This window comes from Urtica dioica, chromosome 9 (assembly GCF_054948205.1).
Source record: "Urtica dioica subsp. dioica isolate 48M chromosome 9, U.dioica_male_clone48M_v1_H2, whole genome shotgun sequence".
Taxonomy (NCBI): Eukaryota; Viridiplantae; Streptophyta; class Magnoliopsida; order Rosales; family Urticaceae; genus Urtica; species Urtica dioica.
The window spans coordinates 24,540,473-24,612,561 of record NC_142764.1 but is presented as its reverse complement, the minus strand read 5'-3'; the positions used below and the strand labels follow the sequence as shown (position 1 = coordinate 24,612,561).

Sequence of the window (72,089 nt, the reverse complement as noted above, 5' to 3'; positions counted from 1 at the left end):
AAACACGATCCACTATTTTTTTGTCAAACCCAGACCCAACCCACTAAGACTCATTTATTAATCGTGTCTCAATGGACCATGTAACCCACGAACCCACTTAAACTCACAGACTCATTTAGACCACTAAACACATTTGAACACGCGAATCGGTTTAGGCCCTTAGACATGTTTACTTCAAAATATTGAAATCCTCTAAATCAAATTAAATAACAAATTAGTCAAAATAAGCAATTAATAAAAAAATACTCCATATAATCAACTAAACCACCAACATAATATTTTTACTACAAAAGAGAAGTTCAAACACAATCCATTGGGTCATTATGAGTCTTTATCGTGTTTATCCATTAACAACCCATTTAATATTCGTGTCTAATTGGGTCCCAATGGGTTGTCGTGTTCGTGCCGTGTTCACCCGTTATTTAATCGTGTTAATCGTATTCGACACGGATGGACCCAGATCCATTTTAGGTCGACCCAAACCCATTTACACCGTGTCGTAACCGTGTCGTGTCTCGTGTATGGCCTAAATTGCCACCCCTACTAGAATCCAATAAAAACTTGGCCAAGAATTTGTTTTCTTTTGCAGCAAAGAGAATGTATAAAAACTTGGTCAGCATTAAGATTTAAGAGTAATCAGGAAACCCTTCTAGCTCTAAAATAAAGTAATATTATAATTAGTACTTGAGAAAGGGTTCCCAAAATTTTATATTGCAATCGTCATATAAATACATAAATAAGGACGATAACGGTATAATTTGGTAGGAAGATTTCAATGTACGAGCATCACTGTTTTTTTTTTTTAATGCGAGATATATTATAGTTGAACATTAAATGGTTATATATTTCGGTTTGATGATAACAACAAAGAATGAGTCATAGATGTTTCGAAATTCGTTAATAAAAAAGAAAAAAGATGTATCAAACAGAAATGCTTTTTGTCCAGACTCACGACTTTTAACGACTCCAATAGTACATTATTTAATAATTTATTGTTTTGTTTTATATCCAAATGTCAATTGATGAATGGATCGTCAGTTTTTCACACACTTAAAAAATCGTGATGAATAGCAAGCAGTAGCGATAAACTTCTTTATTATTTTTAATTTATATTTATTTTACTCTCTCTCTCTCTCTCTCTCAAAATAGTACCCAATTATGTTGGAATCTTTTTTTAAAAAACAGAGTCGCGTTCTCTCTCCTAGAGAAACTTCGAAATAGAGGAAAAAACCCTAATCGCCGCCGCCGCCCCTCTGGGTTCTCGGACGCCGTCACTGTCGCGGCTCCGGCCCGGAGGGGAGGGCGATTCTCCACGAGACTCCTTCTCTGTGGTTGCCGTTTCTCTGCTTCTTCGCCGCCGAGCCCGCACGCCACCGTCGCCGAGCCCGTACGCCACCGCTGTCGAGCCCGTACGCCAACGCCGCCGAGCCCGTACGCCACCGCCGCTCCAGATCCGTCGTCCCTGTGAGTTCGTCGACGCTGTTCACCGCCGGTCTCCGGCGCGACCGCCGTCCGCGTCTGACCCTCGGAGGGTGGTTCTCAGCGTGTCGTCGTTGTGTGCATCCGAGCTACCGCTCTCCGATCGTATTGTGTCCACCGTCGGTGAGCGCCGTCGGGCTCTTGCTCTCCGATCGTTGTGCGATTGACGAAGGTTCGCAGATCTGGGTTGGTTGGATCTGAGGTGGTAGTAGATCTGGGTTTTTGTGGTTGGTTTTCTGCTTTAGCGGCTGGTTTTTGGTTTTCAGTTTAACTTTAGGGTTCTTGGTTGGAGTATGGATCATTTCAATTTTTATTATGTTTGTTTTGTTTTGGTTTGTTTTGGACTCGGATTAGCCGTAGTCTCAACTCCCGTAGTGGATTTCCTGTTAGGTTTTTATCTATGCAAGTTGAAGAGCCACCCTATTCGTGGTTTTCGGACCGAGTTTGGTTGGATTTTTCCATCGCCATTCTTTGGGTTTTTTAACAAGCCTCTTGTGTGCTCTATTGGTGCTTGTAATTCTTCCCGTTGTCGGAAGTTTGCACATTTCGTACTTTTACCGGAATTTAGTGTTAGATTCACCTCGACTTAGGTCTTGGTAATCCATGTACTAAGGTGTTATTCTCCTGTATTGATGGATTTTTTACCAAATTTTAATGAAAAATCCGTTCTATTAAAAAAAAATGTTGGAATCTTTTGTCTTTGGAAAATATCTAAGAACTTCAATAACCAAAATCCTTGACAATTGCATAAAAATGTCATTAGTTGCGATTGGTTTTGGACCCGCTAGCATAAATCAAAGTATCAAACAATAGAATACCGCCATAGACTGACGTCTCGAAAATTGAACTGTCTTGTTACACTTCAGATTTAATATTCGTAATACGACTAAGCAATAATTTTTATTTGGAAAAAGTCAAAAGAAACACAGTACTCTTGCTGCATCGTACGTACATTGTCGTAACCAAGGTCGTAACTCACTTTCTGCTGCCAAAAAAAAAAAAAGGTTCTACTTAATTAAACGCCATAAACTACTCATTAAATCAAGAAAAAAGACGCACATATATTTGAAACAAAACCACGACTCGAGCATTATATTGATTAACATATGCAAGCGTGCATTGATTGCCAGAAGCAAAATACATTGATAGCTTTGGAAAGTACAGACACATCACATTTGAGATAACTCTCCGATCTTTTGTTTGTAGTATTGGCCTTCGCATATATAATACGGAAAATATTATATCTATCTCAGTGTTTTTATCAAAATGATGTGTTTATTCTCAGTGTTTTTATTAATATCAATTATATACCTTAAAAAAATATGTATCAAAATCCTCCTTTTTATTATATTATTTTGATGGCTCAAAATTCTTTGAAGATTTATTAACGTTTTGAAGATTTATCGCAACGATGTCAAAAAAATTTCAAAGAATTTTCCAGAACCATTTGATGATTTATTGACATTCATGTCAATAAAAAGACAAAATGTCAATAAATCTTCAAATGATTTCCAGATTTTTCAAAACAATTTATTTATTTATTTATTTATTTTTCTTCAAATTTTTCAAAAAAAAATAAAAATAAAAATCCGTTTGTCCTTTTTATTTCTTTTTTTTTTCCTTCACAATCAAACGAAAATGATCTCTAACCTTATTCTTGTGATCATTAAGTAAATAACAAAAATAAATACAAAAGAAAAGTAAAATGATATTTCATAAAAAATATTTTTACACAAACACATAAAAAAAATCATACTTTTGAGTGAAATTTGACTTATTAGATTTTGGTCCTACACTATTGAGGATGTAATAACATATGTAACATGCATTCAAATATATATGCTCTAAATTACCATAAAATAAGCATTACTCTCAAATAAATATAAGTAAGACTATAAATTTAATTATTATATGTATATTTTATTTTATGTTCACGATCATGCTATTTTTTTTTCATATTCTCGATGTATTAGGTTTTTTTTTAATGATAATGTAGAATCTTTTTTAGGCTGCACTAAATGCCTTTTATAAATAAATATAGCTATGAAAAAATCCATTTTATTTCAGTGTTTAATAGAAGAAGAAACGAATAGATACAGACTTAAACATACATGAAAAATACTTTGAAACCTTATAAACGTGACTGAAAACAAAATCACCCAAGCTATTACTTAGTGATAAAAGAATCTTCAAAGAATTCATGATATTGGTACCAAACACAATTCTCATTTGCGGTGGTTAGTAACAAGTAAGATTTTCATTATTACACTTCATAGCTATCATAAAATAAAACAAGATAGAGGAGCTAGCATTATATTATGTTCATGGTGTTTATCATTACGACATTATGACATTTTTTTATCATCATATACCAAACAGTAAAATCCTAACTGTCATTAGAATCCAAATTATGTGACATTACATTGACTATTAAATTGGAATTAAATCTCGACATGTCGTCTTCTTCTCGACTTATTGACAACCATACATACATAGGTCCCAGATAGAAGAAAATAAACAGATGAAATAAGTATGATAGAAACTCTACATTCATTTCTTCTTTGGCTCCACATCTAAAGTCGAGTCAATGAATATCTATGGAAAGAGAAAAAATATGAAGTTTCTCAGAAAGATATAGGCTGACGCGGAATAAACATACTCACTCATTACTCATAAACCTAGTGAAGAAGACAGGCCAGAGTTAAAAGGAGAAGAAAAACAGTGCATATATCCATCGTTACTTTTTTTTGTATATAAATTTATTACTCTCAAGTCTCAACCACTTGTACGATTGGTCTAGTTTTTATGACATGGATTTGAAACTTTTGAGGAATGTCTTATATTTGGAATCTAAGCAAGTTTAATTCCCATATTTAATATCAGCAAAACAAATGTTAAGATTCGAACTCGAAGAGAAACATGTTGAAGACACAGAGAATTGAAGAAGGAAAATAAATTGTGCTGAAAAATCAATCATCTCGTTAACTGTGCAACTAAAAACAGATTTAACAAACAAAACAACGGCGCTTATAATTTAACGACACGGCAATCACACAGTGTAAAATAAAAACGACAAACAATATACGACACCTAAGCTATCTATGAGATTGATATCGTAATAACAACCTGCATTTAACAACACATGGATTTTATTTGTGGATACACGATTTCTAGAGGTGTCGCATCATTGTTTTGTGTTCCATAAACTTAGGGTGATATATATATATTAATGATGTTTATAATTTAGGGTTTACTATTTCAATAACAGAAATATAAATATATATATATATATATATATATATATATATATATATATTCACAAATATATGGACGAAGCCAGAAATTCAAGTTATGGGAGCTAATATGCGAAAAAAAAAAAGTTGAGAGGAGGTTGATTTGTAGATTTTTAAGATAAAAAAATGTAAAAACACGTAAAAATATAAATAAAAAATTGAGGGGGGCTATAACCCCCTTTGAATCCTTACTGGCTTAGTGCCTGTATATACACATGCAGGGACGGAGCTACAAGAGGTCGAAGAGGGCTCAAGCTCTCCTCAATTTGTATTTACACTTTTGACTTATTTTCAAATTAAAAAAATTCATTTTTTTACCCTGAAAGTTTACATACTAACCCTCTAAAGCTTCTTTTTTTTTTCAAATTAGAAACCTCTGGTGAGCTTCTTTGGCTCCGTCCACACACACACACATATATATGTATATATATTACGAGTCTATTTAACAAAAGGGAAAATAACACATATATACTCTGTGTTTTAGTGAAATATTGAGTTTATCATTTGGTTTTCAAAATTGTCGAGTTCATACATTCTGTTCAATTAAAATGACGAAATTAAACCCTAAAATGGATAACAGTGTCATAAATCTCCATTTCACTGATATTAACTCTTATATACGAAAAAACCAATCAAATCCAAATCAGAATCCTAATTTTCAAATTCCCAATTTTGATGTAAAAATAGTCTTAAATTGAAATTAAATAATAAAATTCATATATCCCAAATAGATGATTTCATTCTTTGTTTGAATTGCAACTCTGAATCCTGGATTCTCTTTTCGAATCTATGATTTTGATGATTATCAACTGTCGAGTTTTACCCATTTGCCTCTTTCTGTGTTCTTCACAATTAATAAGAGATTGTTGTTTATCTTTTAGTTTTTAAATAAATACATATATGACGCGAATGAATAAAAATAATTGGTTTTTACATATAAATATTAGTCAACTTTAATAAAAAGTCAATAAAAATAATATTCGTGATGTCTATTTCAAGATATAATTTCATCATTTTAGTTAAACAGAAAGTATGAACAGAATAAGATATATATATATATATATATATATATATATATATATATATATATGTCATTTTCCCTTAATAAAACGATCAGTGGGGGGAAAATTACAAGAGACAGAAGCAGGCTGTCTCTTGAGTTCTATATAAATGCTTGATGTCTTTAATATATGTTCATTCTAAGAGTCTAATAGTACACATATTTCTAATATAACACATACTTGGACTTCAATGGTATTCTTATCTATCTATTAAGTACCCCTAAAAGAGCGGTGGCTCAAGTTGAAACGTTTCGTCAATTTTGCTACTTGACAGGTGGGCTTTTTTTTTATCTTTTATTATTATTATTATTATTATTATTATTTATTTTTTTTTGCAGATTTTCAGTTCTTTTTCTTTTCCTTTCCCTCCCTCTGATAACATATGCCAATAGTACGTAAAAACTCTGATTAATAATCATCTATACACTTTCTTTTTAAATTAAAACATGTGCTCAAATCTTGAATGGACTATATCAAAGAGAGAGGAAAAATATGACAATAGTTAATAATAGATCAGTTCTATTTGAATAGTCTAAAAACTACGAATTGTGAAAGTAAGTTTTTATTTAATATATGTTAATAATTGCATATTTTATGCTCGGTATTTTTTTTTACTTGTTTAATTAACCAGGATTATTTTTTATGGAGAGTTATTAAATAGTAATTATATAATCCATTTATAATCATATATATACATAATAATACAACAAAACCAAAATTTTCTCATTTTATCCGATAGATGCCAAATCATATATTTTATTGATAAAATTATTGTACACACATAAAACTGTCTCATTAAACTAATTATTATCAGTAGCATTATTAGTATTATGACTCAGACTTCAAGTAGGGAGATATAAATCTGCCGCAATAGCCCTTACAATCATCGTACGTGCGTAGTATCAAAGCACTGATCGTCTAGGGTGCACAAGATTGCTATCTTGCTCGCACCAGTATTATTGTTTATCTCCGCGCCGTTAACATCCACATTATTCTTGCTTATTTCTCTGCCTGTAATTTCTTGTATTAGAATTAAATTATAAAATTGAAATTATGATAGTACTTACAGTCGGAGAGGACACAAAGGGTCAGGATGACGAAGCAAGAGAGAGTCACCAACTTAACATTTAGGTTTTGTTTATTTGAGGTCGCCATGGAACTCGATTTTCTAAAAGCTTTGTTACCGGGGTTGCTTTTAGGTTACAGAGTCACGGCGGTGATATGTCTGGTTCGTTTGCTGGTAGAGTAATTCCTAAAGCATTTGTAACAGTTCTAGTTTATTCACTTTGTTAACAATCCAGTAGTGTTATTATATATATAATTATATATATATATATATATATGTATGTACATATATATATATATTCACGTAAAAAATGAAAACAATTTCAAATTTAGGGCTCGGAAGTGTAAAAGCTCAATAGAAAAAAAAAACGTTTTGAGAGCTGAGTTAAAAAAATATTCAATCCGTTGTAATGACGACTGAAACAATATTACCGCCCAATCACTATACCTCCAAGTTCTTCATTTCAACGAAAAAGCCATGGTTTGACTATATTCGCTGTTCTTTTTATATAGCAAAGGCCTTAATACTCACAGATATCATAACCATATAACTTTTTTTTTTAAAAAGGGAAAAGAAAAAAAAACACACACACACACACACACACAGACAAACAAGAAATCATCTGTAATGTTATCATTTTTTTTTTTTTTTTTAACTAGTGGTTTGTGCACAAGTTCTAAATCTATTTACTTCTATCATAAGTGAGAATGCCCTCTTTTCTGTTCATAAGGTGAGCCAATCATGTAACAAGGCTATTTTACCATAAAATGAAATGAAGACAAATATGGCATACATCTGCATGGAATACCACAAGATGGAGGCACCCAAATTAATTAAACTCAATTTTTTTATTAAACCGACCGCCATCAAATCCTCTTCTTCATTTATGCTTTTAGAAATTATCGTCAGTATTCTAAAGGTCCTGCATGTTTGCCTATCTCCGGACGAGAAGAAGAACATGCCTATCTCAGCAATAGACCTTCCTCCTTGACGAAGAGTTCTCTAAATACACCGTCGGAATCGAGCTGAGAAGAGATTTGAATTCTTCATTTGAGGTTTGTTTTCTCAATTTCTTCAAGGGTTTTTTTTTTAAATCGGGGAAAGTAAATAAATCCGTAGGTTGGTTCTCTCTGGATGTCTTCTATTTTTAAATGAAATCCGTCGATATATTCTTCTTAAGATTGGGTGTGGTTATTTTAAGATTCGTGTGCTTTGACGTCTTGAAGAAACAATGCCTACTTTTCGTTTCCTACTTCGTTCGTTCACAAGGTACGGCCGTATCAACAGGTCTTCTTTGTCCAACATGCGCATAAATTTTTGATATTCGAATACAATATACGTCTTGGCTACATCGTAAAACTTTCATTTGAATTCTTTGCCAAATTTTGTTAACTATGCCTTGACATTATTCTTTCACATGATACGCACAAAAACCATTTTCTGCTCTTGTGAAAACTTTCTTCACGACGTTAATGATCCCGGTGTTTCGGTCAGATACGATGACCGTGTTATATCTTTCGACCCATCCTTCTTTAAGTTTTTTGAAGAAGTAAATCAAAGACTTGGAAGTTTTCGACTCACCGACACCAAAAACAAGTGAAAATATTTGTTCATTCGCGTCCATCGCGAAAGCTGTAAATATGCTGCCCTTGAAGAAGGTTGCATCAACAATAATGACAGCCCAACAATAGTTCCATCCCTCTCTGAACAGAGCCAAACAAACAAAAAAGTATATGAAATACTTTTGAAGATCAGTTACTAGGTCGATGAGAGAATCTGAATCATTTTGCTATGATATGTATTTGTATTTCGCACGAGAGGCATACAACGCATCCTCAATCCCATATAAGGACGCTATTGCACACTCTTTTGCCCTCCATGCTTTTCTATATGAAATACTTACTCCAACTTCTGTTTGCATGCGACTCTAGATCTCGTTGGGGTACAACTATGTAGACCTGGATCAATATAGTTTTGTTTCACCCTCTCTCCAACCAATGTTGCAGTAGCTTGTGGTTGACATTTTTGTCTGTCATCTGCAGAACAAGCGTGCTTTTGATCATATCCGAAGTAAACAAAAAGTTTGACACACTGTCAACTACATTTCGTTACTTGTCTTGGTTGATTTCGTGACTAATGTGTGTCACAGAATGGATTCATTTCGTGACTGATGTGTCACAAAATGCATCCACTGCGTGACTAATTTGTCACGAATTTGGGCAATTTCAGTACACATCAATTTCCAAACATATGAATACCGCTGCCAATTGGTTTAGAAAATTTACCTTCTAATTTCTCAACAGTCAGTGTTTTTCAGTTTCACTGTCCGGACCGCCCAATCACAATTTTGACTTGCACAAATGACATGAAGTTTGAGCGGAGATGTGTTCTTCGTTTTGAAAAAATAATGATTGTTGATTACATCCATCCTCAAAATCTTTTGCAAAACCATTTTGTTTGCATATAATTCTTTTTTTTACACTTATCGGAGTTCAGCAAGTCAGTATTGATATATATATATATATACACTTGGATTAAAAGATAAGTAAAAAAAATAGATATTGAAAATTCAAGTTTATCGTTCAACCATTCCCAAGAGATATGATACCAAATATCTAAATAAATTTAGGGAAAATATTTGTAGTATCTCTCGTGTTTAATCAAAATGCGAGATTTATCCCTTCTATTTATAGAAATATCAGATATATCCCTTCAGTTTAATATAAATGACACATACCTCCCTTAAAAAAATGTTATATTACAAATATCACCCTTTTCGTTTATTTTTTACAAAAAAAATAATTTGAATTCCCCAAAATACACTTAATAGAATAAATATTTATTTACTATTTTATTAAAAAAAAAAAATCAAAATCTCTCTTTATAAAAAAAATCCTTAACTTTTTATAAAGAAATTTTTTAATTTAATTTTTTTTGTATAGAATAAAAAATAAAAAATTATTTCATTAAAAGTATTTTGGGGAGTTCAAATTATTTTTTTGTCAAAAATAAACGAAAAATTGTGATATTTGTAATATAACATTTTTTAGGGGATGTATGTATATGTCATTTATATTAAACTGAAGGGATATGTCTGATATTTCTAAAAATAGAGGGGATAAATCTCGCATTTCGATTAAACACGATGGATACTCGTGATATTTTCCCATAAATTTATTATTAATATGGTTTTTTGTGTGAACAATGAGCTTCAAACATTGTCGGCCACAAAATTAGTTAAATGGAAAACGACGTCGAATCATCAAGAAGGAAGGCCTTCAAAGATGGTGCATGAATTCAACAATCAACTAATGACTATCTTTGACGCCCAACACTCGTCCACCATAGACACTCAAGAAGAAATTGCCCAATTTTGATATATATGAACAAAAACTTGGACAAACATCAAATTAGTCAGATCTATTCTTCCGGAGTTAGATCCTCATTCTCCAATTATGTTCGACAAAGATTGAACGCAAACATTAAAAAAAAAAAAAAAAAAAAAAAAAAAAAAAAACTAACATAGTAGGATATTTGTAGGAGTTAGAAGTGTTAAAAGCAGTATGTTTACAAGGAGCAAATGATCGATTCAGATTCTTTATGTGATACATTATGATAGTAGGCTCAGAAACTCTAATCTTACTTGAAAATCTCACTAAACATTAAACCATCAAATATACATTTATCGATTGAAATACCTATAGATGCTTAGCTAAATGACTACTAACAGATGGGAATCGGTTATGTAAAATGCTAATATGTATTTTGTTTACCAACACAAAAAAAATAAATAAATAAATAAAATTCAGAAAAATATAACTAATGAAGTCTCCTAACAAAATTATAATAATTACTTAGGTTCAAATTCTTTAAGTTGCAAAAATGTATGCCTCCTAAGATTTATCATAAATTATGTAATTTGGCTAATAATAATCAATAATCACTTAAAAAAAACTATAATAATTACCCCCGAAAAAAATTCCGGGTTTTTTTCCTGCGATATATGGGTATTCTGCTACGAAAATATTCAATAATGCCATCAATGCCAACTGCGTAGCTATATTAAAATCAGTTTATTTGAGGAAAAAACAAATAAGTGTAGGCAAGAAAATTAGACGCATTCTCCCAAACTCCATCGATTATACTTCAGCTAATACGCAATCTCACGAGCAGCAGATTCTCTGGTCCACGTTTCTTCCTTTTAATTTTGACAACCTATTTTAAAAATAAAGGACTTAATTTTGACTTTGATTAGTCAACTTAATATATAACACAACTGCTTTAAGGTTTTTTCATAAAGAAAAAAAAAGGCGTAAAATTAGTGAACAAAAGAAAACAACGTATTGAACTAAAAAAAAAAGTGAACTAAAAAAAAAAAAAAAAACCATTTGCTGAATGACTTTACTTGGAATTTGGAAATAGTGAGTGAAGTGATGATTATTTCAGAGACCGTTCGTAATGGAATGTCGTCAGAGCAAAGAGAGAGAGATGTAAAAGACAAATCTGATACGATACTCATACAAGTATATTTTTTTTTCTTTTGAGAATGATACAAATAAGTATATATTTTTTCTTTTGAGAATGATACAAATTACAATACAAGTATATTTTTTTTTCTTTTGAGAATGATACTATAGTATAAGTAGGAGATTTCTCACGCATCACTATCATGTTTTGTCAGCAATATTGGAAGAGAAAAGGCCTTTGACACTCACTACTCATATTCATCACATGCCATCTGGGCCTTCCTTCTATATGACTCTCTCCCTAAAAACATTCAATAAAACAAATTAATACACCTTATTGTTCCTTTTTTTTTATAAATACCTCTAAATTTCTTTTCTTTTGCCTGTGCGAAATGAGGAAAATTCATTTTTTGCGCATTATAATGGGCGTGTATGATTGCATGTTGTTCTGCCACTGTATTATTGTGCTATAACTATAAGTATGGTGGTCAGACGTCTTACTGAAAAGAAAATAAAAATGATCATTTTATTTAATTTTATATGATTTCCAATCTTCTCCACTCAAAGGTCACAGACTTATCGCAAATACTACGGAAATAAACCTGTGGATTATTACTTTCTCCAGCTCACTCCAAAAACAAAAACGTATACATGACAATTAAGAAAAAGTGATTTAAAAAATAAAATAAAAACTTTTGAGGAATGGGCTGGACTGGACCGGACTAAGATTTCGTAACGCTATCGTTGTTGAAGTACCAAGATATGAACATTATACAGTCACCAAAAATTAATTAATGTATACAAAAAAAGAGTAATTAATTGAAAGAACCGCCGGAATATATAATATTCAATGCCACAAGATCCCGGAGATCAGACTTCGGAATCTTCCGGCGGAGAGCTTCCTGACAAGCTTCTTGGCGTCGGAGACCTCAGCCTCGGCGAGCCTCTCGACATTCCGGACGAGGCTTCCGTTGGCCGCGATCTTCCTCCGACCGCTGTTACTTCCGGTGAGAGAGATGAGGAGAGAGAGCACGAGCTTTTTCCCGGCGGAGGAGCTTTCCTTGTCCGGACTCAGCTGCTGTAGAACGGCGGCGATGTTGCGATCGTCCTGAACGAATCGCTTCCGATTCTTCGGCACCGATACCATTCCCAGCAGAGCCTCGCAGGCGAGCTCTCTGACTTCGGAGGACTTGGAAGATTCCAGAAGCCTCGCGAGCTCGGTCATGAGCCCGGCCTCGCCGAGCGCGCGCTTTGCCTCCTCCGACGCCGCCGAGAGCTTCGCCGCCAGCTTCAGCGCCAGCTCCTGAACCGCCACGTCAGCGCTGCGGAGGAAGAACACCAGGTGCTCCGGGAAGGCGTTTTCCAGGAGGAGCGTCGTTTGTGCGGCGTCTCCGGCGGAGGAGAAGAACAGATCGCCGATGGCTTGGAGAGCGACTGAGCGAGCTTTGGCGGTGGAGTCCGACCGAGGCTCGATCACGCGGAGGAGAGATCTTGCTCCGCCGTCTCGGACGACGGATTGGCGGGAAAAGCTGTCCGCGGAGGCGATTATTCGGAGAAGCTCGATTGAGTTCACCTGAGCTGCTTCGTCTTTCGCCGATGAGCTTGCTAGTCTTGATAAGGACGGGACTGCATTCTCCTCAACCATGAACCGTCGGATCTCCTCGACTCCGGCGAGGTTCCGGAGAACTCCGCACGCCGCGGCGATCAATCCGCCGCCGGAAGATTCGTCCGAGCAGATCTTGAGCAGAACCGTAACGCCTCCGTGTGCTGAGACAGACCACGCGTTGTCCGAATTTTCCGTGACTTTTATCAAACACTTGGCGGACATCTCCCGAGCGAAATCGCTCCCGGACTCAAGGAGGCGGACCAGCGGCGCTATGACTCCGGCGGAGATGAGGACAGTCTTGTAGGCCTCGAAGCAGAGGATCTTCGACACCAGCCTCGCCGAGCCTTCACGGATTTCGCTCTCCGGAGAGTCGAGGAAGTTGACGATGACGGCGACGATGTCTCCGAGGTCGGCGACGACTCCGACGTACTTCTCGTCGTCCACAACGGCGGAGTGGAGGGAGGCGAGGGCCTGAGTCTTCATATCGGAATCGCCGACCTTCATCCTCGTCACCAAATCTCTGACGTAGAACCGCATGTCGTCCCTGCACGCGCCGAAGCTCGGCCGCGACACCACCAGCGCGGTGCCGCGGGTGAGAACGCCGGCGTCCAAGATCTCGGCGAGCTTTCTGGAGTGGTCGTCGAACCTGGCGGCGATCACGTCCAAATCGCTCTGCATCAGAAGCTTTCCGCTGTACGAAAGATCGACGCATCGCCGGGCTAAATCGTAGCACTCCGCCACCGTCTCCATCAGAGAGAGCACCACCGCCGCCACGGCGGATTCGCCGTCGCAGCTCTCCAGCGAAGCCAGGCTTGAGGCCAATCCATCGAGTCTCCCCCGAATCGATTGCCACTTCGCCGCGAATACCTTCGTCGAATGAGAAAGGGAAATCAGGGAAGATAAGAACTCCACAGTCTTTCGGAGGCTTGAATCTGAGTCCGTTCGCTCTTCTTCTTGTTCCTCATCTTCTTTTCTCATCCTCGCTCCTCACGGAACAGCGAGCATCCTCCGCTCTGGCCAAGATTCCGGCGAGGCTCGATTGGCGTTTCGTGAACAGAGAGAGTGAGAAATAGGATATCTCGTGGTGACAATCTTATCAACAACAACAACAAACAAAGAGAAATAAATTTTCTTTTTCTCTGACTTTTTGTACTTTACTAATACTAACCTCGGTTCTTCTTCTTTCTATTTTCTACTGCTTTGCATCTGAGAGAGTATCACTGAATTGGATTTTTTGATTATTTAATGTAACTTTACTGTGCATTTACGAGACGGACCTTAATCTGTCAGTCACAGACTCACAAGTCGCAGCACGTTAAAACAGTCTCTTACGAGGGGTATTTTCGTCACTTACACGAGGGAATGAAAAAAGAATAACTAAATAGTTATATAGCGTGTCTCGTGCTGTTGGAGGTTGGAAACGTATTTAAGGGAAGGAAAGGTTATCATTGTCTGTGAATGAAAATTTAATAAACATTTACTTTACGTTTGTTTGTTTGTTTTAGTTTTTAACTTTTTATATGTTAATTTATTATTTTGGTGGAAAGTGGAAACAGGAAAACAAAAAAAAGTGGTCCTAAAAATTGAAAAAGACGAAATGAGATTTAATTCGTATTATTTAAGTGAAGCTTTTTAAGTGGAAGTTATTTTTTAGTTTGCTCATTTATCATGCTCAGAAGCCAAACTCCTGCCTTAGAAGAAATTTCCTTTAAATGTGACAATTGTAAACGCAAATGAGGCTTTTAATGTGACAATTGCACAGGTATAACAAGTATTTCGATCCACACTATATTTGAGTAACATGAGAGAAAACAGAATCAAATTTACTGTAATCTAGCTTCATTTCTTATAGTGAATGAATCTAGCATTTCACTATTTATTCAATTCTATGAATGAGTGGAACTTTAATAAATAAATTAGTTTATCTAGATACAAAAAACCTCAAACATATTATATATAAATATTTTAGATATACATAAAACTGTTAAACATTACTCTAATTTGGTGAGAATTAGTTTTAACGTGATTTTTTTTTCTTTTTCAAAGATCAAAGTCAAACTACATTACCAGAAAAATTCTATTTTATATACTATGTTTTAGTTCTTAAGCTGATTTGTTATTACTTTTTTTTTTCTTTATAATGTGCTAGATTCCTATGAAAAGCAGCCGGAAAACAAATGACAGTGAGTTTTAGGATTTAGTATTTTATGTTAAATATTTTGGATTATTTTTGCTTTTGGTAATGGAAAACTGTATTATTTATCCAATCCTCAATCAATATACATTTTTTTTTATAATGATAATAAATAAATAAAAAGTTACCGGGTTTGTAGTTTTTAGTAATCATCTTACCGGTTGTTTATATTCATCACCCGCTTTTGATTAGAATCCAAACTACTAAAAGATGAAAAGTATTCCTCAAAATATAGAAAAGTAAGTTCGTCAAAGCGATAGTTCCCATTTCTACTTGGAACACATTAATTATGTATAGTCGAATGGTTTCTCTTATTTCCATCTATTTTAGTGTATGATCTATATATAATTTATACATGTATTATGTACAAGAACGGCCCACTCACATTCAACTCGAGTGGTGAAAGAAACAACACCATTAAATGAAAGTTGTTGTGTATACTATACAATAACATTACATGACATAGACAGAATGTTTTCTCCTAAAACGTGGTTAAAAGAGTGAGAGATGAAGAAATACACATTTTACTTGTCACGTACATATATAATTCATTTTGTGCCTATATAGCTAATTCATTGTCACTTTTACTCATTTAAGTGTTTGATGGAATCATTATGATAACATTCTAAAATTTTAAATTCAGAAAATAAGTTTTGAAAAAAACTAATATGACTGAAAATAGTATAATTTTGTACCTTCCTGTCAAAAAAGGTCCGAGTAAGAGGTTCCATGAGCATACAAATAAATAAACGATCAGTGCCATAAGGCAAGATTCGAAAACTACCGACCATAATCGAAATAATTAGAGAAGTTTCCAGTTAAATAAACTTCTACACAAATACACATGCAACACTAAACACCAAATTATTGTCAAATTGTGGGTCTGGTCGATCCACAATCTACAAATTCATGCATGATGAAGGGGAAGGAGAATCTGTCTCGCACATCGCACATAAACACACCCCATCTTCATATAAAGTCATCGAATTCAGCTAAAACGAACGGTTATTCTTAGTGTAACTAGATTCGTTGTATTCAATCTAGTTACATAAGAACAATATGGCTTAAATCTTTGTTGTATTCAATCCGTTGTAGCTGGGATACTTACATTTTTACCAAGACAATTGCTGAATTGATGTAACACTATTGTCATTAACAACATATATCAGATGTGTAAGGCTGAGTTCCTCCACCGTGCTGGGTTGCCACCCACCTTAGTATGATATTGTCCGCTTTGGGCCCAAGTCCGCACGGATTTGTTTTTGGGTTTCCTTCCCAAAAGGTCTCATACTAGTGTAGTTAGGCGTGGGTCTCTTATATCCAATGTATTTTTTGCATTCACTTCCGATATGGGACTTTGGTTTGCATCCCAACAAGATGAAACGAGCTAGTAGCAGCAAATAAAGTTGGCAATCTTAGAACTTTATATGAACTCTTAAATTTATGTTATTGTAACTTTTTGGGAAGCAATAATTTGAGCAATCAATCGAGGTCTTAATTACCTCTCCAAGTAGTGGTTAAGCAGGGATGCTAAATGACCAATAAGAGGAAAAATTAAGTAGGAGCAAATAATATAATATAGGACACAAAATTATTGACATTAGTAGACCCCAATAAATTAGAAAACTAAGCACATTTTGGACCACCATACTCAAACTTTGTTTAGGTGAAAAGCATTGACACCTTCGTTATTGTTTCTTATTTATTATTCGTGGATACTCTCTTTATAAGAAATCTAGTCTAAACGTTTGTTGTATTTAATTTGTTATAGTTGGTATACATGAGATGGGTTTTCACTGAGTCAATTGCTATAACATTTTTTGTCGTTAACAGTATATATACAATGAAATGAGCTGGTAGCGAATAAAATTGACAATCTTAGAACTTTATGAACTCTTAAATTTATGTAGTCGTAACTTTTTGGGAAGTTATAATTTAAACGATCAATCAACGTATTAATTACCTCTCCAATTAGTGGTTAGATAGAGATGTAAATTAAATTGACGAATAAGAGAAGAATAAAAAAGGAGCAAATAATTGAATATAGGATACAAAAGCATTGACATTAGCATACCCCAATAAGCTAGAAAAATAAGCACATTATGGACCACCACTCAAACTTTGTTTAGGACTTTAGGTTAAAACAAGTATAATTTATAGCTCAAATGCATTTTATGAAAAATAAAATAAAGAGGGAAAGATTAAGAAAAGAGTAGCTTTAGGTGCTCTTAGCATGAAGATAAAATGGATCCCACAAACAAACCATGTGAAGGCCTTGATATATTAGATGCCTTGAGCCAGCAGTTATCTTTTACATACACGAAATAGTGGTGAATATATATCTATATGTCCAAAGATAAAAAAAGGCTAGAAAAATAAAGGTGTTCTTTTTTCCTTTTATACATACCCTTTATGAGAACTCAATATGATATGATGGCCAGTAAATTCGGAGGAAATATTTTAGTTCGCTTGTTTATATGTTTAAAATAATACATTCATTCCAAATAAATCGATTCTTCCCATGTGCATATATTTACATTTTATTTTGAGGTGTTTTGGAAGATCTTGTGAGGGCAACACATTATATAACCCCAAAGCTAGCTTTTTTCTTGTCAAGATGACAATGTATTTTAATTAAAATGGGAATATTAAAAGCTATCGACAGATTGACCCCCACTATTCCTACCTTGATATATAAACTAAAATCATAGAAGATAAGATGCGTGAGTGAATAGTTTGTTTTCATGTGTATTTAAAAACAAAATTAAACACTACACATGCTAATACCCCAGAAAATGACAAATGAGAATATTATTAAAAAAAAAAAAAAAAAAAAAATGTCCAATTATTTTTCGTGTCATACACTCTGCCTAATTAGAGGACACTAAGTGCCAATTATTCTGGCACTCACGGACTCTTAATTAATTCTCTTTGAACCTTTTTTTGACGTTTGGAGAGCATATGCGGAGTTTCACCAACCGTTTAAGGATGATCATTTGGCTTTAATTATGCTTAAAGTGACCCAAAGTTAGATTGTTTTTATTGGCTGAAAAACTCTTTCCAGTTTCCACTAGTTAAAAAAAAGTAGGCGATAATTCTTTTTGTGTCTTATTCGGTGAATTTGTTCACTTATTCATATGCCACTCTAGCTAAGATTGAAGACTCGACATCCCATAAATTCAACTAAAATAAAAATAAAAATCGTTCGCATAACAGATCATGTCCTAAATCCTAATGTCCTATGGTTTTCATTTCTTCACGTACGTATAGAAAGTACGTAAATTATATGCGCACATGGCCTCCAATAAATTCTTCGGAACTCGCAGTATTATAATTAAGGGTTTATTAGATATATAGTTAAATTTACATTTTCACATTGTTATATTATCAATATTTCGTATATCTTAAATAAATAGTCATGTTCATATATTTATACGGATAAATTGACGTAAATACTAAACCATTTTATTTCAATAAAATAGCAAATCAAAAATACTACGTCATCTTTATTTTTTATGACTATTTACCTAAAATTTATGAACTATATAGCAATCTCAAATATTTTAGTTGGTTAGTTACCTAATTTTTTGTATAATTAATACACATAGTCCCTAAACTAGATTTAGGGGGGCTAAATATCATAATACAATTTGTAAAGGTAAAAAATTAAAAATAAATATTTATAAGAGAGGCTAAAATAACATTCTAGAAGGGTTTTAAACAATTAAAATTTATAATTGTTGAGAAATTTAAGAGCCATCAACTACCAATTTTATAATAAATTTATAATATTAAGACTATCAAAATAAAAACATAATAACCTTATAAGGGAGTAATTGGAAATTAAATGTACAAATAAACAAATCATAAGGACTAAATTAAAATACCCAAAAAAAAAAAAAAGTTGAGGAGGATAACCTAGATCCGCCCCTTAATACACGTTTATAACATCTTTACTTTAAAAGAGCTGAAACATCATGTTTGGGCAACATATTTAATTATGACATACAATTAATGATTGGTGATAATTATGGCTTCAGCCGATTGAAAAAAAGGTTTCTGTTTATTGTTGGACACTTGGACACATATACATATAGTTTATAGGGCCATCTACGGAGCTCAAGATATTATGGTTTTAACTGCCTTAGTCTATGTAAGCTTTGTTTTAATGGGCATGAGAGTGTTAGGTACATATTTGCATGCCAAGCCACGAAAGCGATCGATAGCAATTGTGACGCCTTTGAGTGGACAACAAGGGATATACACTCGGTTCGTTACAAGATGTATAAAAACTTGGCTTTGAAGAAGAGATATTAGAAATCCCATGTGTGTACAATGCTTAGATCCTCGATCCAATTCCTATGAGTTTTGCATTACCAATATATTATATATGTGATTGTTATATAATTAATATTGGCAACAGCCTTCCAAACACGAATGACATTGCATGAATTAAGAACAATTTCTATATCTTTATTTTATGCATTGTTTAATGATCGCCGTAGCTATCTAACCAATTTCAAATTTGATTTTAAAGAACTAATCAACGTTTTGTTTATTTTTATAGGTTAGTCATTTACCAAAATTAACGTATAAAAATGTTATGAACAATTATATAAAATACTATCTGATTAATGAGGTCACATCACTAAATAAGGCTAAATTTTAAATATGTTTGAAACGTTTGGTAGATTGCAAATCCAACGTTTCAAGTGGATTAGTCCGTGAGATTTTTCTTGTTTAATTGCTATCTATTGTATTTGTACATCTTGTCACACATATTGTCCCATTATTGGTAAGTGACATTGTGTTTTTGTGTAAACAAAATTTCAAACTACACTCACAAACGAAAAAAAAACACTCAACTAAGCAATTTAACATGATTAAGGAAAACATAACGCTCTAAACTAAACCTGGGCATTTGGAATAGAACCGAGGCACAAATATTTTCCTTCTGGCCAGTTAAAGAGAAGGTTAAGATTCCTTCCGGTGGCTGTGATGAAATGGAAGGAAAATTTTCATTGGTTCAGCAGAAGGCATTGGAAGTGAGCAGAAATGAAGAAAATTGTTGATTCTCCTGACACGCAGTAGTGTTTATTTTTTAATTTTTAATTTTAATAATGGGTCGTTGAATTGGTGACCGTTGCAAATCCAACAACTCAAAATAAATGTTTGAATTGAAACGTTAGAAGTGGAAATTTCTGCCCCGAAATTTCTATTTTATACCCAATGAAATTCCAGTCAACATTAAAAGGAATTCTTCCTTCTAGTTAAACATGCTATTCCGAGCCCCATAAAAGTAGTAGTGGTTTACTCTTAACCACTACTTACTTGTTAGGATTCGTACTCGCATTACATTTTTCTCTCTGTATTAATATAGAAACACTAACACCAATATAAGTTTCTCGTTAGATAATTGTTATAATTTTTATGTTGGTAGATGATTCTTTCTTTTTATACTTTAAATATTAAAGTTATTTATCAAAGTGATTAGAATCCATTGAGTTTTATTCGGATGAAAAGTGTAAATTTATTTTATTTTATGTTCAATTGTGTTATTACTAAATTTATCTCACAAGTGATGAATACTCATTTTAAGTGACATGACTGTTGACGATAAAATTTTAGAATCCTCTCGTCAAATAGTCACGAATCTCGATGAAATTCAAGTTGAATTTATAGAAATATGGTTTTAAATTCTTGTTAAAAAGTCCAATTTTCTTTTATATTTAATATAAATATAATATGAAAATAAATAGATTTTAAAATTGAATTAAGGATCGATAGTTAAATGGCTAGAGAATAGAGAAAGGTGCAATGGAATAATTGTACGAATTATCGTTCAGATCGAAATACAAAGAATGAAGTTGCGAGTACAAGAAGTAGTGCATATAATTTCGGATGACATATTCGGCCTTACATTTATGTATTTATCTTGAAAAGCTTTCATTAATGGAACCTCACGCCTTATCCTTCGAGTTATTTATCGGTCAACGTCTTCATATTGAAATGAGCTTAGTTTACTGGTTTAATTCCATATTAACTGACGGTATATCATTTTTGCTGAAGTGTCTCTTGACACCTTGACCTATGTCATCGATTTTATAAAATCTTCTTAAATAGTACTATTATATTTATTTTTTCGCTATTCATTTCATGTGTACAATTCTACAATTCGTTCCAAATTCAATTGATCTATTACTTCACCTTTTTTTTTTCTTTTCTTTTAAGTATATCACCTTTCTTAACAGTCTCATATCACGAGGGCTCATCTATGCATGTGAATTTTGCTATACAAATATCATCATCTTACTTACAAATCCTAATCATACATCACATTTTAATCAATTTAATGTTCGGCTTCCAAAAAAATCATGTACATGTAATCTTCTGAAAAATAACAGACTAAAATAAAGTGATCGTCTACCAATAATATTTGAAGTCGCTCTCATGAAAAAAAAAATATCGAACTTGTGGTACAATAATTTTGCTGCTCTAACTTCTAACAATAAGATAATAGACTTGATTTGTTTCAAAGGATTTGCATGTCTGGTCATTGTAGATCTTGATTGAGATGTTTCAAAAGTAGCTGGCAATCTCGGTTATGCAGTCTTTTTTTCCTCTTGTTCGACACTCCCAAAAAACTTGCACTATAATTTATTTCTAATAAGAATCATTTAGACCTCTAATATAATATAAATATACAATATTCAAATTTATCTGTAGTAAAAGTCACTGTGCAATAATATTATAAAAGTATAATAGTATTGATGTTATTCCTAACATTTATTTTCTCCTGAACGCATTTCTGGTATAAAATTTAGATTTTATCATAGCGTTATGCGTAGCTGATCTGATCATTCTGATTTTAACAACATTACACGAAACAATGTACATAAAACGAGTGACGTGGTTATTATTCTTAGCTCACATTGAATATGACATCACGTGGTTATATAACTAATAAATTATGGATCAACTAACTTATCTATTTGTCAAATGTGAATCTATATTATCAATGGTATATCTGATACCAAAAAAAAAGCAGTATGATGAGACATTCAATATGGTTTGTTTAAATCTTATAATATCAATCTTTTGACCAACCTATAGATATCTTGAAAGTCAGGAAAATAAAGATTAAATAAAAAAGAAATCATGATTAAATAAAGACAAACAATCGAATGCTTACTGTAGGAAATTTACCACTCAAATAATCATTTTCTTATGGGAAAAAATATTTTGATCTATTTTTCTGTATAAAAAAAATCAAAACACAGAGAATAATATGTGAAGGGTAAACCACATCATTTTTAAGCTCCAAATTTTAGATATTATATGAGCTACAGTTTTATTATTTTCTTAAATTTCGGTCACCATAGAGTTCCTAGTGAAAAGAAAAGGTAATAGTTTGGGAAGTATTAAATGTGGCTTGATTTTATTGCTTTCTATTCATTTCCTTTTATAGAATAAGGAATTAATGAGACGTCTAGGGTCTCTGTACAACCAATCAGAAAATTACAACAATTAATGTATAAAGAATGAATTGTAAAATAGTTGGCTCTTGTCCTTGTGATGCTGTCAAATGTTCTCGATGCTGTAACGGTAAACAATCATTTCAACATATTCCTTGTGATGTTTATCTTGCAACGTCAACATTGCTGATGTGAGACAATGTGTCGTTTTATACCAAACGACAATCTTCTAAGACATTGTCGTTTATCTTAACACCTAGAAGAACTAATGGTATATCTCCTAATACAATCAGATCTGGTTGGTTAACATAATTTATCCTCTCTCATTTAAACTAACAATGTAGTTACATAAAAGAGGCAAATCTCATTTTTATTACCTTAGCTAAAATATTCGGTTACTCCCAGATGATGTATGCATGACATAAATAATAACCAAGCAAACAAGTAAAACATTTTTTTTAATCTCTAGAGCCTTTTTATAATAGAAACCCTCGAGCTAATGATTATATATATATATATATATATATATATATATATATATATTTGTGTGTGTGTGTGATGGTAAAGCCTATATCATCGATCTGTAACGCAATGCTAATTAATGTTACTAACCAATGAAAACCACGATGAAATTATAACATCTCACAACTTTTAATTGGCCTCCAACCCCACAAAATCCAACGACCATAATTGTATCATGATTATTACCTTCCAAACTTCTAAATCTAAGATATCGTACTAAGAACGCATCTAATAATGAGTCACGACTCATGACCAATTGAGTCTCACTGTTAACGTCCCAACTGTGATGGGAATGGATAGCTTAATTAGTTTTGTCTCAAATCCATTTCATCGATTTAAATCCTTTGGAGAGTTTTGGTCCAGATTTAATTAAGCTAAATAAAAAGAAAAAAAAAAAAAAAAACTAGACCACTTTTAACCATTTTTAATTGGTCTTGTCCGATCACTCTCAGTTATTCCTTACTGAAAAATGAATCATTCAGCCGTTTGACATCTGATTTGGTTCTGACAGTGAAGACTTGAAACTAAAACAAATCGTTTTGGGACCAGTCCCAAAATCATATGAACATACTTGTGTTTGAACTGTTTTCCACTATATCATTGGTTTAAAAGTTTAACCTAATCTACATTTTTTTTTCATAGCTTCTAGTTTTTTTTTTACATAGCTTGATATGCACGCTAGTTCCATGAGGACCGTTGCAATAGATACCACCATGTATTTTTTTTTATTTTTTTTAGTAAATGTTTGCACAACTAATTGGCACGCGCGCTTGATTTGGCAAAGCGTGTGTGACCAATTCACATGCAGTCTACACGCCTGCCTTTTCAAGGTCTGTGATCTCTCTCTCTCTCTCTCTCTCTCTCTCTCTCTCTCTCTCTCTCTCTCTCCAAAGCCATGCCAGAGCTGTGTGTGGTTGTGTGGGCCAACAACACTCATGTGCCGTTGTTGGGCCTTTTGGGCCTCTCGATATGACAGATTCTTCAGCCTCGAATAAGACAAAGCAATTTTGTAAACTTGTTTTCAAGGAAAACGACATCTACTATCAACTTTGATATTTTAGACCAACTAATATCAATTTTGATATTTTAAATCAAAATAAATCGAATTATATTTTTAGACATATTTACTAGTAACTCTAGATATATATATACAATTGTTGTTATTTGTAGACTTATAAATCTACAATGTATGACAACTATTTTCATGTCTACAGTTATTAGTAGAATAGTCAAAAAATATAATTTTAATTTATTTTGGTCCAAAGTATAAAAATTGCTACTATTACTCGTACTCATTTCCTTTCATCTAGTTGCAAGGGGACTAAAATAAATGTTGATTGTTTCTTAGCTACAATCTGTTCGTCATTCGTAGTTTCGTAAGAAACGATTAGACTTATAACTTACAAGTAAGAGACCGGTCCGAGAATTTATAATTGCAGGATGTACAAGTACTAACACTGAAAAATAAAAGTAATGTACCATGAGTTGTAAATTTATAATGATGTGGGTGGCTAAGTATTTTCATTAAAAAAATATATGACTAATGGTTGTAAACGTGTAATATCATAAGATACAACGTATTAATTAAAATATCTTTTAATCTAAAATTCACGAGAGAAAAGGTTGGGATGGTAAAAGTACGAACCAAACATGTATTCAAAATATCAAATAAAAAATATTTCAATTGTGTTTTGAAAGTAAAAAAAAATAAAAATCAGTTGGCCATTTCAAATGATGTTATAGAAATTCGCATGTACTCGACTAATAATTATTTTATTATATTGATTAAAAAAAATCTCGATATATTTGAGATCATAGTAAATCTAAAAATATCTCTCAAACTATAATACATTGTTTTCTTATTTCTACATCTTACTCTTCTAAATTTAAGAGCATACAGTTACTCTATGCTTTCAAATTTAGAAGAGTAAAGCTGAACCCAAAAATGGATCCTCTTATGTGTGGCAGAGTCTTTTATGGGGGCGGGGAGTCATCGACAAAGACTGGAGGTGGAGAGTTGGAACGGGCTCGAAGATCGCCATCTACGGTGACCGATGGCTGCCTTCCCCCTCTAGCTTTATGATCCAATCGCCGCACGGGCTCCATGAGAACTCTAGAGTCCAAGACCTTCTTCTTGAGTCGGGAGAATGGAATATTGCTAAAATTCGGCTGTTTTCCTTCCTTTCGAGGCTGAGAAGATCCTTGCGCTTCCTCGGCCTCTCCATCGGCGCGAAGATTCCATAATTTGGCACTTTGAGGAAATCGGCATCTACTCGGTCAAAAGTGGCTGGCTACCGAATGGCTACGGAAATTGCCTCCGCCCCCGCAGCCTTTTCTTCCGCTCTACCAAGATCTTCCTCTGGCGAGCTTGCCGGAACTACATCCCCACACGAGGGAACCTGGCTAGGAGACACATCCCAATCGAGCCCCGCTGCCGTTTCTCTGGGTTCGAGACCGAGAACACAACCCACAGCCTCATCTTCTGCCCCCTGGTTGAGGAGGCCTGGACCAACTCACCATTCGAGACCATCCTGGACCAACGCCAAGACCAGGACCTGTGGGAGACGATCACGCACGCTACGAAACCTCTGACCCTCGACAACCTGGGCCTGTTGGCCATCATCGCCTGGGAAATCTGGTCTTGCTGTAACAAGCTCATCCACGAAGAAAGGAAACCCGACATGGCTGCTATCATCAACAAAGCGGTAAGTCTATCCGACAACTACGCACCTTTCAACCTCTCCCACGTGGTCGCCGCCCTCCACCAAACGCTGGAAGCTTAATACCGACGCTTCGCTGAGCCCAGAGTCCGACATTGGCGGCATAGGAAGGTGCATCAGAGACGCTGCTGGTGCCTTCTGCCTCGCTTTCTGTAGCCAAATCCGCAATACCTCCTCGGTGCTCGCAGCGGAGTTGATAGCTATCCGGGAAGGCCTTATCACCGCGACCAGGTATGGCTTCACTACCTGTGAGATTGAGACGGACTCGATGGCTGCTGTTAAGCTTCTACGTGACGGGGTCAAGAATGCGAAAGAGGAGGGGTTGATTGCTGAAGATATCATCACCATCAATCTTCAATGTAATTTTTCTTTCCATTATATCCGGTGAACCGGAAATTGTGTTGCCTGTTGCGATATTTCTCGCGCACGCAAGCGTACGTGTGTCGCCCAAGTAATATAGAATGCAAATTCGAGTATCGTACCCACAGAGACTAGTCACTCTAGCGATTTTCTAAAACTTGATGCTAATTAATTCCAAGTAAAGTTGAGAAGATGGTTGTAACAAAAGAAATAATAATAAAACTAAAGCAGAAAGTTAAATATGAGTTTTGCAAGAAGAGAAGGTAGGGGTCACGATTTCACCGGAACTAACTAGGTCGGGGGTTTCGGGTTTGAATCAACAAAATCTACTCCTATGGATGCTAATCTCACTCTATCAAAATTATTCACTAGCCTCTCTCGAGTGTTCTAGCAAACCTATGCAATTGACGGATTATTATCCTCTCGGCATCTAATCCTATTAAAACAATCACACGCAATGAAACAAGAGTTCAAATGATTACATAAATTGCCTAGAGTTTAAAACCTAGGATCAACTATGAAGACATGAACAAAAGCACGATTATTTATTCTCTCTCGAGTAGCTAAACAATCCTAGATACAGTTCTAATGGTGATCAAGCATAAGAACGCATAATGAACAATTCATATCAAGCAATCCATAATAATGAAGCAAACAATAATTATCTAACCCTAATGAACCCCCCAACCGTTATCAATCCCGATTACATCGCAACCCCATAAGAAACTTAGCCTCTAATGGTGTTCATAATCAACGATAAACATAACAGAATAATTAAAAGCAATAAACTAAAGATTGAAGCCAAAACAGAATTCATATTAAATAAAATTGATGTTCAACAATAATTTAAAGCAGTAAAATAAATAAAAGAAAGGAAAGAAAGAAGAACGAATGAATTCGGAGAAGGAGAACTCGTCGGGTTGTCAATTCCGTTGAAGAACGCCTTTTTCCTCTTCCAAAAGCTCTCAAGAACAACCAAACACTAAAAGAGAAACTAAAACTAAAAAGGAGATTCTGTTTTTCAGAGCTTAGAGTTACATATATAGGTTTGGGGGTGATTTTCGGAGCATATTGGGCCTTTTGAATGGGTTGATTCGCTCAAAAAGGTAAAAAACGGAAAGTAAGTCCGTCAAAATCCGAAGAGGGGCGCGGCGTGCGGTCTAGGGGGAGCGGCGCGCGGCTCCAAATTTCAGCTTTGCGCGGAGCGCACGTAAGACTCTGTGGATTTTCGAGTTTTCGTTCCCGGGATGCGCGGCGCGCTACTGCCTAGGCGCGGCGCGCGGTCTTCGATTTCGCCATCGCGCGGCGCGCGGCTCCAATTTTCTTGCTTGTGATTTTTTACTCTATTTCGACCGTTTTATCTCCAAATCCCGTCCTTTTCCCACGAAATTGATTGTAGACGCTCTATTGCTCTTTTGAACCTGAAACTACTCAAAAACATACTAAAAACCATTAAAATACTTGAGGACTCATCGGTTTTTGGTTCGGGAAATAGGAGTTTTACGCGTGATATCATTGCCGATCGGCTTGCTTTACTGGGTTCTAAATCCCAGTTTTCTTCTATGTGGCTAAACGCCCCCCTCCGTGTATTACGGACCTCCTTACAGCCGACTTGGCCCTTGCTCTTTGAGAGCCTTAATACAGATCTTTTCCTAAAAAAAAAAAACAATCATTGAGGTCGCTTTTTCAGGTTAAAATTTTTGGTATTGGCCTCATCATTGTCTTTTACAGGTTAAATTTACAGGTGAAACACTCTTACATTCTTTTATTGTCGGGAAGACCAATTAGCCTCCAATTTCCAATACAACAAAAATGTTTATTCGGAAAGAATCCGATATTTATATATCTTCTATATCCTCTCCCTTGAAAATTTGTAAATATAAAAAAACCCAAAAAAAAAAAAAAAAAATTTGTCAAAGAGAAAGGCACCCATTATTTGCTCATTTACTGCTAAATATCTCGGGGACTTGAACTGAGAAACTGAGACCCGGTGACAGAAAATATCCAGTCAGCTTTATTGTTCAGACAATTTTCCGGAAAGTCTTTTCTCTGTCAACGCAGTGCCAATGAAATCAAAGGATAAGTGATAAGAAAATCAATCTTAAGCTCTTAACAAAAAAACAAACCAGTCTGCATCCAACACTAAAAATATGTTAAACCAAAACACAAACAAATGCATAAATAAAAGATAGATAAATACCATAAATGTGTATTGAAACAGAATATTTTATTTTTCATTTTATTTTCAGTTTTCTTAATTTAAAAAATAAATAATTAAAAAAAAAACCAGTCTGCAAACAGACAACTTAGTTTGAACCTCGCAGCAATGTAGTGACGCAACCACAAACATTTACATCTCTCACAATCTCTAAGATAAAGTGGACCCCTGAATTTAATCCCATGTTGGGCGTTATAGATTATTAATTAAAGATCACCTTCAGAAGAAACAGAGAGTTTAATCTCCAAAGCCGACTCTCATCTTCTTCTTCTTTCCCATCCATTTCTGGTCTCCTTTGTGGGTCGACATGTTGGAAGGCAAAGCGGTCGTGGGCGAGACTGACATGCTTCAACCGATTCAGCAAAATGCGCTTCATTCGGCTGCAAAGGCGCTCGACATGTACGATGCGACCGAGACAACTGACATAGCTCGCTTCATTAAGAAGGTGATACTTTTTCCCGCTCTTGATTTTTCTTTCGCGGCTTTGACTCTGACCTCTTCTTTTTTTTATTGGCGATGACGATGCAGGATTTCGACGAGGCGCATGGGCACGGGTGGCAGTGCATCGTGGGCCCGGATTTCGCCTCTTTTGTCACGCATTCCCAGGGCTGTTTCATCCACTTCAGCATCGGAACCCTCTCGTTCCTGCTCTTCAAGGTCGCGGCCGGGTCGGAAGAGGACGAGAAATCTGAAGCTGTGAAGACGTGATGACCAAAGTTCGTGTCGGTGTCGTTGTCGTTGTCGTTGTCGCGTACCAACTGTTGTCTCTTGTCGTTAATTTCGAGGTGTAAATAACTTGAAGAACCCACTTGTTGATTCGTTAATGAAGGTACGAAATCCAAAACCTTCGCGATGAAAATGTAGAAAAGAAAAAAAAAACCTGTTGTTTGAAGCACAAACGGTATAAGGAACGGGCTGAATAGCGATAAACAAAAGAAAAAGGTCTTATAGCTAAGTAACCAATTGAAATTAATGACTTTGTAAAAGCCAAGATTTGTATAAAATATGCAAGTACCAGATGTCAATAAATTTTTTCCATGCTATTAAATTATTTGAAAGTGATAACTTCTTATATTAATCTTCAAAAAATTTAATGACTAAAAAAAACACATAATTTTGGCTATTTTGCTAATCAATTAGTTTCAAAATGATTATTTTGTATAATGTGGATAATTGGGAGCATAAGAAATCAGAGGTATGTTATCATCCTATTCTCTACAAATAAAAGAAAAGGAGTGAAGCTCTTAACAGATATATGTTTCTTTTCCAAAATAGTAATGAATCAAAACAGAAAATCTGGAGGCATCTGTCCACATGTGTATATGAGAGAGAGAGGGGTTACCTAAAAAATCAGAGGGTGAGAACAAAGGGAGGAGCGTCGGTTCTGGGACCAGCAACGGATCGATAAACGTAAATCTTATTGGCTTGGTTGTCCTCAACACCTTCTTCATCGATGATCTCGACGTTGAGCCTCGGCATCTCTCTGGCCAAAAGTCGACACCCGTTCATGGTGACGTTGCAACCCGACATCCATAGCGACCTCATCGACTCGTACTTCTCGAGACCCGAGAGCAGCGCCGCGTTCCCGAACGGGCAGTCCCTTATCTCGAGCTTCCTCAGCTTCGTGCACCCGTTCAGCACGCACTGCATACCCCAATCGCTTCTCCCGGCAAAAGCCACCGACAGAGTCTCGAGATTCTTCGCGTATTTTCCAATGTACTCGAAAGTCAGGTCCGTCAGGAGACCCGAAACCGCCAGCCTCTGAAGCTTCTTGCAGGTTTTCACCACCGCTCCGAAGCCCTCGTCCATGGCATCGTTCGTTGAGTAGTCGGGTTGCTCCGGGTCCATTATGCAGAGGCGGAAGTGGGTCATGTCCGGGCAGTTCTTCACGATCGTTGCCACTGCCTCGTTGGTCATTTTCCGGCAGAAGTAGAGGACGTAGTGGAGCTTCGGGCAACCGTAGGACACTGCGAGGAAACCCGACTCGGTCACGCCGTGCTCTTCTAAGGCCTCGTTTTCGAAAGGGTCTGAAGGGAAAACACGGAGCTCTTCCAGCAGAGGACAGCGGTTTCCGACGGCCTCGAGCCCTTTGTCCTCCACCGTGTCAAGGACCTGTAACAACAATCACCATCATCAGTATTCATTGATGAGCTTTGTGGTACCATAGATCTGTTAGGATCTATGGATTCTGGGAAGTCTGAGAATCGGAAAATTGTTAAGGTAGACTTTTAGAATTTTTAGAAGCTCTTTACCACTATGTTAGTCGACAAATGGACGATACTTTTTAATCTATCACTTTATACATTTTCTCCTATAGTAGTGATAAAATGATTGAGGTGCAGAGCAAGACCATAATAGATTGTAAAAGGGGTCAGCTTTATTGAATAAAACAGTCAATCCAACGGCATTATCTAAGGTGGCATTATATATATCCAATATTCTGTAGAAAATGCTTCCACATCTCTGATTTCCTAGAAGACAACTTTACTGAGATATTGACATATTCTCTTCAATCAGTTTATATTATTACAAAATGAGATGGATTGGAAGCGTTACCCAAAGACGTCGAAGATGTGGGCAATGAGAGAGAATATTTGAAAGCTCGGCGCTCCGCAACGCTGCGTCAATCAAGTTCAGAAACGTCAAATTCGTGATAGCCGGATAGAGAGCCGGAAGATACAAAGCCTTAGCCTCCCATAAGCCGGAGAGCGTGTGTAGGTTCTTGCAATTGGCCAAGGAATTTTCGAGCTCGGAATGCTGGGTCGCTGTGAGCTCTTGCGAGAACGTTCCGGTGCCAAGCTCGACAAGTTGAGGAGTGAGGCTGATCAGCTTCTGTAGCTGTTCCAAGCTTATGCTTTTGTTGACTTTCAGGACCTTCAGTGACTTGCACCGGCTAACAAGCCTCTCGACCGCCTCGAAGCTGACTTCACTGTTGAGGCTTGAGAAGTTTAGGATCTCCAGCGATGTGAAGGTCTCGGGGAAACAGCTCAACCAACACCCGCTTTTGTCGTACACATCGTTTTCTTGTATGTCAAGCTCAACCAAGTTCCTGGATTCACAAAATTGCGATCGTTAGATTAACTTTCAACAAGATTTGGCTTCAGGGGAAGAGAATGACTTGACACTACACAATAAAATTTGGGAAGGAATATGATGGAATTCGGGATTATTCCAAAAGTATGATTAAAATTAAGGCTTTCTCCCCATTATCCATTAACAATGTTCTTTTCCACTTTTATGACAACATATTTTATAAAAATAATGCATTTAATGACATATATGTCTTTAAAAATTGTATTGAATGACAACTTTAGTCATAAAAATAGAATAAAGCCTTGCTAAGGATAATGAGAAAAAAGCCTTCTAATTAGTCATATATTTTGAATAATCCCATAAAATTAACTGGAAATCCACGGGAAGAGTTGGAGCCTAGTAAATAAAATCAGATTGTATCCAATTTCATACGTAAAGTTGATTGTTAAATACAATTCTTCGTTTGAGTGGTTATAAAAAACTTCATTAAGCCACAAGGCAAAAGAGAAAAACAGAGGACAAACAACTTAAAAGTAAACTGACTAGACTTATATTAAACACTTACGTGACCTTCAATAACACAATAACTCTTGCAGATAATTTTTATTCAGAACAATAATTTATTATATTCTGAAACTTTCACAAACAAAGTAGATTTTCAGGCTGATATGCGCAGTAAATATTCCCAAGTTGGAAAACTAAAATGTGTTTTCGCTTTTCTGTGACTCGAACGGACTTAGAGATGAGTTGACATATGTAAGATTTTGTAGTACAGAAATTCTGGGATAAGCTTAGCTATAATAGGCAATAAATGTCAGAAAAAGTTCTGCTTTAAAATCAGTTCAACCCAGGACTACTAACGTCACTTCAAAGGAAGAAAATTCACAATGATAATCTAATGATCTAATGAACAAAGACACTTCATGTAAACGTAATTGATTTGAATCTTCGACGGATAAATCAAAAAACAAAGCAGTTGTCTAACACAGTTCAAATCTGACATCCTAGAAAACGATAATAGAATTTAAGTTGATAATTTAATTTTTTAACAAAAACACATTATATTCTCTAATTTTTACCAAAAAAAAAAAAAAAAATATATATATATATATATAGCTTCAGCTGAAATACGCATGAATCTAAAATTAGATAATCTAATAGAGAAAGATAAGGTCAAAACTGTAATGTGTTTTTGCTTTCTGTTACACGAATTGAATTGAATTAAAGTGAAAAACTGGCATATGGATTTTGAAGGCAATAAATAAATGTGAGACATTATTATATGGCATTAGATTCAGATTTCAGACTAACACTAAATGACTAAACACAAAAAAAACGTCATTACGCAGATCTGAAAACCCTAGAAACGGAATTTAATAAAAAAAATTCAAAAAACGCGAGCAGAAGGAAAAGAGAGAACAGACTTGCAGTGAGTAGCGACGGCGGCGATTCCGTCGGTGGAGAATCCATCGCAGCTATGGAGAGACAGCGACCGGAAATTCGGGAACGATAGAGCCAGAAACTCGAGACTGTCGTCGGAGACGGTCATTCGCTTGAGACGGAGCTCCTCGAGGAACGGATAACGCGCGGCGAAGGCGTCGAGCCACGGGCGAACGTCGGCGCCCCAGTTTGCCGGGACGAGGTTGAAGTCGGAGAATCTGGGCCTGCCTTTGAGCGTCACGCTCCGCACGCGCGGGAATCGGCGCGTGACAATATCCGGCGTGACGGAGTAGCAGTTTCCGATGAAGACTCGGCTCCGAGACCACCGCTCGGCACTGTACCAGTCCCTGCAGACGAGCGAGACCGAGCTCCGCTCCTTGTGGCTCTCCACCATCGCTAGCACTCTCTCCAGCACCTCGTCCGGGAAGGTCGAGCTCGCCTGAGCTTCGCCGTTGTTCCTCTTCTTCATCATCATCGTGCCGGAGGAGATTCTGATCCGAATTAGAGAAACAGAGAGAGAGAAGAAGGAGAAAGAGATAGAGAGAGAGAGAGTAATTGTTTTGTGATCTCTCTCAGCTCATTTTCATGTGAGGTGTGGTGTGGCTGTGGGGCCCAGAAAATCGTGAGCTTGCCTTACCTAACTTGTGCTGCGGTGCGTACTGCGCACCCACAGCGCTTTTTTTGTTTCGATTTGAGAAATTTTTATTTTTTGCGCTTCAAAAAATATTAAGACTAAACTCACTAATTAACAAATATTCAAAATTAGATTTTTTACTCAAAATCTAACAAAAAAAAATATTTTTAATTCATTTTTTCAATTTAAATTATTAAATTTCATCTAAATTCATCTTAAATCTTTGAATTATTAAAAAACTTAAGGTCATCTTAATTCTTCAAATTTTATCGTAAATAGTTATGAATTTCATCAGATTTCTTAATTCATCGAATTTCATCGAAAAATTTCAAATTCTAACTTTTCAAAACCGATCCAAATCATCTAATTATCATTCTAATCATGATTAAAACTATTCGATAACAATTCAAATAAGAAATAAAACCAAACGTCTTACTTTTTTGTCACTCTTTTGAGCGTTAAAATCTTAAATTTAAAGAAAAAATCATTGTGAGTGAGAATGAAGAAAGAATGAAAAAGAGAAAAATGAAGTTGAAAGAACATTTTTATTCGATTTTTTTTTATCAAAAGTTCAGTTTTAAATATTTTATAATTACGGAGCTTAATATTGATTTTTTTTCATTTTTGTAGCCAAAAAAATGAAATCTCACTTTGTTTTTGTGCGCTTGGACAAAAGCATTTTTTTTTTTTCCTTCTGTTCAGAAGAGTTTCGCTTCTCTTAAATTGCTTGAGCTTTTCTTCTTTGAGATAAAAACAAAAAGTCAACTGGTTCACTGGTTTTAACTTTTTGTGGGGTGAGAATATAGTAGATATATAGATAGGGTACTGTTTTATGCTTTTATTATAACTTTTATCTGTACAATTTTAGATCAGATCAAGATTGGCATTTTAACAAAATTAACTGTTTAATATTCAACAAAACGCACAAAAAAAATGGGATGCTTTTAAGATAATGAAAATTTTGTACTTTTATAAAAATATATATATATATATATATATATACATAATTTTTAAAAAAATTTGTTTTGACAAATTTGTACTGTAATATTTGACTGGGGGGGGGGGGGGGGGGGGGGGGGTAATTATTGACGCCGTAAATAAAAGATTTAACTATATTGCAGTTACAATCATTTGGTTGAAAACGTCACTTCACACTTCTATTATTACAGACACAATTATTAGGAATTATTTATTATTAATAGTTTAATAATAGGATAATGAGAGAAAGGATAGGAGGTTTAAAAAATTTGAGGGTCATAAATGGATTTTAAATTACTAAAATAAGCTTAGGCCATGTGACGGACCACGTGACTCCATCCTTAGATGCACGAGCTAACCTTTTCTTTGTTCACATAATCTGGTCGGTAACATTTTTGAAGGAAAAATACATATTTGAAGCGTCTAATGCACACACAGCTAATGTCTCGAATCTTTATCTAATTAAGATAAGATATCAGTTTAGCTATGAAGCTCTTAAATGTATTAAAAAATAACATTAGGGTAAACTTCATATGTATCCTTAAAATTCTAAATTAGTCTCACTTTATCTCTAAAACATGTCAAATATAACAAAAATGTCACGAATAATTATAATTTTATCTCTCCTAAAAGTGCTCTTCTCAATTCTCTATTTGATCTTTCACATGTGTAGTCTTTGAATTTTTATTGTTATTTATGTGTATTTTCTAATTTTGTTACTCTATTTTTACGCATCGATATTTTGGTGATAGTAGGAGTAGATCTCAAGTAACAATTAGAGATTCCTCTTACCAGTATTATCAACTTCCTCTCGTCGTAACTTGTCGTTCAACCACAATCTGAATTAATGGCCTTCTTTCAGTTGAGTGCAGTTACATATCTCTACATATCATCGGCAGAACTTGCACGCGAGTCTATGTTCGTGTTGGGAATATTGTCCACTTGAAGATAATGATTACTAAATTCGATAATAAGATTACTTTATTAGCATTATATGATTAGTGGGTTGAGTTCTAAACAATTAGAATCAATAACAACTATCTTTCATAGCCTCCGTATCTAACTGAGTCACGTGCTGGGCACCTGAGTTCGGGCGGTGTGCTAAAACATGGTCGATGACTGATATACGCCTGGAAAGCTATATCTAAAGTCATATATGTGGAACACATAGGTGAAGGCTGATCACTATGTGGGAGCATTCTACACTTGTGGTAAGTGTACGACTTGGACAGGTCTTGGTTGTAGATGTGTCGTTTAAGGACCGTTACGACACACTAACCGAGGTCACTATGATGGTCACAGTAAGACTTGATCTAAATCCTGAAGTGATCATGGACACTGGGTTATGTTACTGAGCTCTTTGACTCATTCGCTAAAAGGCTATTCATGCTAATCACAGCTTATGTCTTGGGAGTTTTCTCAGAGCATGATTCGAGTGGGAAGTGATTTACAGATACAGAATCCAGCCTTCCTGAAAGAATGTTAATGTTCACTCACCTAAGGGTTGATTCCAGAACCGATAGATTGCTAGCACTTTCGAAGTAAGTAACATTCGAAAGAATCTTTCGCTGGGGAAGCAACAATATGCTTAGGGCTGATATGTATCAAGAGAAGTATAACGGAAAAATTGACTTCTCTTGACATGAGTTGAACCTGGAGGATCTTGATCACGAACTGACTATATCAGTGGAGACTCGTCACGACGAGTAAATATAATTATAGTATAAAGGAGAGTTCAGTCTTGGCTTACAAGGTGGAGTATTTGACCAAGATTAGACGAATTGATGGACAAAAGAGAAAGGACTATTTCGTCTTTTTCATCGGATTTGTTAAAGACGGATAAGAACTTTCGTATAATAATGTTTATCATTATTAATCTCACTTGCTGTAATTGTGATTGACAGCATTAATTCTGGAAAACGGGTATTCGCAGAATTAAATAAATATTTATGGTAGAATTGTTTATTTATTATTTGATCAAGTAAATAAACAATTATTAATTATTTGTTTATTGTTGGACCAAGTAAATAAATAATTAATTGGGTTTTAAGCAATTGGGCCTTGCACAAAATATGAAAATCGGATTTGGGAATTTTTGGCACTAGGATTTGCGCAAATTCCCCCTTGGTCGTGTGCCTAAAATTCGAATTTTATAATATTGGTATTTACCAATATTTTCTCTTTAGTTGTTTAAATAAAGGAGAGAGAAAAATATAAGATATTGTCTTATATTTTCTCATTATTTAAATGAAAGTATTTAGGAGAATATTTAGGAGAATAATATATTCTCCTTTATTATCTCACTAAATAAATTATTCTCTATTTAAATAAAAGAATAACATCCCATAGATATTGATCTGATGGATGAGAGAAAAAGTAGGATTCACTTGTTGAGATCCAATGGCCTAGATTTAATCCACTAGTGTGAACACAATAAAAGGAAATAAAATATTCTGGAAGATTCCATGAATATCTCCTTTTTACTACTATAAATAGGGGGTTCATGAGAAGGCAAAAATAATTAATTTTTTTAAGAAATTTGAGAGAAATTTCGTGCATCACTAGCCTCCCTTGGTCGTGCATCTGTCTCTCCCTCCCCTCGGAAATTTGTTTCCATTCTTAGTAAAATAAGAGAAAGATCTCGAAACACCTAGTTTCGTGATCTAGTGAGATAAAGACTGTGCACACTCATCTTTCTTATTCGTCTCGGAGATTACGTTTCGGAAGACTAAGGTGTCATCCTCGAGTCCTTCATCAAGACGACGCAAGGAGTACGCGATTGGATTGGAGCGTTCTGTAGCTGAACCGAAAATCAATGTAAGTACTCGTTTACTCTTATATCGGTTGCTTGACTTATATGCTCTCGTGAATTAAATTAATTAAACATAACTAGATCTTGTTTATTATAACCATAATTTAATTAGCTTATGATCAGCGTAATTAATTATTTTTCCGCATTAATATGGTTATATGGTGGAATCATCTCAAACGAGTCGCATCGGAGCGATCGTTCGTGCCGATGCGCGCTCGATCCACTGACAGTTCGAAGGGAAAAAGAAAATCCTCGAGACAACACCATCAATTTCAAAGACGACGCTTGTAAATGAAGCCCAACAAAATATAAGGTGGTGCTCCACATTTAAGACACGTATTATAAACTTATTGGATCCCTTGCATAAATTGTTCGAGCGTCACTTTATTTCAAAAGCAATGATTTTCTAGCGATTTCTAAACATTTGGTGGGAGTTAAGCTTTAATTTCAGGTTTATTGAGCCGATTTAGATTATACTGTATGATTGACATAATTAATCTTTTAGATTCCTAATTTTATCTAAATTTATTAGGGTTTTTTTTTTTTTTTTTTTTGAGAAACCTGGGAAATCCAGGAAGATATATTATGGCACTTCCGCCAAGCAAATGTTCATCACTTATGGGGGAATAGACTCTACCCAGGTTGTACGTTCAACAAAAGCGAGAGATTTTTTTGCCAACATATGGGCTATTACATTACTATGTCTCGGGAGAAAACAAAAAACAACAGAGGGGAAAAAACGTGCCATATCCAGAGCCTCGTGCACAAGGAGACCTTCTTCCTTGAGCCAGCGGCTATTCCCGTTTAGCAGCTTCACCGCCATAGCACAGTCGGACTGGACGCTAATTCTACAGCAGCCCAGGTCTTTGGCAACCCGCAGTTCTTCGGTCACGGCAAGGAGTTCTGCCGAAAGAGGTGAGAGAAGACCCGGGGACTGCATAATGAAAGAGCCCACCACCCAGCCTTCCGACGTGCGTAAGATTCCTCCCGCTCCACAGATGCCCCTCTCCCGGGATAGGGCCGCATCAACGCAGACAGAGATAACTCCCGGTGGTGGGGGAAGCCAAAGGGCCGACCGGCTTTGTGGAGCGGCCGTCAAACGCCCAGGGGCCGAGGCCTGACAGAACTCGTCGAGGAAGTTCGAGGCCGCATTGATCCTGTCCAGGGGTACCCCTCGTCTTCCGGAATACAGCTCGTCGTTGCGGGCATTCCAGCAGGCCCACGCTATCGCAACGAATAACTCGAAGTCCGGAGTCGAGAGGCATTCCAGCATTTCCGTATGTACTTAGTGGTCAAAGAGGTTTAGTGAAGGGACATCATTAGTTCCTCAATTCGAAGCGAACTAAGAATTGTAGACTCGTCATTAGACAAAGCTTAGCATTTTCCATTGTAGCAATTTCGATCTAGTATGAATTGTGTACTCGCATAACTTCTTGGCCAACTTATCTTCATCTTCAAAGCCTTTAAGCACAACAGCTCTTGTGAGCACGTCTAGCTGAGAAACCCATGATTTTGTATCTATCAAGATTAGTTTATCCTACGTTTACAATAAGTTAATTCACAAGTCACAATTCTGTATTGACTATTATTCAACGACTTAATGTCTCTAATATATAGAAAATAATATCCAAAATAAATACAAATACGTAAAGATGTTCATCTGAAACATGAAAATTAGGATCTCATCAAAAGCAATAGCGCAAAATTCCGGAACTATTTTTTTACGGGACCAAAAATTTCCAATACCATATTTGATAGTTTAGGGAGTTCTGTATTTTTCTTTTAATTTTTAATAAATATTTCAATTTTAGAATAGTTTACATAAGTTAAAAACAAATACAACTTAAGAAAGAATAATAAAATGGTACAAAATGAGATTAAGCATGAATTTTAGTTTCGTCTCACTTTCGAAATCATATCAAAACATAATCTCAGTACAATTTTTCAGAATATATATATATATATATATATATATATATATATATATATATTTTATTTTAGGGATAATTTCAACATGGAAAATGGGGTCCTAATCCCATTGCCAACTTTTCTGATAGGTTGTCAAAGTTTTCTAGTTATACACGGATATTGCATTGTTATTGACCAATCGAAAGAGTTTAACCAATATTTCTAACGTCATGTTAAATTTACCTCAAGTACATATTACAACAAACTGTTCTTACATATATATATATATATATATATATATATATATATATATATATATATACGGGGTTTCACGAGTCCCACTCCCAACAACTAATTAGCACTAATAATCAGAAATTGCTATACAATCTTCATAATAAAAAGTTATTTCTTATTGGTTCACCTTAAATTTGTACAGAATATACTACTACTTGTTTGACGCCGATAAAAGGTGGAGGATTTAATCTAAAAGAGAATAATATTTCAACCAAAAATCCGTTTCTTCTCATACTTTTAAAAGTAATTGATATTATATAATAATACATTGTTTTTATTCCTGAAAACGTATATGAAATATAAAGATACAAAAACATTTCACATCCAGAAAGGAACTCGACAAATTTGTGTCAAAAGCTAGGGAAGAGCTAATAGAGTGTGTGGTACCTACTTGAATTTGTAGTGCCACTAGTCTAGTGACGTGATGAGATGACGAGTCAAATTAATTGTCCATTATATATATTTTTAGGGCTTAAGACTAATTGTTGAGTGTGTGGACTGTGGATTAGGCGGAAAGGAGACAACTAAAAAGTGAAATTCAGAAGTCGTTGGCATATATCACTTTTCATTCAATTGGGTATGCGTTTTGGCATAGGGACAAGAATTGATTGAATAGGAAAATGAAAGGGCAGAGATTTGGGACTGACTATTAATTATGAATAGAGATTTGGGACTGACTATTAATTATGAATTGGTCTACTTATTTCGATATTTGCACTCTGAAAAAAATATTCATTAATTCATTTTCTTAAATGAGTCTATATCAAGTGTGAAAATTATGTATCAGTTATAAAGTTAATTATATGAGACGAAAAATAAAAAAAAATATCTTTTCTATAAAATGGTATCATTTAAAAAGTAGGACGGAATTGGAATCTTCAGATAAAAAAGACATCTTACAACATAATTTTGAAGAAATCGTAAGAGATATTATCACTTTTCAAAATAAAATCACGCGCAGGAAAAATTACTATATTTTATTTTGTTGATAGAAAACAATACTATCTAGTGGCATTACATTATGTTATTTTAAGTTGTTTTATATGTAACTCGAAATTACGACTTTAAATTGGTTTTATTATGTTATTAAGTACTCTAAAATATCTCATTTGGATGGTGGTATAGCAATTACTTATCTAGATTATAAGTTAATTTAGTTGATCTAAGGCTCTAAGCCACACCCCACACATATACCTTTTGAACACAATTGCATCTACTACTCTAATTACGTGAACCATGATAATACAACAAATTACAACCATCTTTATAACGTAAGTTGATAGTATTTTAATATTATCTAAAGATGGAAGGTGTTATATAAACTTGTATGCTTATCTTCTTCAGATGGGGATAGACACCTCGCATTTTGTCCCCCAAAGCTTAAGAAGCCCATGTTCTCGAAACAATTCACTTTTTCTTCGATGCGGACAGATCACTGTCCAATCAATGGAACTTGTTTACTTCGTTGGCAAATTATACTATATATATATATATATATCAGGTGAATATATAGCGTGGGGTGAGGACACATGGCTGGTTGTTGATACGTTCTGATACTGATAGACATTAAGTGCCCAATTATTTTTTAATTTCGCTTGCTATTATTGTAATCTGTTACTGCAAAATTTTACGCACTTGTATATAGAATTAAGTCAATGAACCCCATGACAAGACACGAGTAGATTTAAACATTTTGTGCCTCTATCTCTCCCCCAAGCGTTACTTGAACACAAAACACAAATACATGAAAACCATTGTTCTATGTTTTATTAGTCGGTTTAGTCTGTTTTCAATCTTTATGAGAGTCCCTTTTGGTTGCATATTCGCCCTATACTGCACAACTCCTTATTTATGTCGGTGCTATAAATGTTTTAATCATTTTTGCCGTTAAGGAAACAGAGCCTAAGTAATGGTCTAGTTTTTTTATTATGGGCAATAACAAAATGATAAAGAAATAAATAAATGATATAGATCCGATGAAGCAGCAAAATTGATACATTGTCATCAACAAAGATGAAAAAAAAAAAGGTACCACTGGCTCAGAGGCTTACCCTCACCTACTCGCTGGAAATAAAACCACGACAAAAAAATTTAGTGTCAAAACTGCGAAACATAAAGAATAAAGATTCATTATTTGGCAAAGCTGAAAATGGAATTTGAAAAAAAAAAAGAGCTGAAAGAAAGAATTGGTGACAAAACTTAGATGCGACTAGAGTCTCTTCCGAAAATGAAACGCCTTCCCCAGTCTGTTACCACCAATGCTCTGTTACGCCAGCTCACTTGTTTGCTGTGTCACCAAAACCACCAATCATTTGTCATACATTTTTCAATCATACAAATCACCAACAAAATCACTCTTTTATAACATGTTCATAAAAATATACCTGGCATAAACAGAGTACCAGAGCCACTGAGAGCTGTGGCCAATGGAGACCCAATCCCCAGGAAGCTGGGCTGCTGTTTCTTCTCCTCCTAGTGGAGCAAATTGACCAAGATGCTTGTACCTTTTATCACACATTCATTTAGTCCCCCATTGTTTTAATATTGCAATAAGTGCATGCAATTTAAAATAAATAAATAAAAATAGAGTAAACCTGAAGGGACGGAAGCGGTGACGACCGGAGCCTCTGAAGCGGAGAGGGCCTTCGGGGCTGATTTCGCACTCTTCCATCTTGTTAAAGCACTTTGCAAGATAATCACCTTGCTGCGCCGCAACCTGAAACCAACCAACATTTAAATTCATTAGAAAAAAGAAAACAAAGCATTAAAAAAAAAAAAAAAAAAGATCAAGTTAGTATAGTAACCTGGGCTGTGGCGGGAAGGTTCTTCATCTGGGAATCGACCTGCGAGAGAGCGGACTTGAACTCCTCGATGTCGAGCTCGATGGACTCTTTGGCCACGTCGCCTTTTGAGCCTTTGAGAAGATCAACAACGCCTCTCAGCTTGTTGTTCTTCAAGTAAAGCTCCACTTGCGGATACCGCTCGCAGATGTCCTTCACCACTCCCTGGCACTCCTTCACCGTCAGCGTCCCCGAATTGTCCTTGTCCGCTTTCGCAAATATCGCCGCTATATCTTCCTGTAGAAAAAAAAAGAGGGGTTAAAATTGAGAATTCGGAAAGCGAACAGGGACTAATAAGCAAAAAAAAAAAATAAAAAAAAAAAAGTTCGCTAGATATATATAGCCTTATGAAAACAATAAAATTGCTATATAACCAATCTTTGTTTATTATAGGTTAAATAGTCATGGTATTTTATTAACAACGTCAAATTTGCATGTTACCGCCCATTTGTTGGGTAAATAACTAATTTTTGAGTTATTTGATTGACTAACACGTATTTACAAAATACAAATAAATTAAATTCAAACTCAAACTGCATAAAATTTTATATGATGACCGTGATACCCGAAGTGGTATATATGGAATGCTCGTATTTACCAATAATCAACGAAAGGTTGATTATTTAGCATTTCACAAAGTTCTGGTGGCTTAATTTAAAAAATGAATACCATGACTTTGCGCTGGTTGATGGTAGCGCAGTCGCCGAGGGCGTAGATGTTGTCGCAGCCCTCGACGCGGAGCCACTCGTCGGTGGCCATGACTCGGCGGTTGGCCTGGCCCACCTGGACCATGAAGTCCTTGATGACTGGGCGGGTCCCGATCCCGGTTGACCACAGAACCATCCCGTACGGCAGCGAAGAAATCTCTCCCGTTTTCATCTCCTTCGTCGAGATCTCTTTGTCCGAGACCTTCACCACCATTGATCCCGTCTTCACGTCTATGCCTTCTCTTTGGAACTTTTCTTCCGCAAAAGCCGTGATTCTCTTGTCAAACCTGCAACAACAAAAAATAATAGCGAATTGCTTAATTGACGATAAGTTCAACCCAATACTTGATTTTTTACTTTTAATGATGTAATGTATTTCAACGTAAAATAGATTTTGGAGTGTGTGTCATAAAATATATAAACAATGATGTATCGCAGCCTAGTAATAATGGTCTCAAGACAAATATTTATATAAAGAATCAAGAAATTCTTACATGTTGAGGATATGATCTCCAGCCTCGAGGAGAGTAATCTTGACAAGGTCTTTCACATTAGGATATAAATTCTTCAGCTCGACATTGACGTAATCGTGGAGCTCCGCAGCAAACTCGACGCCGGTGGGACCGCCACCGACGATCGCAAAGTGAAGAATTCTCTTCTTCTCTTCATCGCTCACCGCCGGCAGACTCGCCTTCTCGAAGCAATCGATCACCGTTCTTCTGATCTTCTGAGCATCTTCTACTTCCTGCAATTCACATAAAAAAAATCAGGAAAATTATTTCTATGTGAAAAAAAAAAGAATGGTTGGATAAATATAGAGCACTCGTAGACCGACCTTCAAAAAATGGCAGTTCTCGACCACGCCGGGAGTGTTGAAGGTGTTGACATTGGCTCCGACGGAGATCACCAGAAAGTCATAGTCAACGACAAACTCTTCTTCACCGTTCAGGTTGGTGTTCTGCGTCGACCTGCAATACACTTTCTTGTTCTTCGCGTCGATCTTTATGCACTCAGCTTCGCAGAACTGGACATCCACTTTTTTCTGCACCAAATTCCACAATCAGAAAGCGAAACTTGAGTTTTTGACCAGTTTTAATACATAAAAAAATAAAAAATAAAAAAAAATCAAGTAACTAGCCAATTAAAACGTTTGGATTGCTACATAGCTAATGTTTCGTAAATTTTTGGTAAATAACCATAAAGATAACGTGTTATTCCTGATTTGCTCTTTCATTGGAATAAAAGAGTAAGGTATTTACGTCAATTTACACGTATAAATATATGGACGTGTTTATTTAGCTAAGACTTACGAAACGGTGGCTATATAGCAATGTAAAACTATAAATATGACTACATATCAAATGGACCCTAAAAATTACTTACTAATTATCATAAGAAAAAATTATACAAAATAAAGGTTCAAGTTTTCAGCAAAATAGCTGAAGAAACGTTATCAAACAGTGATTAAATTTTTTAACGATTTATATAAGCACTTTATCAATGTCAAAAAAATTAATCAAATAGCCAAAACAAAACAAAAAATATCATTAAAACCTAATTTAAAAGTATTCTCTTCAAAACATTGGTTTTAAATTATTTCAAGATATAGTGTTTAAATAACAATTACGTCATATTCTCATCGGAAACTTCTAGAATCCTCTGGAATGAATGAAGAAGATTTTTTTAATTACCTTCCTAACGATGTTGCGGATGGGCTCGACGATGCTGCGAGCTTCGACGGTGCCACAAGTGACGCTGGGCAAGAGAGGCGTGAAGGCAAAGTAATTTCGCGGAGAAACGACCTGAACCTCGTACGACGGGTCGTTCAGGTTCCTGAGGAAGCTCGTCCCAGCCCAGCCTGTTCCCAGCACCACCACTTTCTTCTTCCTCTTCTCCGACGGATCTACCACCGCCGAGTTCCCGATTCGCGGCGCGCTCGACTGGCTCGCGTCCGCGTACGCCGCGAATCCACCGCCGCTGCAAAACCAAAATCAACAAACTGTGTAAATAAACTTTTCGTTTTCGAAGGTTTTTCTAGGTTATTTATTTACACTCGAAAAAAAGTACAAGATTTTGAGAATAAAGTAATTGATACGATATCAGATCTAATCTACTACGCACGATTATATTTTTCCAGGAAAAAAGAAAATCAATCAAACAGGGGACAAAAAGCAGAGCAGAATCAAAGAAGGAGAATAAAATAACGTTCAAAGCGGTGACTGGAATAAGTTATTGCTGATAAAATAAGCAGTCAGATTTCAGATCTTCGGTATCGGACTAATTCCAAAAAGCGTATACGATTTTATATATATATATATATATATATATATATATAATTTTAGTTTTCCGGTAGAAAAGAAGATCAATCAAACAGCGGACGAGCTATGAAAAAAAAGGAGGAAAATAATATCTAAAGCGGTTGATATATTATAATAGTATTATTACCTGACTGTGACGACGACAAGGAGCTTGGTGAGAGAAGGGTGGTCATGGAAAGCTTTAGAAGCTCTCCGGAAAAACGTGAAAGAACCGCTCATTCTGGGATTCCAAAAATCTCGCTGCAGAGCAGAGGAACAGATTTGGTTCAGAGAGAGAATAAGAATAAAAATAAGAAGAAGAAGAACACGTCACATTCAAAGGATGTTTAGTTGCGGTTACCTTATAGAGAATGGGAACGTGTTGCGTTTGAGACTTTGAGTAGTCTTTCTGCTCTTTTTTTATTTTGTGCCGGCGCTTATAAGTATATATTTGCCCTATTTTATTCACGAGCCGTGACTTGGCTCGCAAGAAAACATGACACGTGTACCTCTAAAGGAGCTTTGTTTCTGCGCATGACTGACACGTCAGGATATGGGACCCGCCCACCGATTCGGCCACGTGTCACGCGTTGGGCTAGTTTCGTAGATGATCCGTGATCGTCCACTGGGTCTTTCAAAGGAAATAGAGAATCCAATTTATTAGGTAAGAGAGAGAATCCAGTTTATTAGGAAAGCGAAAAGCGGGTCGGCTACCTAACCGTGCTTCAAAAGTTTAAAGAAACTTCACATGACTCTCTTATTCAAATTATTTTATATATTTTTTCAATTAATTAAGTTAGGTATATTATTTTTAAAAAAAGATTAAATCATAATTTATTTTTAAGAACAAGTAAATTACAACCACCGATTTTGATAAAAGAGGCCAAAATAGGATATAAAAATCCCGACCTCTAAATCCATCAATAATAGAGTTGAAAGTGCACATGACTCTAAAAAAAATTGGGATGAATCGGAACCAAGAAAACTCCTAGCCAATCAAATACACAAATGACTCTTTTAGAATCACCTCTATAATCGATGAGCATACTCAAACGATAGAGACAAAAATACTCATACAAGAGAGACTAACCCGAATTATATTGTCCTAAAATGTCAGATCGATTACCATATAATTTTGTTGTCACATGTCAAAAAATTTGAAAACGTCCGATGATTGAGTCTTTAGGAGAGAGGAGAATTGACTGAATGTCAAGAAAGAAGAGAAATACTAGCGCAGGAGAAGTCGAGCTACCTAGATGAAAAACGGAGATAAAAACTCATAAAAATTGATTATAAGTTAAAAATAACCTATATTAGTACAATTTTTTTGTTGTTAGTAACAACCTTCATTTTAGTATAGAAGAGAACGGTTATTGTTGAAGTCTGAAAAATCCGAGATCAAATCAGTCACGAAAGATCGATTTATTATTATTTCATGGGCCTCGAATTCGCGTTGACGATACTCAAAACAGATAACAAAGAGAAGAACTTAGACGAGACCAGTAGAACAGATAATATTGTATTGATTGAATTTGGTGTATTACAGTATAATTGTGTAGAGTTGAGATAATGCTGAAAAATAACGTACATGAACCGTTCTTTTACACAATATTTGTAGACATTAAAGAATGGATTTGAAATGCTAGATCCTAAAAATGGAAAATTTCGTGGTCAATGATCGTTACTCTCCTAGCCCTTGACTGTGCTCGGTTTGACTTCTCTGACTCATCCTTCTTCCATCTTTTGGCGCGAGTTAATTGCTCTTCTTATGATCGTCAGTTATCAGACCCAAATTCATTTGTTGCCGGCTTATTGAACTCAAATATAAGCGAAAGCCTAGATGATTGAAAATGACCCCAGTCACTTACTAAACAATAAGTATAGTTGTTGAACCATGAGACTTATTTACTAGTGAACATTAATTTACCAAAGAAATGATAATCACTCACTCAATTCCTCAAATTTAGCATGTTAAAGTCTTCAACGGTTTTTTTTTTTTTTTGGTTAATATCTTAGTACATTCCTCGTTGTACTTTGATACTGGAAATCAAGACCCCTTTAAAAATATTTGGTGGCCAAGAAAAATGAAAGAATTAATATCTCTTTGTTTATTCGTCGGTGGGTCTTTTTCTAATTTCTTTTGGCTTTGTAGCATGAAAATGACGAGTAACGCGAGTTTCATCATGTGTTGCGTAGTTTTAGTTTGACTTTACTAGCTTTGCATGTTATATACCAATTGGTTCTTTGCTAGTACAAGCATTAGGAAGCATAAATCTAAAGAAATGCATTCTTGTCTCAGATGATTAAAAAAAAAAATCGCTGTTGTGTAATCTTTTATTTATTTATTTACGTATTGCTATTTGATAATAATTATTATTATTTCCAGCCAATAGTGAAACAAACGAAGTACGAGAGCCAGCATGGAGTGAATGCCAATTAGGGCTGTACAAAACCGAACCGAAAATCGGATAAAACCGATATCCAAACCGAACCGAAACCGAAATTCGGAGCCACGTCAGCTAACCGAAATTCGGATTCGGATAACCGATCCGGTTTACAAAACTGGACCGGATATCGGATTTGATTTTGAAAAAATCTGGATATCGGATATTTAACCGATTTTTTTTAATTAAAAATAAATATATATTAAAACAAATTTATGTCACTATTATTAACACATGATGGTCAAGTTGTCATAGAAGAACAAACTTCTCATATATCAACTCATACTGCTACTATAACTTGATTATGTGATCTATAAAGGTAACACACAAATTCAATTGTTGTATGGTTTATTATGATCATTAGGGTAGTAATTTTAATTTTATATTATGATATTTACATGTGCAGGTAGTTGGAGACGAGTGTCCTTTTGAATTTTATTTTTTTACTCAGTTTTAGATTATGTATTGTCATTTTGGAGCTTTATAAGAGTCGTTTGTACTCGTTTTTTGAATTTTTACAAACCGGATTTGGATTTTAGAAACTGGATATCCATTTTATAAAACTGGATATTAAACTGGATCTGAAATTTTACAAACTGGATAACCGAATTTTAAAAATTGGATACTGGACTGGATACTGGATTTAAGAAACCGGATAACCGAATATTCGGATAACCGAATTTCGGTTTTAGACTAAATTGGACCGGATACTGGACCGAGTTTTTAAAAACCGAAAATTCGGATTCGGATACTAAAACTGTCAAAAACCGAACCGAACCGATCCAGTTTCACCCCTAATGCCAATTGCCAAACCGGAAAACACATTTGACGTCACAAATATATCACATGCTTTGACCCAAAATCACAGCTGTATTTATTTTGAGCCATTAAAAAAGTATATAAGCACTTTTGAAGGAACCCATGAGACTCCACTCGATTTTCAAGAAAAAAGAGGCAATCTTTGCCCTGAATTTTTGGAGAATAGGTAGAGAAGTATAAAAATGCACGTTATTCTACTATGACCTGTAATTTTCTGGCTGAATCTTCTGGAAGATGGTCACTCGTTGCATGATACAACTTTTTTTTTTTCAAGGAAGTTGTATGATACAACTTTTTTTTTTTTTTTTTTTGAGGAAAAGTCACTTGGACTAGTCATTAATTGGGCAAATCTGCCAAAATGCTCTCCCACAGACCGGGAGGAGCGTAGTCATACCAGATGGCTAGTGCGTGGAAATTCAAAGCCATTTTAGCAAGGAGATGAATTACAGTATTACATTTTCTGGGCGTATGAATAATCGTAGCAGAATCAAAAAGGGGGAGTTGAAGCTTGATGTCCTCAAGGACCGCTCCGCATTCGGTGATGGGAAGGGGGGCTCCCGCAAGAAGAGTCGGGATGGTGAGACAATCGGTTTGGACTTCAATATCTTTTAGTCCAAGATCAATGGCTGTGCGCAGTCCCCGCTTAATAGCAAGCGCCTCTGCAATGAGAGGTTCGATCTCGCCGCTACCTTGAGCGAAGAAGCAGCATTTGACGTGGCCCGTACTGCTGCGAAGAACGCCTCCAAACCCGCAGCTGTTTCCATTGGAGAAAGCGGCATCGGTATTGATAGCAGTGGTCCCAGGTGGAGGAGGAGACCAGCGAGTGGGTTTAGATATCGTGGTAGCTGTGCCGCTCGCCTTGGAGGAAAGAGACGCCCGGAAGTCTTCCAGTAGCTGCAGTGTGAGGTTGATTCGGTCCGCAACGGGTCGTGTAGTGTTGCTGTGGATCCCAGCGTTTCGGTGATTCCACGAGCTCCACATGATTATCACGAAAGCCTCAAATTCACTCGAGCTAAAGGAATCTTGAATCCAAGTGAGAAAGTCCACCATATCACCTTGGTACCCATCCTTGATCAGCCGCCACCAACCAAGAATTTTCCAGGCTTGTTTGCTCTCCCTACAAGACCAGAGGGCGTGGAAGACGGATTCGCGCTCTTTCCCGCAACGAGGGCATCTCGGGTCAACTTCCATACCCCGGTGAGAAAGCGTGCCGTAGTGGGGAGCCAGCCTCTGCAAACTTTCCAGAGAAAGAAACGAACCTTAGGGGGAAGGTGTAGTCTCCAGATGGCAGACCACCAGCGTCGGGTAGGTTCTGGGGCTGAGGGTTCCGCCACGTCGCATGCCTCCGAGGCAACCCAATAGCCACTCTTGGCAGAGTATTCCCCGTTTCGATTGTGATGCCAACGAAGAGCATCCAGAGTAAAAGCTGTGATTCCCGGGATTCTCCGAATGGCAGCCCTATCCTCCGGGCCAAACCAGGCGTTAAGACGTTCCGTGTCCCAGGTCCTGTCGCGGAGAGCGAGGTCAGCGACTCGTATCAAGAATTTTGGCTGCTCTTCTCCTTTTAAGAGTCAGATTTTATATTTTAAAAATATGGCAATCGTTTCTGATAATAGTTTTTATACTTTATTACAAGAGTATATAACATCTTTATATTTACTGCGTATAATATTTTTAAAGTATTAAGCAATCATTTTTTAATTTTTATTCATGCTTTTAGTTTTTATTTTTAATTTTTTTTTTACTGCGTTTAATTTTATTTATTGTTTACAGTTTCGTATATAAGAAAAAATAACTGTTAAATGTTATGTTAAAAAAGATTAAAATAGGACACTATTTTGGAAATATTACATCCTAAATATGCTATTTTCGTAATTTTTCTTTTAAAAAAGTCACATTTTCATTGTTTAGAACTTTTTCGGAAAATTGTATAATTTATTTTTAAGATGGACAAAAAATAAGAATGGTATGATGTATATATAACTGTATGTTTTTATTCAACTTGTCGTACTAAAATAAATAAATAAAAAAATTCTTGAAGAAGTATTAAAATAAATTTATTTGCTACGTTTTACAACTAAAAACACCAGTATTTTGATATGAACCAAACTTTCAAAAAAGATAAAGAAATTTTTTTGTGGGATTTAAATAATAAGTTCTTATACACTGAATCGTATTTTCAATATTTTACTAAAACACTATATTTAGAAGTTGATCAAACTTTATTTATATTTACTTTTTCTATGACAATGGAGATTTTATTATATGGAAGGAGATAACCTGATCATTAGTTTTGAAGATATCATCAGTACAATAACATAATTGATTTTAATCAAGTGATCAATACAATTGAGCATATTCAATGAATAATAGTACACACGAATGTATGAAGTACAATATTATTAAATCCTTGACATAACCTTTATAACTAATACAGGAACACGATCAACTAATGTGGAGAGACGTGAAAAAAAATATTATATAAACCTAAAACAAACATTAAATGCAATATAGAATAGAACAAATCGAAAATTTTATTCATCATTGTTCACAGAATAAAAAATTCTAATTTGATAGTTTCACGGTTTCACCACATCAAAATTTTTTGTACCATTCCGGTACTAATATTTTTTTTTATTGGAAAGGAGAAGAGTATATTTAAGTTTATAATTTTTCTGTTACATAAATAATGTCGAAAATAATCAAAATAAAATGGTCTATTTTAGTTTGACCTGAATTTCAGTTCGGTCAAAGCATAATTTTTTTTTCCAACCAGGTTCACATCTGCCATTATCTCATTATTATATCGTGATGGGAGTAATAGAATATGTTGGTGGAAATGGAATGGTTTTAACTTTTAACCATGGATTGAAATCCCGGGGGAACCGGACAGGAACCGGTCGGGATCCCCTTTTTTGAACTCCCCGGCACCGGAATCTTTAAAATCGGAATTTTCCGGTGATTCCGGGAAAACCGGACCGGGAACCAGTGAGGAACCCGGTTCCCACTTCCCGGTCCAGTTCAGTTTAAAAAAAAAAACAAAAAAATCGGGTATAAAAACCCGGGTTCTCCTAAAAAAACATCATTTGCGTTGGTTTGTTCTCTCCAAAATTCCGCCGCGACCTAGTGAGGAGTTGCCCAGATCCCGCCCGGATCCCGCCGTGTCGCCAGCTTCCCGACGCGACGAAGGTGAATTCTTCCCAGATCCCGCCGGTTTACTCCTTTCCCGGTGAGCTTCCCGACCACTTTAGGTTTTTTGATGATTTTGAGTTTAATTTTTGAAATTTCTTGATAATTCTTGAAGATTAAGTATAAATTGATAGTTGTGAACATGAATGTGGTGTTTATTTAGAGTTTGTGTTCATGCTTCTAATTTTTTTGTAATTAATCCGAATTATGTTGTAATTTTTTGATTAGTTAGTGATGATTAAGGTTATGTTGAACTTGTTTTTTGATTTATGATGAAATTCTTATGAATTGTTTTTAATTTTAGAGTTTGTGTTCATGTTTAAATTTTTTTTGTAATTAATCCAAATTATTTTGTAATTTTTTTATTAGTTAGTGATGATTAAGGTTATGTTGAACTTGTTTATTGATTTATGATCAAATTGTTATGAATTGTTTTTAATGTTAGAGTTTGTGTTCATGTTTATAGTTTTATTAGAATTAATCCGAATTATTTTGTAATTTTTTGATTAGTTAGTGATGATTAAAGTTATGTTGAACTTGTTTAATGATTTATGACCAAATTGTTATGAATTGTTTTTAATTTTAGAGTTTGTGTTCATGTTTATAATTTTATTGTAATTAATCCGAATTATTTTGTAATTATTTGATTAGTTAGTGATGATTATGGTTATGTTGAACTTTGTTATGAATTATTCTAAATTTTCATTTAGATCCAGGAATATGTTAGATCTTGTGAATACGATTCATGAATGTTAGTTTAATTTAATTTACTAAAGGTGATTTGTTAATTTGTAGGTTACATCTTACAAGAATGTCGGGGAATGACAATGAGGGAGAAGACGAAATGCTCTGCTGGATTGACGAAGTTCACATGGACGACGTCAACCAAAACCCGGATCCGACAATAGCTGAAGTGGCTCGAGAGCATGGAGTTGATCCGGAGCAAGTGCTGAACGAGGACGTCCAACCTTAACGCGGATCCGGAGACAGTTCGGATTCAGATGGCGGAGGTTCAAGTCGTAGATCAAGCGGAGGAGATAGAGATGAAGATGGATCAGGGGGAGGTGGTGGAGGTTCATATCGGGGTGGAGGTTCCTTTAGTGCTGGAGGTTCATTTGGTGATGTCGGCGGTGTTCAAGTTGGATACGCACCATCGGAAGAAGATTATGATCGTCTTCATCACCCTACCTTTTTTTATTCAGGATACGGGCGCTGAGGTCAGGGCGGAGGTATGAATGATGCCATGTCATTTACGTCTAGCAATGACGTTGATGACTTGTCCTACAACTTCGGATCGGTATCAATTGGTCCTCAAGGCACGTAGTCCTCTTATGATGACGGATCTTCCAGCTACAACCAGGAGTACTATGCATCAAGTCAAGCTCCCGAAACGGTACGACCAGTTCTAGGTTATCCCCTCCACTCCATGTTTGTTGCTTCATCTCAGTATGAGTACGACTATCACTTGAACATGTACTTTCGTGCATGTGCACATTACATGAGTTGGTATGATTACTGTATGACCGCTGCATACGGTCGCTTTGAGTAGTCATTTATATTTTTTCTATGTTGAATTTGTTGAACTATAGTATTTGGTGGATTGTGTTGAACTTTATCATTTTGGTTTGCACTATTGAACTTACTTTTTGTTGTGTTTGTAATTTGGTATTGTGTTGAAACATTGTACACTATTTTTAATTTTATGAATTTTATCCTACGTACTTTGTATGTTTTCTGTATATTTCTTTTCTGAATTCCCCTCGGTAAATACGGTATTTCATTGTATTCCTCTACTGTAACGGTAAGTTCAACGGTACCGGTTTCTTTTTTTTTTTCCTACTTTCCTCGGTATTCATTTACGATACCAGAGGTTACCAGTAAATTCTGAAGCTCGGAACGGTAACGGTAACGATAACGGTATTTCGATCCTTGCTTTTAACAAAATTATATAATATGAGCACGTTTCACTTTGAGTTTTGAAGCTGTAGTATCTTATGAGAATATTCCATAAGAAGTTGATTAAGAATTTTTGAGGCCGAAAAGTCAAATATGCGTCACTCAATAAACGCATGCAAGGAAAACTCTCATTAAACACCTCTCGCAACTACCTCAGGTGGTAAATCCTGAGCATTCACTAAAGATGTGTTTAGAGCTCTATTCTCGTCCAAACCCACCTATCGTTTCCCTCTCTCATTGCTCTTATCCGGATGATTTTGTATAGACAATCGGAGTTTATTCTTTATTTCGAATATATCATCGAGCAGTTTAGAATACATCTTTAATTACGTTGACTTTCCTGGTAATTATTCTATGCTTTTTTTTATTATTGAATTTTTTTGTTAATTTCTTAGCATTTTAGAAAATAGCTGATTTTAATCTTATTTGGTAAAAAAAAAAGGTTGGATATTGTGTTGGTTAATTTTAAGGCAATTGAGTAATGTGTTTGTTTTAACATAAAAAATTACACATAACCTTATATTGTTTTTTTTTTTTTTTTTTTGAGAACATAACCTTATATTGTTCTCGTTTATTTTTTGTGCACATTCACAAAAATAAATCACGTCTTCGATATTTAGCTTGTGTATTTCACGAGATACGATATTCATTAATTAATGTTGGTTATTCTTTTTTTATTATTATTAGATATTCAATTTTTAATTTGAATTGGTCAAACATGGGTTATGACAGTTGTTTTATATATCGTTGGATTTTAATTCGAAAATCATGAAATGTGGTATAGACCACTTTTGTGGTATTGCAATATTGTTAAAATAGGAAAGGATATTTTGAATATTTTCACTCTGTTATTTTTAGAAATGGCTACTTTTCAAAATAAACAAAATGTTAACTATTTTCTTAAGTATATGTTTGTGAATTGCCAAATAACTACCGTTCTCATTTTTAATTAAATATCACAATCCTCCTTTATATTTACAATTCATTAGTTTTTGTTGATATTTTATCTATTTATTTCTTATATGGCTAAACTATCCATGTAAACTCCATATTTGACTCATTAAACGTATTAGATTTTATATCAACCATCCAATGATAAAGACAAGATAAAAATTGTAAGAAAAATCTGAAAATTACTCAAGGCTCTGATCATGGAAATTTTGCTTTATTCATGACTATCTTCTACGCATCTAATTGTACTAATCAACAAAGATAAATGATAGTAAAATAAAAAAGAAAATAAACTTATAAACAAGAAAATAGAAAAGATGAGATCTGAAAAGAGTTTGTTTGACCTTCGTAGCAATCTAGTCACTATCTCATATAATCTTGGGCATCGAACCTGGAAGCTATTGGAAATTCCAACTCCGATGCATTATTTAGTCAAGCGGAAATACCGCTTCTGTGAGTAACGGTATGGAAGGAATGCTTTCGATAGCGTTTCGAAAGTGGAAGAAGACTATCAGATTGTTTGGACCTATCCATCAACTATTGTGGCCTTATGTGTGTTTGATTTTTAACGTGCTTTAAGTCATCCCTTTCGACAAATGCATGTACGAAATTGGGTAACCTTTGAGATCCCAAAATCTTATTCAACGCAAGTCTATATATGCACTACAGAATCCACATATTTATTTCACGTGAGACTTTTTAATATTTTTTTCCTTCACAATACACCTATTTCGCTTCACAATTTTATGGTATCTTTTTCGACACACTTTCAACATCAAATTTTCATTCATTTAAGCTTCAAATTTTGCAAATAATGACCGAATTTGTACATGTCATAAGATGCATATATTAGAACCGTCGGTTTTGATGAGTGATCATACTAAAATAACTTGCACAAATAAGCCAATTATTCAAGTCAAATTATCTTTATTTTGCATTATACCCAATATGAGTGTGGTGTGTGGCCGGAAGTACTCGCATCGATAACCATTTTTGTGTGCGTATGAAACAAATCAGAGAGTGGGAGAAAAAGTTAGAGAGTGAAGAAATAGAGGTGTTGAAGTAATTGACTAAAATAAAAAAAAATTAAAAAACAATTCTTCAAAATTTCGGTAAGTGAAGTACGATTAATAGTATTCATGGTCATTTTCCAAATTTTAAATGAACAGCTTCATAAACTCGTAAAAGAGTTAAGTTACAAGCTTCTAACGCGAGCATGCTCTCGAATTCTTGAATGATCACGGCAACGACCTAATTTGGACTTGGTATCTGAGAGCCGAAAACTCGATCAAATAAATCAAATTTTAGTTCATGCTTGACTAGTTATATATGACGAACCATATATGGTCAAACTTTTATCGAGTCATGCCTCATGGCTGGGCTCATCAGAGTACCATGCAGTATGCATACAATGTTAAAAAAAAATTGAAAAAAAAAACTTGAAATAATTTTCTCGCTCTTGTTGAAGTAATGCAATGAATGCATATAATGAAAATGATGTGATGAAAAAAAAATTGGTGTTCAGATGAGAGGATCTACATAAAATCCCAGGAAAAAAAACAGATTGAAAATCTAGACAAAAGAATAATTTTTACACATTTAAGGGTAATTTAGCAAAATAGTCAACTTAAACGTTGGGAATTGCTAAATAGCCAAGGTTTTGTAAATATTAGGTAAATAACCAATTTTATATATTTACAAACGTAAATATTAAGTAAATAGCCATTGTTATATTAAACCACATCATCATTTATGGTTATTTACCTAATATTTATCAAACATTGACTATTTAGCAATATCAAACATTTAAATTGGCTATTTTTCTAATTTTTTTGTAAATTTAATCATACGTAAATAATAACCTTCCTTGTCATAATTAAACCAAGGAAAGCTGAAATGGAACAAAATCAAAAATTTGTTCACGTCATTTTTCACGGTACTAGAATTTTAATCTGGTATTGTTTACGGAACTAAAATTCCAATATTGTTTTTGATATTATTCATAAATAATACTAGAATTTTTTTTTATTTATTTTAAAAAATAGACTATATTTTAGGTTTTAAAAAAATATTTTTTAATTAGGTGAACAATGTCGAAATCAACCTGAACAAAAATATTCCTTTCTAGTTGGTCAGAATTCCGACGCGAGTCAAACCGAAAATTTTCGGTCCAATTATGAACCAAAATTTCGGGTCGGTCTATTCCGACCCAACGCCCTCCTTTAGACATGCCTTTGCCAGCTGGCACACCGACATGGCAGTACAACTTGATAACAATAGTCTTTATAACCAGTTGGTAATTACCACATAGAAGCAAATTCATATAAAAAAAAATAAATATGAAGACCATTCCATACCCGACTAGATTTTTTTTTTCCCCTGCTGTTTTCAGTGAAAGACAAAGCACAAATGCAAACATTGATAATCAAAGGGGACCCTTATATGGTACAAAAGATGTTGAATTTCCTATATACATTTATCGTCATCGTGACACGATGATCGTGTAAATTATGTTCCGTCATTTTCTGCGGACCTCTTACTAAAAAAGAATAATACTCTAAACTAAAGGACGAAAATAAATCTGAATACAATAGATGAATAAACGTAGGCAAATTGTAAAACCAAACAACTCATATACTATTACTTTTATGTTTTAAAAATGTACTTTTAAACTTGGCGAATGAATTAATATCTGGAAGAAACTAAAATATATATATATATATATATATATATAGAAAAGAAAAGCTAAACGTGGGTATAAGCCCACACTGAGCCAGTGTGGCTCCTTGGGGCCAGAACTGTAATCAAGTAAAAGAATTGCTGCTTTTTTTTTTTTTTTCTAATCTAAATGTCCATTAGATTTAAAATTAATATAAAAAAATTATGAAATATAAATTAGTAAGACAATGATATTAAAAATGTTCAGGATAAGTAAATTACATTTTAGGATAGCTTTACAGTTAACAATGATATAAAACATTTAAGAAAGAATTGATTTTTTTTTTTCACATGTGCACGTACTTGATTTTTCTTGGCATTATAGCTTAAAGCGAAATTGAATTTTTTTTATTTTCCCTATAAAATAATATATATATATTCAAGTAGCCTTAGTCAGTTAGTCCTATCTTTGCAAAATTTGTAGTCCAATGAGAAAATATGCAAGCGTTAAAGCTAAAAGCCAAAGTGATCATCTTCAGTTTATATATAAAAAAAAAACATAATAAATATATATTTCCAAGTAATCTTAGACCGAGCTTTGCCAAAATTTTAGTCCAACAAGAAATTATGCAATTCACATAAGTCGTAAGCATTTTTTTTTCATTTCTATTTGGATCTTGATAAATAGATATTATTTGAATATGATAAACATTAATCATATAATATTTGTCTATTACCGGTATCTCAATGAATTCTAAATTAGAATTTCTAATAAATGATATTAATATCGGTATTAACATGTATACTTATCGATTTGTCGATAATCAGTATCTCCGTAAAATTAGAGTACCGATATCACTAGGGGTATCATTATTTTAATCATTGATCATACTTATAAGACAAGAATTTGTTGAAAATAATTGATACATATCTCAAAACACACAGTGAATATAGGGTCGATTAGTCATTTTTCACAAAACATACAAAGTCTTTTGGGTCTGAATCTGATGCCAAATTCTTCACATACATTTTTTTTTTTTTTTTTTGGCATGATCAGAGCATCAGTTTGATAGTTATTACAGTATTAAAAAAAAAGTATTACACTAAAAAGGTAAAACCAGCAAAAGAAAAAAAGATCCCTATGTAATTGTTTTTTCTCCCTTTCTAATTATAGATTAAAAAAGCAATAAAATACGCTTTCTTTTCTTTCTAAATCTAAAACGACCAAAGCGACCTTTATAGATTTGATAAGCACTAGTTAATTAATTAATTACATTAAAACAAACCTGCTGAGAGGAAATGTCAATCTCGATAAGATTATCTTCGTCAACGTGAAAATCCAACACTCTCTTCCCTTTGCAATTATTCCCATCCAACGCGATCTCGATAAGCCCGTCATCGTCTCTGTCCTCCTCTTCCCACCTGAACCTCAATTTCTCGGGCGACCCCCAAAATCCCGTCCCCGAGATATCGCCGTCCGACGAGATATCGGACTCCGACTCGGAATATTTACAAACGACACCTTCTTTGCTGTCGTTTTCTTCGTCTTCTTCGTAAATGATCTCCAAAGGCGCTCTCAGATTCCACTGGACGAACGAGACCTCGAAGACCGGACTCGGTTCGAGACCCGGCTCAGGATCCGAGTCCGACTCGGACCAGTCATCGCGGTCGTGGTCGTGGTCCTCCTCCGCCTGAACGACAGTGCTTTCCCTGTCGTTTGAGCTGGTGGTTTCGGTGTCGTTTCGTCGTTTCTGTGACTGGGCGGCGCCGAGGCGGAGGAGAGAGAGCAAGAGAGCGGCGGTGAGTACGAGGACCGGAGAGAAGACTATGGCGGTGAAGTGGGTCGGAAAATACAGGAATATGAGGGCGTAGAGAGTGACGATCGTTGAGAAGAGCGGGTTTGAAGAAACCGACGTGGTTTTGTCGCAAAGGCTCATTATCATATCGCGTCGTTTAAGTGTTTCTCTGATATGATCGATGGAGCGATTTATGAGTTTCATTCAAAGTTCTATGGGTTTTGTAGAAGAGTCAGCGTTCTCTTCCATGGATGGAAGAGAGAAGGATGTTTTCTTATAGAAAGGAGAAATAATTGAAAGCGAGAAAAGGGAAGAAAGAAAAAAAGCTAAGCATGGGATGAGACGTTAAAAGAGATATTTGAGAAGGAGCAATCTATACTTTCTATTGGGTTAAAAAAAAAAAAATCTATACTTTCTATTTTTCCTTTTTCATTTTTTATCCGGAAAAAAATAGACTAAATGACAATATATCGCTTCTTCAAATATATAATTCAAGAATTTCTATAAATTAAAAAATTCAAGAATTTATCTCTATTACGTCTTTTTAAGTTTATTATCAAGATTACTAATTTAATTAATTTAGTGTCAATGAAATTATATTCTATTTGCTCTTTTATTGAACACTTTTCATTTCATTTCATTTCATTTCATTTCATTTCATTTCAACCTTTGTGAGGGGTTGGAGTCTCAAATTTCCTCCATTAAAATATGGTCGTCGGACTTATCTGGTGGCAGACAAGTCATTCCAAAGCTTGGCAGAGTTTGACTGTGATTTTTGGATTGAGAAACCATCAAGGATCAAATATTTCTCGACCCAAAAACCACAGACAAACTCTGCTAAGCTTGGAAGAGTTTTAAGATGTCACAAATTTTAAAATACAAACCCAAAAATTATACACAAACTCTACCACGTTTTGGAATGACATATAGGTTTAAAAAAAACGGATTCAATCAATTTTTTCGCCTTTTTTTTTTCTCCTCAAAATACAATAATAGTTTGTGGTGAGGTATGATAATTGTGATATTTTCCAAGTTGATATTAAGTTATCATTCGCATTTATTAATTAGTAGACAGTAGACTGGGTAATCGAGCAAACAAGTTAATATTCTCTATCATAATAACTTTGGTCTAATTTGACATTTAAATATTAATTAGTAGACAATAGACAGAGCATCGAGAAAACAACTCATTGGTCGAGAGAGAGAGAGAGAGAGAGAGAGGTCACAATGTGTGTACATAGATACATGTTCAGAAAATCACACGTAGTGCTCTCTTACTTTGTACGCTCTTACTTTGTAAGAGTGGAAGAGTGTAGTGGTGTTTTGGCACTTACCCATAATGGTATGAACAAAGCCGTTAGATATCGAAAAACCATCGGTTACCAATAAAAAACCGAATCGGTTATCGAAACCCCGAAAACTATGTCAATTTAAAAAAAAAAAAAAAAAATTCAGCCAATGATTGTGTGTTGATTTTTAAAAATTTGAAATTTTAACCCCCATGATCATGAACGTTAATAGAATTATAGAGGGTTGATTATTCAAATGAGTGTGCTGAATTGCAAAACGTGATGTATTGTAATAAAGATATTGTGAACTATTTAAATTTATATCCTATGTATGAAAACACTTTATTTTATAATTTTAATAATTATGTGTTTACTGGATGACTCTCGATAAATTCGGTATTTGTTAATTTACCACATCAATAATGGTAATTTTATCGGTACAGTTTACACATTTCTTTATTGGATATCTCGGTAAATTATTGGTATCTCTCGGCATACTAGCAAAAAATGAGTTTCGATACGGTATCAATAATGGTGCTTCAATCTTTGAGTGGTACTACTCTTGCTAAGACTGGTGCTCCGTTGTCTATGGCTTTCAGTACGACGATATTAATATATGCCATTTACCAATGTCGCCTAAATTTGTAGTGTCCACATCAAACAAATCATGATTCAGCCTCCGCATCAATTTTTTTTTTGCTATGCCCATTCATGAACTTAAAAACTCTGTCAATTTACTAAACCAAAAGCTGTCTTCATTAGTGCCATTTGATTTGTGATGAGACACTAAGTCGTCAACATATTGTTGAGAAAATCACTTCAAACAATGTGCAATATAGTTTTCCTAACTTTTTTTTTTTACAGATTTGGCTTGCACGGCAATTTTCGCCTGTTATCGGAGGCTTGCCCAACTATCCTTTTCTGTCATGCAATCCCTTCGAATTGAATGTTGTCATGCAAAATGTTTAAAATAATCCCTTCGAATGTTACTTGCTCGATTTCATGGTTCCATGGATGCATTTGAAATAAATTTTGATGGCACAAACATTCTAAATGTCCATCGTCGTTCTCATTCAGAAACCGGAGTAAGATTTCTACAAAGCCGAAAATGGAATAAGCTATATCTGAAATCAAATATTTATTTCCAAAGGTGAGACAAGCTTCTCCCGCTACTTTAGCTGGGACAAAAGTCTCATTCCTACTCTAAACAGTAGATCAATAACATTATTCCAAGGAAAGTCATATAAAATATATATATATATATATATATATATATATATATATACACACGCGCGCGCATATATAAATACAAATATAACTATATAAATGTGATGTAAAATTATAAGTGCGAAAATAAGATAGAACATTGTTACTATAAATATAATAAATAATTATATAGTTGACTACTTGAGATTTATATTCACGTGGAATAATTAATAGTTTCAATTTTGTTATGGATGAAATAAAAAATAAGCTAGAAATTAATAAATTAATATCAATTCACTTAGAATAACATATATTCGATACTAATTGACTTCACGAGGAAGAACGTTTGAATTCATGTATAACAATTTATTGAATTACTTTTCAATCACTATTATATCAATAATTGTGTCATTAGATTATATAAAAACAATCAAGATTTACAAGGAATAACGTTGAATCATGTGGTAATTTTATCAAGCCTAAATTAATTTTGACATCACTAGCTATATACAAAGATTGTAATTTAGTTTTATCATTAATATATTAATCGATTTTCAGTGCCGTCAATTACGATTTTCATCGCCACTGTCCTCGATTCGCAGCATCATCGACGGATGCTCCTATTACACTCGTAATCTCTAAGTATTCGTATTAGCTAAAATTAATCATACGTCTTCTTTTATTTATTTTTGTGATGGATGATTGTATTTTTTTATTCTTATTTTTCTATTACAACTATGTTTAAGATATTTTATTTTGCTTAGACTGTTTTTTTTTTTACGATTATTATGTTTTTGATAATATAACCACAATGAATTGAATCCGAATTTCTAAACAAGATTAAATAAATCATTCAACACGACTATTAAATGGTTTAATTTAAACGAATATGAGTTTGTAAAAAAACGGTCGGATTTGGATCTAGACTCTAAACATAATTGATAAATGATCGGATTTGGTTTTATCAATTATTTTTAAAAATACGATTAACATGACACTGTTACAACACGAATACGAAATTGCTCTCCCTAGATAAGTGATTGTCCAATTTGATTGTCTATGGTGGCGAATGCGTCTTCCAACGGACCTAAGTATGATAATGGGAAAATATCAACAATATCTCCTATGTTTAATCGAAATGCAAAATTTATCCCTTCGATTTCTAGAAATTTCAGACATATTCCTTTATTTTAATTTAAATGATATATACCTCCCCTAAAAAATGTTATAGTACAAACCATCCTTTTCGTTTATTTTTCACAAAAAAAAAAAAAATTGAAACTCCCCAAAATACCCTTAATGAAATAATTTTTTATTTTCTATTCTATATACAAAAAAAATTAAATTAAAAAATTTCTTTATAAAAAGTTAAGGATTTTTTTTATAAGGAGAGATTTTTATTTTTTAATGAAATAGAAAATAAATATTTATTCTATTAAGGGTATTTTGGGGAGTTCAAATTATTTTTTTTTTGTAAAAAATAAAAAAAGAGAAAAAAATGATGATATTTGTTATATAACTTTTTTAGGAGATGTATATGTCATTTATATTAAACTGAATGACTATGTATGATATTTGTAGAAATCGAAGAGATAAATCTCGTATTTCGATTAAACACGAAAGATATTCTTGATATTTTTCATATGATAATTGATTAGATTAGGTGTTTTCAATAAACTTTGGGTTTCCTCAATATTCCTCGGTTTTGTAAGTCATTTCTATCATTGCACCTTCTAGTCGTTGGAATATAATTTAAATGTAATTATGAATCAGTATTATGAAATTATATTCGACATGTAGGTAGTTTTTGAGATTTGCATTAAAAAGTCCAAGAATCCCACTTATTTTTTCTTTCCCTTTTCATGATTGGATTACCTGGCTGTATACGTGTCAGAGCCCTAAACCTGTCATTATTCTATGATAAAGGAGTTCTAATTATCCTCTTTTGTGAATAAAGAGAAGAACCGTTTGTACATTCTCATGTCTACATACATCCATATAATTTATGGATTATAGGGATATGTAGCTTACGTGGGCCCTTCCCGGGAAAGACTTCTGAGATTGTAGTTCGAGATTTGTTTTTTTTTTTTTAATATATTAGTCATCGTGTTAATTAGATAGCAAACACAAATTAAAAATTTTAAATTAAAAAAAAAAAAACCTTCTCCTCGTAGAATAATTTTGCTTCGGTAAAATTTGAACAAAATCTAGACTATTTAGGGTAGGGGTGAAACTCAAATTTTGCCAAAATTTTGGACCAAAACATAATTTGCAGTTCTTAATAATTGTTGTACTTCACAAGTTACATTAATTTGTTGATCAAGGTTATCTCGACCCTTAACTACTAGAGCATTGTAAATATTAGGCATCTTGCCCGGTGAAAAAGCTACATCCAATACTGGACCAATTATTTGAGCAATACGACCAAAGTTTTTTTTTTTTCAAGCGCAGAAGCCTCAGGACTAGAACTAGTAGGATTTATTCTCATAAAAATATGTCGAAATTTTTTGAAAAAAATAGAAATCCATAATAAATGTTCGATAGCAAAGCAAATTATGTTGATAGGTTAATCCAAGTACGAAATGTGCGTTAGCACTCGATTTTATTGGTACCAAAAATCCAAGTGAATCCAATTGAATTGTTTACTTCTTCAATGTAAATTTTAGTAAGTTAATTTTAAAGTTTAAGTCCCATTAAACTCCATTTTCAACAAGTTCATAAAAAAAAAAGATTGAAAAAGACTCTCATTTGACTATAATTATAAACAAGACCTTGCATATTATCGATAAAATTTGAACCCAATTTTCGCTTAATTTTTTTCTCTTATTTCCTATTTCAATATATTGATTTTGGGCCATTTTTTTTATTTTTTGTCTCTATGCCCCTTCTTTACTTTTCATGGACGAATAACGCATAAATGAAACGGTCCAACATAATCTAAAACTAAATTTCGGTTAATCGGTTTGGTTTCGATTTTAATTAATTAATAGTAGATATATATTATATCAAACATATATATATATATATATAGAGAGAGAGAGAGAGAGAGAGAGATTTCTTAAAGTAGATCTAATAAGTAAACATATCAATAATAGACCTCTTATTTTGAAAAAAATATATATATGGACTTTTGACCTAATTCTATTAAAAATATGCATAAAGTAATTTAAACTAACTTTTTCATTTCATCATCTTAATCCATAGCATTAATCTATCGTATTTCATCTTATTTCATTTTATTCAATCTTATTCCATCGTATTCAACTGTATTTCATCGTATTCCATTTTATTAATTTCTTGTTTATGTTGATCACATTATTATAACTGGTAATAATGAAGCCGTTATTTCTGATCTCAAGGCTTTCTTTTTGCAATGTTTATTGCTTAAAAACATTGGTCTGCTTCGTTATTTTCTTGATACTGAGGTTTCTCATTCCAAGCAAGGAATATTTCTCTGTCAATGCAAATATACTCTTGATATTTTACGTGATTCATGCATATTAGGCTCTCGACCATCATCATTTCCTATGGAACAATGCCTTCACTTGTTACCTAATAATGGTGAGCCATTATCTGACCCATCAATTTATTGCCGCCTCGTCGGTCGTCTCTTATTATTGTAACGAAACCGGATATTCAGTATGATGTCAACACTCTTAGCTAGTTCGTGCAAACTCCATGTTCCACTCATCTTGACGTTGTCGACTGTGTTCTCCATTATCTAAAAAGGTCAGTTGGAAAAGGTCTACTCCGTTTCGCTTCCAGTTCTATTTCCTTAAGCGGTTATTCTGACTCGGACTAGGCATGTTGTCTAGTTACTAGGCGTTCTTCAACGATATATTTTTACAATGCTAGGATCTAGTCCAGTTTCGTGGAAAACCAAGAAACAGGCGATAGCCTCTCGTTCATCTATAGTCGTGCTATCGCGGCTCTTACCGCCGAGCTATAGTGGTTACATTCTCTTCCCAAAGGCCTTGGTCTTCCACATCCTCATCCTATCTTTGTCCAATGTGATAATCAAGCAGCTATTCATATTGCTAAAAAATCAGTTTTTCATGAACGCACTAAGCATATTGAAATAAATTGTCATTTTGTTCGCGAAAAAATTAGAATCGGTCTTATATCTCCATGTTATGTACGTTCCTTTGATCAGTTAGCCAACATTCTTACGAAGCCACTTGGAGCCGACGCTTTTCACCGATTTCTTCCCAAGTGGCGACTAGTCGCGGTTAAAGCCTAAAATGTCGTTGTTATTTAGCTGTGACTTGGCGCGGCTATTTTTGGTCGTGGCTGAGTGTATGTTTAGTTGTAGTGATTATGTTGAGAGAGAGAGAGAGAGAGAGAGAGAGAGAGAGAGAGAGAGAGAGAGAGAGAGAGAGAGTTAAATTGACACTATATAAATATCTTTTTAATGTTACACATATATGTATAAATATCTTCTTAATGTATGTATAAATATCTTCTTAATGTTACACATATATGGTAGAGCATAAAAATCATTAGGTTATTGTTTATATGTTTTTATGTAAACTATTGCTCAGATAGTGCTTCTTTCAAACTTATTACCAGTTTGTGTTTGAGATCAGTTTGGTAATGATTTTTGGACCATTCGTTAAGTATATAACTATGTAGTTTTCAAAAAAAAAAAACCATGATAGCGGCTAATTAATCATCCATTAATGGTATATCAATTCTCAGACTATCCGATGTTATGTTGTCTTACAAAATTATTAGAGAAGTGCGAGCAATATTTAATATGTAAATCAGTAAAATTAAAATAGAATTATCATTGGCTGATTTGTAAATAAATTTGGTGCAATATCTCTTTCCCGTATACATAAATCCACACATTTATACAGGTATTTCAGATAAGGTAGCCACGTGATGATGGAAATTAAAGGAAAATAATATATTATACCATGTTTTGGCTTAGAAAATTTTGGCCACAATAATATTTGAAATTTCACACGGCACTTCCATCTTTGCTTGTAATGAATGGGGATGGATTGATAAAGTTAACATAAAAAGATATGTACTGTTATGCCGTTATTTTTCACAAGTGAAAAGCGACACTCTTAATAATAAAAAAAACCTACAAGAAAATGGCTATAAAAGCTGAGCCCAAAACGACTCTTAAAGCTGAGCCACAAAACGGTTTTGAAGGTTTAGCCCTAAACGGCTCTGAAGGCTAAACCCAAAATGACTCTTAAGGCTGAGCCACAAAACAGCTCTGAAGGGTGAGTCATAACCCGGCTCTGAAGGGTGAGCCCAAAACAGCTCTGAAGGCTGAGCCATAACCCGGCTCCGAAGACTGAGTCACAAAACGGCTATGAAGGCTGAACCACACAATGACTCTGAGAGCCGAGCCACGAAACTTCTCCGAGGGCTGAGCTACAAAACGGCTCTCAATGCTGAGCCCAAGAAATTTGGAGTCCAAGAGTCAAATTTCCTATAAATACTACATACATTTTTGAAAGAAAAACAATTTTTGGAGAAGCAAGACACTATAACTTCTCTCTCCCTCTCTATATTTCCAACAGCAATTCTAAGAGAAGAAAAATAGTACAACTTCTCTCTCTCTCTAAATTCCATCAACACAAACCAGCAAAATAATACTAGAGTTACTCCACATCTCTCAACTTTGATTTAGAAAAACACAAAAGATGAATGATCCACTTCATTTCTCTCTAGAATTGAAGAAGAATTATTCTCTCTCTCATATTTCTTTTCACAAACAAAGACTAAAATTATGCCACATTACATTCCCTCTCAAAAGTTGTCCAAGAGCCTGAGAAATTCAATTTTCATGTTCTTCACTTATTAAGAGGAACATTCCATTATATCATGTGTATCTTCTATTTCAGTTAAGGAAAATGAAGATCATGACGAACCACACCACCCACGTCGAGTTCTCGAAAGTCTCCACCACGATCGTTACAACACGAGATATCACCCACCCATTACGATTCATTCAAATTCATAGGAGATTCGACGCCCGCAACACAAGATCGATACACGTTGCAAGTTTGCACTTCGACACGTGTCTCGTGAATGTTTATAAAAAAACGCGCATTAATGTGTACCTTGTAATTAATTAATAAAAAAAAACTTTCCATAAGTACAGTACAATTACAACCTTCGAATTTTTTTTACCATCTTTTCACGTAGTGAGCTTAGAAGTCACTAATTGTCACATTATTAAATCGATATAAAATGTTAGTCGTTTATCAATGCCATGCGTAAACTGATCAAGCAAAGAAAGCTTTAAATTAGAGAGAACTTAGAATTCGAAGGACAAACAAACATGTAATGTAGATGAAATCATTCTCTAACCATTTGTTAGCCAACAAATAAGATAATCAACATACGAAATCGGAGACCTTGTTTTATGAAATCAACATACACTGCAACACAAAGTTATTACATCGGTAATAAATTAAGTATCACATAGAATAGTAGTAACCGTATCTCTAGTGGCCATTTGTTTCAGCAAGCGTTTTTGGCTACTCAAAACAGTTGTATCATCATTTTCAGTTATATACATTTCTATTGGAGATACAATTCGAATACAGAAATAATACCATCATATAAGATTTGCAAATTATATGATAATGGTCTGAAAAATATAAAACTATATAAGTGTGCAAAAGTAATCAATATCAACGCCTCTTTATGCTCCTCGTCCACATTCTAGGGACTGTGACTGGGGCTTACCACCGTCAACGCCTTTATATACAAAAAGTAAATTGAAGTTGCTATTAGAATTACAAATTTCAATAGAGTTTCTTATAATTAATGACAACCGTAATAATTCAAATTTCAAAAAAAAGAAAAAAAAATACCACTACAATAAAATATGGATTAATCCATGACAGAAATAGCCGCGACAAGTCGCAGCTATAATTAGCCGTGACATTTTAGATTGCGGCTGTTCCAAATTTTCCCTTTTTAAAAAAAGCAATACTTCGTGGCGCTTAAAATTGATTTCTACAATAACATAGCCGTTTAAAATTTTTCTTTTATGCCGCTTGTTGTATGTTAAAATTTAAATCCTCTTCGACTAACGGATTCATTATCCTCATTCTCTCATTATCTCATTGCCTTCACTCTTTCCGAATTTTTTTGTCCAACCACCGCCGTGACCTCTCTCTCTCTCTCTCTCTCTCTCTCTCTGCTAAAGTCGCGGCTAAATCCAAATTAGCTGCGATTTTTTAGATTTTAGGTTTCATTTGTTGTAGTCTACGTCAATAAATTTAAAAAATTCTAATAAATCACTTCAACAATATAGCGATACTATTATTTTTGCTCAACAAAATCCTGATAGTATATATTTCGCTTAAACATTTCATTTCAAGTCAATAATTGGTGTAATTTCGTCATTTAAAAAAGTCGAAATATCCATATAATAATATGCTGCAACCAATTAAGATATTTTGTGTGATCTATCAAGACTGACAAATTGTGTTATGTATCTCGTGAAGCATAAGTAATTATAGGATTGCTTTTTCAAAAGTTATATATTCTTTGCCGAAAGGGGCTTTTTTTCCCTGTCTTATCATTTATTGAGAGTAAGATTTTTCTATCCTTGTACGCTGCAATGACCCGATCATGATAAGACAACTTGGGCTCTACCAATTTATCCTAACGAATTAAATTAAAAATTATAATGTTGGATGTGGAAGAACGGTATATGACACAAAACAGAAGAGACCTCTTTATCGTTGCACGTATGGGTCATTAAGTCTTTATCGTTGCACGTATGGGTTAAAGCCGAATATTTAATATAGTTACTCTCGAGCACTGTTTAATATGTATTATTATATATATATATATATATATATTTTAAAGGGTAAACTAGCAACGTAACCAATTTCAAACATGGTTTTAAGGATGTAGCAAACGTTTGGTAAATTTTGCAATCTAGCCATTTACATAAACAAACGGTTAAAAAATATCAAGAATACCCTTATGTAACATAAATCATAGAAACCAAATACTAACCAACGTTTCAGCCAGCCGAAGTTTATCGTGCGTAAAATAAACAGAAATTAATCCATCGTTAATGTAATAAGAAAGGAAAGAAATATTAATTGATTGTAGAAGTCAACTAAATAAATGCGTATTGTAAATTTGATCTAGGGATGACAGTTTGACCCGTTACCCGCGTTCCGGCCGTTACCCGATTTATTCGGGTCGGGTAATACCCGTTCTTTTTGGGTAAACGGGTAATACCCGTTAAGGTTTTAACGGGTACGGGTAACGGAATAGTCATCCCGTACCCGGTTACCCGGGACCCGACCTGTTAACTTTTAAATATTTAAAAAGATAATAAATTTTTATATGTTGCAATGAAAATGATAGCGTTGCAATGAAGATGATCAAATTTACAATGAAGATGATCAATTTGCAATGAAGACTTCTTTTGTATTATTTATTTATTTATTTATTTTGAATTTTAATGTTCTTTATATTGTTGTAGTACTTTGATATTTTTCACCTAAATGTTATTGTTTTTAAATTTTATATTGTTGATGAATTTTTATTTTATAAACGAGTAAACGGGTCTACCCGACCCGCTACCCTTTTTTTTAAACCAGATAAACGGGTAACGGGTCTAATATTTTTAACCCGCTTACCTGGCGGGTATCCCCGTTACCGGGCCCGTCTCAAAATCCGGGTAAACGGGTCCGGGTAACGGGTAAAAAATTATAGCGGGTACGGGTAACGGAATAGGTGTACCCGACTTTACCCGTACCCGTTGTCATCCCTAATTTGATCGGCTTGTGAATAACACCGTATTAAATGCGTATTAAAGGAAAGGAAATAAATATCAATTGATAACACCATCGACAACTTCAACCTGGTGGGCATTGATCGGCTCTACCTGAACATATATAAATTTACTATAATTAACAGAAATTAACATAGCAGCGGAGATTAACAAAAAATTAGAAAGAAATATATGCTCAATAACCAACTTTGTTAAATATATATATTTTTTAAAAAATTCTAAATCTATACACGTGTATTAACTTCGAAAATTTGTATTGAAAATTTGATCGACTTGTGAATAACACCGTATTAAATACGTATTAAAGGAAATGAAAGAAATATCAATTGATAACACCATCGACAACTTCAAACTTGTGGGCATTTATTGGCTCTACCTACACATATGTAAATTTACCATAATTAACATAAATTAACAAAGCAGCGGAGATTAACAAAAAATTAGAAAGAAATATACGCTCAATAACCAACTTTGCCAAATATAGATTTTTTTTAAAATTCTAAATATATACACGTGTATTAACTTCGAAAATTTTGGTTGATCAAACGTGGGCTACAAGTTTTGTAAGCAAATTCTAGTAGAGGATATTATTGTAATTAACATCTTACATAATTAAGACACGTCATCATTTTTTGCTAGAGTGAAAATTTGGACGAAACATTGGCTAGATTACAATTTCAACGTTTCAGGTGGCTTAGTTCGACTAATTTTTCTATTTTAAAAGACATTTATTTAAGAGATATGTATTTAAAAAGAAAAGAAAATTAACGTTTTCTCTCTCTCTCTCTCTCTCTCTCTCTCTCTCTCCCTAGAAAAAGAAAACTTTTGGTTTTCTTTCTTCAGATCTAGATCTACTTTTTTTTCTCCTGGGGTCGATTCCGGCGACGATTCCGGTCGCGGCTAGACGTCTCTCGGTCCCGGGGGAGGAGGTGCGAATCGTTATCGGGGATAGAGAGACGGAAACGGAGCTTGGCAGTTTTACTGCAGGTTTGTCGACGATGGTTTCGTGCCGTGGCTCATCAGCTATGGCAGTTGGGCGGTCTTCGGTGACGATGCCGACGATGTCGCTGTGTGATTCCTCGATGACGGCGTCGGTGCAGCGACAATCCTCGGCGGCGACGGAGAATCTACGGTGTGGTTTCAATGATGTTGTGACGCGGTTTCTCGGTAACGGGGACGATGTTGCTAAGCTTTTCGAGGTTGTCTATCAAACTTCGGTGACATATTTCATTTTTATTTCGAGTTTTTTTGTTTTAAAAGGATTTATGACTCTTTTATTTTGTTGTTGCGTTTTGTTTGGCTTGGTTTATCTTGGAGACGGATAAGTCACCCACTATCCCGTTGTGGATTTTCTGTTAGGTTTTGTTCTATACAGGTTGAATAAGCATATTCTTCGTGGTCATCGGACCGAGGTTGAGTGGATCTTTCCATCAACCAATTTTGGTTTTGTTGAAAGAGCCCTATGTGTACTCGATTATTGTGCTCGTCGTTCTTCCTCTTGTCGGAAGCATGCACAAAACGTGCGATTACCGGAATTTAGTGTTAGTTTCACTTCGACTTAGGTTTGAGGTGTTCCATGTACTAAGG

At 34.7% G+C, this 72,089-nt stretch overlaps 7 protein-coding genes across 8 annotated transcripts; 1 reads left to right on the top strand and 6 right to left on the bottom strand.

The window, feature by feature from the left end:
• Positions 1–11,951: 11,951 nt before the first annotated feature.
• On the bottom strand, positions 11,952–14,360 carry LOC149386070 (ARM repeat superfamily protein). Its single transcript, XM_089626794.1, has 2 exons — positions 14,140–14,360; positions 11,952–14,063 (listed from the first exon to the last, which is right to left on the bottom strand). The coding sequence occupies exon 2, from the start codon at positions 13,947–13,949 to the stop codon at positions 12,213–12,215; it is 1,737 nt and encodes a 578-aa protein (XP_089482920.1). The 5' UTR covers positions 13,950–14,063; positions 14,140–14,360; the 3' UTR covers positions 11,952–12,212.
• A 13,697-nt stretch (positions 14,361–28,057) lies between these two features.
• Positions 28,058–33,502, bottom strand: LOC149386068 (protein TRANSPORT INHIBITOR RESPONSE 1-like). 2 transcript variants are annotated; one of them, XR_016301271.1, is made up of 5 exons: positions 32,918–33,502; positions 31,017–31,509; positions 29,803–30,572; positions 28,678–29,340; positions 28,058–28,291 (listed from the first exon to the last, which is right to left on the bottom strand). XR_016301271.1 is itself a non-coding variant. In XM_089625491.1 (4 exons), exons 1-3 carry the CDS (start codon positions 33,406–33,408, stop codon positions 29,811–29,813), a joined length of 1,746 nt encoding a protein of 581 aa, XP_089481617.1. In that variant the 5' UTR covers positions 33,409–33,502; the 3' UTR covers positions 28,417–29,340; positions 29,803–29,810. The 2 variants fall into 2 exon arrangements, 1 of the variants encoding a protein (XP_089481617.1); XM_089625491.1 differs by lacking the exon at positions 28,058–28,291 and having other exon boundaries at positions 28,417–29,340.
• LOC149386069 (dynein light chain 1, cytoplasmic-like) lies at positions 28,768–29,342 on the top strand. The gene is made up of 2 exons (XM_089625492.1): positions 28,768–28,905; positions 28,989–29,342. Exons 1-2 carry the CDS (start codon positions 28,768–28,770, stop codon positions 29,166–29,168), a joined length of 318 nt encoding a protein of 105 aa, XP_089481618.1. The 3' UTR covers positions 29,169–29,342.
• Positions 33,503–37,969: 4,467 nt separating the features above from the next.
• Positions 37,970–38,630, bottom strand: LOC149386067 (uncharacterized). The gene is made up of 2 exons (XM_089626459.1): positions 38,103–38,630; positions 37,970–37,990 (listed from the first exon to the last, which is right to left on the bottom strand). Exons 1-2 carry the CDS (start codon positions 38,628–38,630, stop codon positions 37,970–37,972), a joined length of 549 nt encoding a protein of 182 aa, XP_089482585.1.
• A 2,873-nt stretch (positions 38,631–41,503) lies between these two features.
• NDB3 (NAD(P)H dehydrogenase B3) lies at positions 41,504–45,759 on the bottom strand. Its single transcript, XM_089627159.1, has 9 exons — positions 45,552–45,759; positions 44,798–45,083; positions 43,942–44,148; positions 43,601–43,851; positions 43,069–43,393; positions 42,364–42,636; positions 42,154–42,275; positions 41,944–42,063; positions 41,504–41,846 (listed from the first exon to the last, which is right to left on the bottom strand). The coding sequence occupies exons 1-9, from the start codon at positions 45,641–45,643 to the stop codon at positions 41,759–41,761; spliced, it is 1,764 nt and encodes a 587-aa protein (XP_089483285.1). The 5' UTR covers positions 45,644–45,759; the 3' UTR covers positions 41,504–41,758.
• A 3,243-nt stretch (positions 45,760–49,002) lies between these two features.
• LOC149386065 (uncharacterized) lies at positions 49,003–52,602 on the bottom strand. The gene is made up of 3 exons (XM_089626458.1): positions 52,596–52,602; positions 50,010–50,227; positions 49,003–49,896 (listed from the first exon to the last, which is right to left on the bottom strand). The coding sequence occupies exons 1-3, from the start codon at positions 52,600–52,602 to the stop codon at positions 49,003–49,005; spliced, it is 1,119 nt and encodes a 372-aa protein (XP_089482584.1).
• Positions 52,603–58,294: 5,692 nt separating this feature from the next.
• Positions 58,295–59,555, bottom strand: LOC149386064 (uncharacterized). Its single transcript, XM_089626660.1, has one exon. The coding sequence runs from the start codon at positions 59,418–59,420 to the stop codon at positions 58,683–58,685; it is 738 nt and encodes a 245-aa protein (XP_089482786.1). The 5' UTR covers positions 59,421–59,555; the 3' UTR covers positions 58,295–58,682.
• Between the last annotated feature and the right edge of the window lie 12,534 nt (positions 59,556–72,089).

Bases quoted from the DNA above. Each gene is read 5' to 3' on its own strand.
- LOC149386070 (XM_089626794.1), bottom strand. From the start codon at position 13,949: ATGAGAAAAGAAGATGAGGAACAAGAAGAAGAGCGAACGGACTCAGAT.
- LOC149386069 (XM_089625492.1), top strand. From the start codon at position 28,768: ATGTTGGAAGGCAAAGCGGTCGTGGGCGAGACTGACATGCTTCAACCG. The intron at 28,906-28,988 runs GTGATACTTTTT...ATGACGATGCAG, and splicing joins TAGCTCGCTTCATTAAGAAG to GATTTCGACGAGGCGCATGG.
- LOC149386068 (XM_089625491.1), bottom strand. From the start codon at position 33,408: ATGATGATGAAGAAGAGGAACAACGGCGAAGCTCAGGCGAGCTCGACC. The intron at 31,510-32,917 runs GTCTGTTCTCTC...TTGTGAATCCAG, and splicing joins GCCGTCGCTACTCACTGCAA to GAACTTGGTTGAGCTTGACA. The intron at 30,573-31,016 runs GTAACGCTTCCA...TTGTTGTTACAG, and splicing joins CACATCTTCGACGTCTTTGG to GTCCTTGACACGGTGGAGGA.
- LOC149386067 (XM_089626459.1), bottom strand. From the start codon at position 38,630: ATGCTGGAATGCCTCTCGACTCCGGACTTCGAGTTATTCGTTGCGATA. The intron at 37,991-38,102 runs GCACGTTTTTTC...CAACCTGGGTAG, and splicing joins TGCACGAGGCTCTGGATATG to AGTCTATTCCCCCATAAGTG.
- NDB3 (XM_089627159.1), bottom strand. From the start codon at position 45,643: ATGAGCGGTTCTTTCACGTTTTTCCGGAGAGCTTCTAAAGCTTTCCAT. The intron at 42,276-42,363 runs GTTACTATACTA...GGTTGGTTTCAG, and splicing joins ACCTTCCCGCCACAGCCCAG to GTTGCGGCGCAGCAAGGTGA. The intron at 42,064-42,153 runs GTTTACTCTATT...GTGTGATAAAAG, and splicing joins CACCGCTTCCGTCCCTTCAG to GTACAAGCATCTTGGTCAAT.
- LOC149386065 (XM_089626458.1), bottom strand. The intron at 49,897-50,009 runs GCATGCGACGTG...GAAAGTTTGCAG, and splicing joins GCTATTGGGTTGCCTCGGAG to AGGCTGGCTCCCCACTACGG.
- LOC149386064 (XM_089626660.1), bottom strand. From the start codon at position 59,420: ATGAAACTCATAAATCGCTCCATCGATCATATCAGAGAAACACTTAAA.